This window comes from Phyllobates terribilis, unplaced genomic scaffold, assembly GCF_046119375.1.
Source record: "Phyllobates terribilis strain yellow unplaced genomic scaffold, ASM4611937v1 Scaffold_1__5_contigs__length_1240528914, whole genome shotgun sequence".
NCBI lineage: Eukaryota > Metazoa > Chordata > Amphibia > Anura > Dendrobatidae > Phyllobates > Phyllobates terribilis.
Genome location: NW_027362761.1, coordinates 359,268,079 through 359,340,167, shown reverse-complemented (window position 1 = coordinate 359,340,167; position 72,089 = coordinate 359,268,079). Strand labels below are relative to the sequence as shown.

General features: G+C 43.3%; 2 protein-coding genes across 2 annotated transcripts; both read right to left on the bottom strand.

The window, feature by feature from the left end:
• Nucleotides 1-10,659: 10,659 nt before the first annotated feature.
• Nucleotides 10,660-12,782, bottom strand: LOC141167274 (uncharacterized). Its single transcript, XM_073654708.1, has 2 exons — nucleotides 12,566-12,782; nucleotides 10,660-11,287 (listed from the first exon to the last, which is right to left on the bottom strand). The coding sequence occupies exon 2, from the start codon at nucleotides 11,265-11,267 to the stop codon at nucleotides 11,127-11,129; it is 141 nt and encodes a 46-aa protein (XP_073510809.1). The 5' UTR covers nucleotides 11,268-11,287; nucleotides 12,566-12,782; the 3' UTR covers nucleotides 10,660-11,126.
• Nucleotides 12,783-35,290: 22,508 nt separating this feature from the next.
• VPS33A (VPS33A core subunit of CORVET and HOPS complexes) lies at nucleotides 35,291-68,366 on the bottom strand. Its single transcript, XM_073676252.1, has 13 exons — nucleotides 68,190-68,366; nucleotides 59,858-59,923; nucleotides 59,628-59,755; nucleotides 58,413-58,602; nucleotides 57,586-57,702; nucleotides 56,080-56,254; nucleotides 54,777-54,970; nucleotides 45,520-45,646; nucleotides 43,571-43,638; nucleotides 39,799-39,936; nucleotides 37,560-37,697; nucleotides 36,324-36,492; nucleotides 35,291-36,013 (listed from the first exon to the last, which is right to left on the bottom strand). The coding sequence occupies exons 1-13, from the start codon at nucleotides 68,319-68,321 to the stop codon at nucleotides 35,820-35,822; spliced, it is 1,836 nt and encodes a 611-aa protein (XP_073532353.1). The 5' UTR covers nucleotides 68,322-68,366; the 3' UTR covers nucleotides 35,291-35,819.
• Nucleotides 68,367-72,089: the final 3,723 nt, after the last annotated feature.

The window sequence follows — 72,089 nt, the reverse complement described above, 5'->3', positions numbered from 1 at the left end:
GTTCCTATCCCTTAAAGATTTTAGCTTCCATGTAGAGCATAGGCCGGGGAAACTGCATGGCAATGCTGACGCATTGTCGAGGGTCCACTGCTTGTTAGCGGAAGGTGCTAAGCCCCCGGCTTAGAGCAGAGGGGGGGTATGTATGGTGGCCGCCGGACTGGTCCTTGAGGGGACATATGTATCACCGAGGTTGGTAGCTTCGGTGATGTAAACCGGGGAAAAGCATGCTCCAGCACATGTAGTGCTGAGAGGGTTAATTGGGCATATCAGGGCCGGTTTTTACGAGCAGTCATAAGAGTTGGGAGGGATTGGCTGCTCACATATGCCCACCTTAGGGTGTGTAAATAATATGGAGACCGAGTATCTCATTCAGTGTCTGTGGCTGGAGGTGTGGAGACCTCCAGTATGTCTGTGCTACAGGACACTGACTGTGAACGGGCAAACCCGTAGTATTGTATGGACTAGTTATTTTTCCTGTTTTGTTACTTTGTGCCTGACAAGGCTGTCTTTTGTTTACTTTGCAAGTGCGGTTTATGAGGTCTGAATAAACCTGCCTTGGACATTTTTAAGAAACTGACTCCTGTGCCTACCTCAAAGCAGCTGAGTGAGTACCAAACCCTACAACAGACATGCACACTCGCACACACACATAGTAGGCAGACATGCACATGCACACACACACAGTACGCAGACATGCACACGCACACAGTATGCAGACATACACACGCACACACAGTACGCAGACATGTACGCAGACATGCACATGCACACACAGTACGTAGACATGCACGCACACACGGTACGCAGACATGCATGCACACCGTACGCAGACATGCAAACACTGTACGCAGACATGCACACACACAGTACGCAGACATGTGCGCACATGCAGGCATGCACACACATGCACATGGTACACAGATATGCACACAATGCGCAGACACGCACATACACAAACATATACACAGATACGTAAATATACATATTTGAACACAAATTCTTAAAAACACATATAAAGGGGTATATACTTGACCTCCAAGATCAACCTTTTTATATGAGTATACTACAGCTACTGACCACATAGAAATCTCGATAGCTAATCAGCTCACAGGTCTTTCTCATGACCTTTACCCAACCTACTCCTAGCCTGCTTTATTTCTTACTCAATGCAGTCTGCACTTTACTTTATTCTCCTCTTTGAACATTGATGGAGCTATGTAATTTTGAAGTATTTTTTAGGCTAATAGGACATGGTGCAATAACACTCTGTTTTCTCTTGTACTTGAAATCCGTGGTCATTTGTTTACTCATTTATTTGGGACAGTGTGCAATATTAGACCTATTCCTTATACTTTCTGGCTATGTCCATATGAATCACCACACTAATGCTGCCCAAACCAAATGACAAATTGTAACCATAATATTCTCATCTCTTTGCATGTGCATCACTATATTTGGCGAACTGAGGTTCCTTGCCATCAGTATGAACTGTTGATCCTGAGGCTTGATTTTACTCAGCTTCTTGTTTAAATTTTTATGTGTTTCATGCTTTTAATTTGTGATCAATAAAGATATACTTTTTTAATTCTAGCATACATCTCTTCACTTACCTGAGCCAACATGTAGACCCAGGTTTTTTGATTCTTATATTTTTGAAGTGATATGCAAGTATCAATGTTATTGGGACTTATGTTGATTATATAAAACAGACATAAATATATATATACACAGTCATACACACTGACATACACAGATATTCACATACACACACACACACATGCATTAGAAATATTTTTAATATGGGGATTGGGGAAGCCGTCAAAAAGCATCGCTCACCTGCCCCCGGCCTGTGTCCCGTCCAGCTCCTCAGGCATGTGGCTGTGGAGGGCACCAGCGTGTGTTTGATGTCCGTCACAGACATGGCCCTGTACCATCAGGGGGGCCCACTCGCCGTCGGCGCCCGGGCCGCTCCCCCTGCATCTGTGCAGGACCTCTGGCACTGTTTGATTGCCGTCACTTTACCAGACATGGCCGTGCGAAATGCCCGGGCCCCGACGGCAAGTGGGCCCCCCTGATTGTCCAGGGCCCCGGCACTTGCCCGGGTGCGCCGAGTATTCGGTCAGTGTTTTTACTCAGTAGTGGGAGACAAAACCAGGAGTGGGTGATGAATGCAGAATTGGTGCACTCGTTTTTATTATACCTTTTCTCTGATTGTTCCTCACCTGGTTTTGGCTCCCACTCCTGAGAAAAATACAGACCAAATACTGATTGAATACTGATAGTGTGGCCGTGGCCTTATAGTGAAACACACACACATTTTTTTTATTGCACCTCTAGAGTGGTGCTTTAAATGTAAGTCCCCTGCCCCCTGTCTCATACTCACCTTCTGGTGTTTTCATCTGTTTTTGCCGCCTCTCCCGTAGGTCTCAGGCAAAAAGTGACCTGTTGGCAGTTCCAGTATTTCATGGAGCTGTGCGGAGGTCACTTTTCAATACAAGTCTATGAGAGCCTCGCTCTGGCTCTCATAGACTTGCACTGAGAGCTTGTGATGTAGCTTCTGACTTCCGGCTGTTCAGAAGCTACTGTCACAAGATGGCGCAGGGGGACCAGAGCAGCACCGAAAAATGGTGAAGACGCCAGAGGGTGAGTATATGACTGGGAGCAGGGGGCTTAAATTAAAGTGCCACTCCAGCGCAGAAAAAAAAATGCTGGAGTGATGCTTTAAGCCATAACATGGACGTAAGGTTAATAATATAAGTTTCATTATAAAATCTTCAGTTTTACTCAACTTAGTTGATGCAAAAATGAATGCACCCCACATAAAAAAAACTACCTCATCTAGTGTTTTGTATGACCTCCATGATTTTTAAGGAGAGCATCAAGTCTTCTAGGCAGGGCCAGTTTTAGACAAAGTGGGGCCCTGGGCAAAAGTTTAAAGTGGGACCCCAAATTCTAACATATTGCACCATCACACAGAAATATTTTGGTTGTATTCACATGCGCTAAGTTCAGGCCATTAAACAAGCGTCGGTGACAATATTGAAGTCGTTCGATGCTTGTTTCCCTGCTTCTTTACATCGGCTGAGGAAGAATGATGGGGACAAAACAATCACTAGTAGATCAGTCTGTCCCCATACAGTGTCATGCTATCAGCAGCATATCTGCAGTTTTCACCGGGCGATGTGCTCCCTGAATGCTGATCACTTGAGGTGATATTGGTAATTGATGAATGGCTGCTATTCACATCTTATATCAGCTCTTACAATGTATCATCTGCGAGTTTTGCAATGCAGGGGCTCTGAACAATGGATGTTGGCTAAGATATGTTAAATACCTTTGTAGGGTGTTATCCAGCCAGCCATTGGGTGGATGAGCTGTGGATATTCGAGCATTGTAAATTAATATCATGATCCCTGACCCTTGACCTGTGAATGATAGCTTGAAAGGACAAATGCCCTGGCTGGAAAGATACAGAACTGCTCCGTTGACCATTGCTGAACTCTCAGAGACGATTTGAAGAATCCAGGTTGGGACAATCAGGTCACCTAGCTACATACAGTGGGGAAAAAAGTATTTAGTCGGCCACCAATTGTGCAAGTTCTCCCACTTATAAAGATGAGAGAGGCCTGTAATGGACATCATAGGTAGACCTCAACTATGAGAGACAAAATGAGAAAACAAATCCTGAAAATCACATTGTCTGATTTAGAAAGAATTTTTTTTCAAATTTTGGTGGAAAATAAGTATTTGGTCAATTACAAAAGTTCATCTCAATACTTTGTTATATATATTTTGTTGGCAGTGACAGAGGTCAAACATTTTCTGTAAGTCTTCACAAGGTTGGCACACACTGTTGCTGGTATGTTGGCCCATTCCTCCATGCAGATCTCCTCGAGAGCAGTGATGTTTTGGGGCTGTCGCTGGGCAATACAGACTTTCAACTCCCTCCAAAGGTTTTCTATAGGGTTTAGATCTGGAGACTGGCTAGGCCACTCCAGGACCTTGAAATGCTTCTTACGAAGCCACTCCTTCGTTGCCCTGGCAGTGTGCTTGGGATCATTGTCATGCTGAAAGACCCAGCCATGTTTCATCTTCAATGCCCTTGCTGATGGATGGAGGTTTGCACTCAAAATCTCACGATACATGGCCCCATTCATCCTTTCATGTACAAGTATCAGTCGTCCTGGTCCCTTGGCAGAGAAACACCTCCCTACTAACCAGAATCCCACAATGTCGTTCCGCTATTTCATCTTTCTTCTCTGCTAGATTTCTAAAACTTAACATGGATAAAACAGAATTCATCATCTTTCCTCCATCTCACTCAAACCCCCCCCCCCCCAACTGACCTATCCATCAAAGTAAATAGTTGCTCACTCTCCCCAATCCCACAAGCTCGCTGCCTCCGGGTAACGCTGGACTCTGATCTCTCCTTCAAACCACATATCCAAGCCCTTTGCACTTCCTGCCGACTTCAACTCAAAAATATTTCCCGGATCCGTACATTCCTCAACCAAGGAAAACCCTAGTCCATGCCCTTATCATCTCCCGCCTCGACTACTGCAACCTTCTGCTCTGTGGCCTCCCTTCTAATATTCTCGCACCCCTCCAATCTATCCTAAACTCTGCTGTCCGACTAATCCACCTGTCCCCCCGCTATTCCCGGCCTCTCCTCTCTGTCAATCCCTTCATTCCCCATTGCCCAGAGACTCCAGTTCAAAACCCTAACCTTGGCATACAAAGCCATCCACAACCTGTCTCCTCCATACATTGGTGACCTAGTCACAGGGATTCAATTAATAAAATTCAAGTTATTCTGAATCCTTTTCCACTAACATATATCATTCTGCTCAGTTCTTTATGCTCTTTAACCCCTTAATTACCGGGGACGTATTAGTACGCATATTTGCGTACTGCCCGTTCAGTGAGGGCTGCTGCGCTGAGCCCTCACTGAACGGAGCACATGTCAGCTGATTCTTACAGCTGACATGTGCCCGCAACAGCCGCGGGTGGAATCGCGATCCACCAGCGGCTGTTAACATGTTAAATGCCGCTGTCAATCTCTGACAGCAGCATTTAACGCGCGCTTCCGGGTAGCGCCGTCATAAGCCCCGCCCACCGGCGACCCCGTCACGTGATCGCGGGTCGCCGATGGGTGGGCATGACAACCCAGGGTCTGCAGCAGACGCCTGTGGTTGTCATGATCTTGTCGCTATGAGCGCCACCTAGTGGTCGGCGCTCATAGCACAGGACCATTTCTGCTGCATGCAGGGGACCTGCTCGTCCCCTGTATGTAGCAGAGGCGATCGGATAGTTGCCGCTTCTAGTCTCCTGTGGAGACTATAGAAGCATGCAAAAAGTAAAAAAAAAAAAAAAAAAAAAAAAAAAAAAAAAAAGTTTTTAAAAATATAAAAAAAAAAAAAAAAATCTAAAAGTTTAAATCACCCCCCTTTTGCCCCATTCAAAATAAAATAATAAAAAATAAACCCCACATACACATATTTGGTATCGCCGCGTTCAGAATCACCCGATCTATCAATATAAAAAAAGAATTAATCCAATCGGTAAACGGCGTAACGAGAAAAAAATTCTAAACGCCAGAATTACGTTTTTTGGTCGCCGCAAAATTGCAATAAAATGCAATAACGGGCGATCAAAACATCGGATCTAGCCCAAATGTTATCAATAAAAATGTCAGCCCGGTGCGCAAAAAATAAGCCATCAACCAGCCCCAGATCACGAAAAATGGAGACGCTACGGGTCTTAGAAAATGGCGCTATTTTTTTTTTTTACCAAATTTTGGAATTTTTTTTCACCACTTAAATATAAAAGAACCTATACATGTTTGGTGTCTATGAACTCGTAATGACCTGTAGAATAAGAACGGCAGGTCAGTTTTAGTATTCAGTGAACGTTGTAAAAAAAATAAATAAAAAACAACTGTGGTATTGCACTTTTTTTGCAATTTTACCGCACTTGGAATTTTTTTCCCGTTTTCCCGTACAGGATATGGTAAAACTAGTAATGGCGTTGAAAAGTACAACTCGTCCCGCAAAAAATAAGCCCTCACATGGCCATATTGACCAAAAAATAAAAACGCTATGGCTCTGGGAACAAGGGGAGCAAAAAAGAAAATGCAAAAACGGAAAATGCTCCGGGGCTTAAGGGGTTAACAAGATGCCAAATTATTAGACAGCATTTTCAAGGTGATAGATTCCCTTTAAGTAGAGGGTTGTGCAATAGAACATCTTGGCAGATTTCCTCAAAAAAGTTAATTTTACATTTTGCGATTAATACATTTAGAGGCGCCCAATCTAGAGAACATTTCCTGTACTTTCCCCATAGTTAGTCTTTATCATGATTACAAGATTAGGGGTGAAATATAGTAGTGATGTTATTGCTACTGACCTGCCTTGTGTTCAGATATCAGGAAATTGTGCATGATTTCCTTTTCAGGTTATTCATAAGTGTATTAATGGTATAAAGGTATGCAGATTTTATGTTTTATAGATATTAAAGAAGTCGTCCACTACTTGGACAACTTCTTATCATCCTTCACGCTTGGCCCCTGTGAAGACACGGGGTCTTTTGTGGGCGTAACACTACTCGGACAACACAGAGTGTGGGCAAAACAGTGTGGCAATACTTTATTGAACCACAAAGTGGACAATAAACACATAGAACAGTCCCAGCAAGTACCCAAGATGGTGCAAATTACTCTCACCCTTCCACTGGCCCGCCTGGGATAGAAAAGTTGAGATTTCGGGGCTTCCGGGGCCAACAACCCCCACCAGTGGCACCCAGCTTTTGGCGGGCCCCCAAGTAGTGGAGGTAACAACAAGCTTAGGAAACTAGCTGAGGACAGTGAGGTCCGGGGCCAGGTGATCTGTTTGTCCCAACCTGGATTCTTCAGGAGGGTTCAGCAATGGTCAATGGAGTCGATCTGTATTCCTCCAGCTGGGTCCGAAGTCCCTTAAGCTGACATGCTGTAGAATAACACCAAAAAGAGACGGAGACACCCTTTTTATAGATCACAGTTGTCCTTGCAGCCATCATTCACATGTCAAGGGTCAGGGATGAAGGTGGAAGGGGCTCATGACTCATTCTTTGAGCATTTAATCAACTTGCATAGTTTGTCCTCCATTGCTCGGCAAATCAACAACTCCCTTTAGCTGGTATAATACGTAATAAGCATATTATCAAACAGTATTGCTGACCCTATCTTGCAAGATTTGCAGACAATGAGTTGCAGTACATCTCAACTAAAGTGTCAACATTCAGGATTATTCAAACAATAGTTTGTGTTAATCAACCAAAGAAGATCACAGGTTAAAAAGTCAACATAAAAATAGGTATACTGCTCTTGCCATCAGAAAGTATGTCTGGCATAATTAAGAAGAAAAGCTGTGTTGTCACAGCCTCCATAAAATAAAAAAGCTTATGAACATGAAGAGGAAGTCAGAGATCAGCATCAGCCCAGACTTCCTCTTCATGTTCAATTCGACAGGAGACGGGGACAGTGACGCCAGCACTGATTGCGCACCTGGCTCATGTGTCACAACAGCACGAGACCCCGGGAATACGAGTGTCGACACCGCTGGAACGGCGCCGGCACGGAAGGTGAGTATAGTTTTTTTTCTTTTATTGGGGTTAAACATTTAGATAAAGAAGGGGTTATCCTAGTAGTGGACAACACCTTAAATTAATTATATGTTACATAATATAAAAAATAATGACTTATAACTTATTCTTAAATAATTGAATGGCATATGAATCATTAATTTATTTATTAATAATATTATATGGTGACTGATGGCCGGCTGCTGAGTATCTGCATGTAGTGTGAGGAAGTTGGCGGATGCTCTGCCCTTACATATACACCACACTCAAAACTATATGTCCATTGTATTTATCTGATTGCTCCTATTAGTATCTGCATGTAGTGTGAGGAGGGTGGCGGATGCTCTGCCCTTACATATACACCACACTCAAAACTATATGTCCATTGTATTTATCTGATTGCTCCTATTAGTCATACAGCTCAATATTTTTTTGTGTTGTTGTGCATTAGGCATTGAAAGACCAAGAGACATTGAAACCACACAATAAATAATTTAGTACTTAAATGTATAAAAAATTGCAAATGTGTTTGTGAGCAGGTTAAAGATTGTCCGACGCAACTCGTCCAGGGCTACGTGTTTGCCCCCAGGCTAAAATTCGCCAGCCAGCCCCTGGTATAAATAAATAAAATACATTTGGATATTGCTGAACTATTGTGAGATCACACATCATGAGCTTTCAGTGTCTATATTGGGGATATGCATCTCTATGTGCAATATTAAGTAACCCGTAGTGTTTCCAAACAATGTGGCTCCCTTTATGTCCCACTCATTTTACCTCGCCCGAGGAAGAAACACAATTGCTTCATATTTACAGTTACCGTAATTTTTCCTACTGCTCAGCTTTAGGACTTGGGTTGTTTTTTTTAGCACCAAAATTTGTATGTAATTATTATTCTCCCAGGGGATTTTTTGTACTTTCCTAACAGCTTTGCTAGCTGTCTCCTATGCAGAGTGCTGCTTAACAAGAACGTCAGATGGATAAAAGGCTGTTTTGTTAGTAAATGTACAGGCTGTAGGTGCAAAATGTAGGATAAATCTGCATTGCAGTGGAAACCACAATACCTGGTACCTTCACGCTTGGCAGACCCAAAATGTCCATCACCCATTAGCGATTTGCGCATCATTTTGCACATATTTTGCATTTGGATCACACCTTGTTTAGTAAACAAAAATAATTCCTTTTTTGCATTTACAGTTTGCATTTCCAAATTGGTGAAAAATGTGTAAATAATGCAGGATTACTCATATTTGCCCAATATTTTAGGTATTTTAAAATGTAAAGATAAACTTAAAATTACAATGCAGAACATATCAGCAGAACTGGGTCTGCATTTGTTTCATTGATGACTGATTGATGGCTATAATATTCTTTCTTCGCTTTCTTTGGCACATTAGTTTTTTTTTTCCTAAAAGGCATAATGTTTACTGTTGTAAAGCCAATGAATGTAATGAAAATAATAAATTGGTGAAACAATGAACAAAAAATGAAACACTTTCCCATATCCACCAGTCAAAGAGGCTTTAGTCCTGATTGGTTGCGATGGATGGATGCTCCCCTTGTCATTTGTCACAGTTTTGATAAATCTCTTCCATTTTTCAAATCACTATTCCTTTTTATATTGACAAATTTGAAAACATGATAGAAAACTCAACCTATTTGGTGTTGGCCATCCTGTTTAAAAAAAAGCTATTACAGCAGCAATTCAGCTCTGTAGAATTCATTTTAAGATACAACTACCAATTAATAGATTTTTTTTATTTCTTTATGACTTTAATACCGAATTGATTGTAGTACTACATTAAAGGGGTTTACTCAAAATCCTGTGGATAGGTGATAAGTTTGACACTTACCCTTGAGAAAGTAATTATGCGAAACGTGCGTCGGGGCAGCGTGGTGGGTCCATCTATCCTCCCTTATCATGGGTAAGCAACACATGTAATAATAAGTAGTATATACCACTCTCTGGTTTATTTTCGGATATGGGTACCTTGATGCAACATTTCAATGACTGTTCCATGTTTATGGATTTTGCTGTTATGTACTTCTCGTATTAATACAAAGACCGATTGTGATATGGTTTATGCTGGCACACAAGTATAGTATTGGATATTGATGTTTTTTCACCCTTTCCTCCTTTCTAGAACTTTATGTATACAGTGTATATTTTTAATATTTCTAAATAAATTGCTATTTTAAAATTACTTGATTGGTGGTTTGTGGCTACTCCAACAGTCGTCCTTCTTTTGGATAGGTGATAAGTGTCTGATCGCTGGGGGTTCCGCTTCTTTGACCCCCACTGATCTAGTAGGAATCTTGGGTATGAAAAGTACAGAGCTTCATTCATAGTCTACAGGAATAGTGGAAACAGCTGAGCACGGAGCATATGCTCGGGGCTGCTCTGTTCAAACGGGGCATTGGACAATCAGGTGTCAGACACATAATGCTTATTCTATAGAGACGTAAAAAGTTTGATTATGGCAAAATATTTTTAATGATAATTTTTTTTTATTATAAATAATTAAATATTTGTTAGATATAGTACTAGATGAAAATAGCAGTTTACTGCAAACAGATTATGGAGTTCAATGTTTGCGATACAAAGGTTTCAGTAAGCCTGCACGTGCTTATAGGCAGCTAGGATTGTACTGTTCATCTGTATGATAATGTGAGAAGAAGATGGCATTTTAATGTATAGAATTAAAGCTTTTTTTTAAAGGAATTGCTAGAATAATAAATACTAATATAATATCACTATGTTTTCAAAATATCCCAGTCTTCTATTACTTCTTATTTCTGAGAATCTGACACTGGATAAAGGCTTCACTGTGGTGCGTATGATAGTACATTCTTCAACATATTCACACCAGAACAGTTCAATATTAATAAGCGGTAAAAAAAATTTTTAAGAGTAATAATAGTATGACTGGTGTAAAAATGCAACATGATTTGCTGGTAGTAGAAATGATTTGTTTCTGCCATTTCTATATAATTGTTCTGTAACAGCATTAGTACATAAAAAATATGTAACAGTAGACAGTATTATAATTCATATCTGCATAGATAATCTATTGCCTTTTATTTTTTATTATATAATATTCCAAAAACAAAAGGTAGAATTCTTAGGCAAAACGTTACAATAAAATATTTACTGACGCATATTATGGTGGATTCAGATTATTATTATTAATAATAATAAAGGACATGAAATCCAGCTCAGTCCTGAGATACTTTGACATATATGATTGCAGTGCAGGTTTACGAGATTGACAATCTCATACAAATGATGATCTCTGCTTGCATTTTACTATTCATATTAACAGCATAATGTCAAACGTGACTTTAAATAGATGCGTTTTCAGCACGAGTGCAAACATAAAGCAGGTAAAAGACATTTTACCTATTCATTTAATGATCACATTAGTATTGTGCTGGGCAGGAGATAAATACAACTGTATGAATCCTAGCTCGCACAATATTGTCACGTTGTGTTATATTTCGGCAGGAATTTATTTAAGGACTAGAAGATAAGTTGTCCATCCGGCCACCAGCAGAGCCCCGATCAGCACCGTGTAACTGAACAGCACGAACGCCAGCATCTCCTTCAGCACCCGCAGATAATGGACAGCGAATGAATCCCTGGGAGCCATGAGGACAGCAGAGCAAGTCCCTGAACAAAAAGAACAGTCAGAAAAATCCACATCATACCGCACTAACCCAGATCACTACTTTATTGGGCTGAAGTTCAGCAGACATAGGGCAATATATAATATATATATATATTTTCTTTATGGCTAAAAACATCTTTATTAATATCAAATATATATAAAAAAATATATACATAAAAGTATATTGAAACAAAAACAAAAAAGCAAAAATGGGACAATATAAACAAGGATAAGGGTGGGTATACCTGAAAAATAGTACAGTAATATACTAGTAAGTAAAACACAAATATATGCTGCAAAACAGGTTATATATATATATATATATATATATATATATATATATATATATATATATATATATATATATATAGCATAATACACAAGGGTCAGTACAAAAACTGATTATAACATGTGTCTATGTATATATAGACAGTAAATGGAGGAAAAATAGGAGACACTTTACATGTATACAGAGACATAGAGAAGTATGGCAAAACTATGTCTCTATATACATGTAAAGTGTTTCCTCTTATTTTTTCTCCATTTACTGTCTATACATAGACACTTTTTATCTATTAGTATTTTACTGTACTATTTTCCAGATATACTCACCCTTATCCTTATCTGTGTTGTTCAGTTTTTATTTTTTTTCTATATACTTTTAATGTAGATTTTTTTTATATATTTGATAATAATAAAGATGTTTTTAGCAATAAAGACAATCTTTGCTTCTTTTGAGATTTATATAATTACATAGTTAATACAGTTGAAAAAAAGACATCTGTCCATCAAGTTCAAGGAAGGGGTAAGAAATGAGGGGCTTGTGTGGTTAGCAATTTCTATGACCGGCTTGCTGGCAATGTGCTTTGTTGTGTTGAAGGTTTATTGACATGAGAAAGCAATAAACACATAAAGGAAGGACATGTATTAATTTTTAATGCTATAATTGCTACTAATGCGCTTTCTGTGCAGGGATAAGGGAGTAAATGCTGCAGGAAGTTATACAGGGATAACTGTATTACCGTAGATAGCTGGATATATAGATGATATATGCACACAAACATTACTATTCAAAACCTGCATGTAAAATAAAGGTAAAAAAGAAAATGCAGCAGGATTTCCAATTTTAGCATCTAGGTTAAAGAGCAGCAAAATAGTCAACTTTATTTTCATACTAGAGGTTCACTTTATACTACTAAAAAGTTATAAATGTGTCAGATACAGGAGAACTTTTGTTGCAGAGGTAATATAGCATTTACTAAGCAATGACTCTTACTTACAGGGTGGTGATGACCACAGATTCTTGGGAGATGCCGCCTCTTGCTTGTACCTCCTGTTGTTTTTGTGTCCTATGCTGGCAGGGGTAATGCAGTCTGATCCTCTTCCTCTTCACTAATCCCACAATAATGATCCTGTATTCTGTCTGTACAGTTAATGGACTAGGTGTGGTCACAGACCAATTACTACAGATGACATAGGCAGTTTGATCTAGAAGCTCTTTTGAAAGCCAAATCTATTTATACCCCTCAGTGGAGTTATACTTGAAAGTATACAGTATATTTATGGGAAGGATACAACTATAATGCTATAAACTGCAACTGAGGAAAACTTTAATCCCTTGCACTAATATCCACTTCAGCCACTGATGGATCTGATGGATGCCTTCTGGACATTTTACCTAGTGATTTACTCTTCATTCTGCATGCTGACCGAATAATTATTCCCCCTGCAAAGCTGTGGTTATAAATAACTATGAAATATTCTAAGAATATTAGGCTATGTTCATACACAGCATTTTTGTAGCATTTTTTTTTCAGCAGCCAAAGCCTACTCTCCTGGCAGTAAAAATGCTGCATTCAAAATGCCAGTTTTTCTGAGTTTTCGCAGCATTTTTTGGGGGTGCAGATTACATGTGTGCTTTGTCTACAGTACATGTTTAATAAAGTTAGTTTCATTCATCAAAAGCGCTTAAAAAAAAAACGCTATTACATTTTTTGCAGCCTTTTTTCACTTTCGCATTGCTTTTTATGGGTGAGAAAAAATGCTGCAAAAACGCTGATAGAATTGGCATGCTGCAGATTTAAGAAATGCTGCAGTTCTCAAGTTCAGGTCAGGAAAAAAAGTGTGTACATGAGACTTCTGAAATCTCATAGCTTTTGCTGATACTCTAAAAAGAAGCGTTTAATTTGCATTAAAAAAGCAGCAAAAAAAATGCTGCAGAAACGCTGCATGTGAACATAGCCTTTGTTATAGCAGAATAATTAAATGTGGTTCAAAAGTTTAAATTTCACCCAAGACCCATTGAAATAAGGTGCCCAATGACCCTCCACCACTTAATGGTATAACTAGAAAATAATGGTTGGGTCCTCAGATTTTGAGGGCATTCAGTGGTGTTCTATCTTGCAATTCATGACCGCTTGCTGCAGAAACCAAGAGCTTTATATTACGACGTAATAAATATTGGTCCCCAACATCATCTCAACGAGGTTTTTCAGCAACTGCAATGTGCATTATGAAGTTCAGCAGCTGCTGGAGAAATATATTGTATAATATACACAACCACTGCAGAGTTGCTTTGTCATTGACATAAAGCCTGATCTTCAAAGTAGATGCTCTGCAAATGCTGAGGTACATACACATCCATGTTCTAGAACAAGGATGTCAAACTCATTTTCACCGAGGACCACATCCACATTATGGTTGCTTTCAAAGGGCGGCTTGTAATTGTAACGGCTCATGCAGACGTCCGTGTAATATGGTACGAGCATGGTCTGCAATGCATGTACTAGTCGGGGGCTATAAGCGAGCTGTCCCTGGGTAGTAGGCCTATAAGAGAGCCATACCTGCATAGTAGGGCTAAGAGAGCTGTCCCTTGTAGTAGAGCTGAAGAGCTTTCCCTGGGTAGTAGGGCTATAATAGAGCTGTACCTGCATAGTCGGGCTAAGACAGCTGTCCCTGAGTAGTAGGGCTAAGAGAGCTGTCCCTGGGTAGTAGGGCTAAGAGCCGTCCCTGGGTAGTAGGGCTAAGAGAGCCGTCCCTGGGTAGTAGGGCTAAGAGAGCCATCCCTGGGTAGTAGGGCTAAGAGAGCCGTCCCTGGGTAGTAGGGCTAAGAGAGCCGTCCCTGGGAAGTAGGGCTAAGAGAGCCGTCGCTGGGTAGTAGGACTATGAAAGCCGTCCCTGGATAGTAGGGCTAAGAGAGCCGTCCCTGAGTAGTAGGGCTAAGAGAGCCATCCCTGAGTAGTAGGGCTAAGAGAGCCGTCCCTGAGTAGTAGGGCTAAGAGAGCCGTCCCTGAGTAGTAGGGCTAAGAGAGCCGCCACTGAGTAGTAGGGCTAAGAGAGCCGCCACTGAGTAGTAGGGCTAAGAGAGCCGTCCCTGAGTAGTAGGGCTAAGAGAGCCGTCCCTGAGTAGTAGGGCTATGAGAGCCGTCCCTGAGTAGTAGGGCTAAGAGAGCCGTCCCTGGGTAATGGGGCTAAGAGAGCTGTGTCAGACCTCAGAGTCCAAGATGCTGCTCCCTATGCTAAATACTGGTTGCGTCTGCTGAGGTCACTGCATTCACTGTTTGTGCTGGCTGACTGCGTTCACATCATTAACGGTTAGTGATGGCTGACTGCGTTCACGTCGTTCACTGTTTGTGCTGGCTCACTGCGTTCATGGCATTCACTTTTTGTGCTGGCTGACTGCATTCATGGTGTTCCCCTTTCGTGATGGCTGACTGCGTTCATTGATTGATCGCAGTCAGCTGCACAAAGCATTCACCGTTTGTGCAGACTGACTGCTGTCACTGTGTTCACCATTTGTGCAGGCTGGCTGTTATCAGTGCACACATTGTTCACTCCAAAAGATGGCACACACTCCTTGTGCTGGCGCCACCCCCTCTGCTAAGCACTGGCTGTGTCTACGTAAAAGGCAGCCAGTACTTCGTAGAGGGGGCAGAGCCGGAACAGGAGGCTTCAACAGTTCTCTAACTGGCTCTCCGTACGGTGGAAAGCGGAGAGCCCCTCCTTCTATGTCCTGACCTCACGGGCCACAGAGAGTGACATGGCGGGCCGAATCGGCCCAAAGGACTTGAGTTTGACACCCCTGTCTAGAATAAGCAATATTATTAAACTGTAAGAAAGTTTTTTTAAGAACATATCAGTATTTTAAAGAGGTCTTACAATTTCAGAATCCCCTGTTCCCTGGCTGCAGTCTTTTAAAAACAAACTGTTCGCCCAATCCCCCACTGACTGTGATAGATACTGTGAGGCTGGATTGAACTCCAGGAATCCGATGCCTACCGTCTTACATCAGACTGATGTGTCCCACCCTTTTTCTCCGATGCGTTTCTTCTCTGTACAGATTATGCTCTGCGTTGGTTCGCGCCTGGCTGCACTATGTATGGTTTCCATTGGATTTTAGTAACTTCATAATTGTAATACTGATGGCTTAAAATGTTCCCTTCCCTCCTTTTTCTTCCTAGAACTTGATGTTTTATTGGACGTTATAATTATATTCTGTGATATATTGATGCTGACATTGTCCTGCTTATTCTTTTTTTTTGTATTTTTGTAATTGAAAATTATTTAACCTTTCAATAAAAATGTAATTTTGAAAAGCAAACTGTTCTTTACTCGTCCTCCCCATGTCAGCACGGAGTCTGCGCCGCTCCCAGTTTCTGTTATTGTCGGCAGTGCTAATGTCACGTTGACAGTGCTACAGCCAATCAGTTAGCTCAGTGGCTCTGCCCAAGTTGACGGCATGAACCACTGAGCTCACTAATTGGCTGCAGTGATGTCAACATGACGTCAGCACTGCAGACAATAACAGACATCGGGGCAGCGGCAAATCCTCTGAGTGGGTAAAGTACAGTTTTTCTTAAAGTGTCACCGTCGTTTTCTTTTTTTATTTCATAAATCAATAGTACATGAAAATGAGCAACTTTGTATCAGAGAAATCGGCTTCTTTCTCCTCCTGGACTGATCATTCACTCTCAGTTCATCTTTAAAATCTGTATTGAGTGAAGACAAATTTTTCCATTGCCGAGATAGATGATAGTCGTTGCTTTTAACTCCTTCACTACCTTAGACGTACATGTACGTTAAAGATGGTGTCCCTGTCTTTGATGTGGGCTCGTCGCACGCCGAATCCACATCTTACCCCACAGTTGATGACTGATTTAATCAGCCCTCAAGTGCCTTTATCAGCCATGAGACCTCAGTCCAGAGCCTCTCATGCAGCCAAATCAGTTCTCATACTTTGCACTGACGAGGGCCAATAGCCCGAAACACCGTGTCTGCAAATTGAGATTCTGATTTGGCTTTTGTCCTAAGTCATATTGCACGACTCGTTAAAGGGTCGATTGTGACTTGAAGGTTTGCTGCTTCGAATAGGTGGCGCTATAGAGGTCAAGTCCTCTTCATCTCTGAAGAGGCAATTTGCATATTGAATTTTTTTTTCAACACCTAAATAAAAAAAAATATACATGTTTCATATCTGTGTACTCATACTGACCAGGCGAACCATATCGCCAGGTCAATTTTACCATATGTTGAACATGGTAATTAAAAAATAAATTGTGGAATTGCACTTTTTTTTTTTGCAATTTCAACACATTTGGAATTTTTTTACCGTTTTCCAGTACACTATGTATTAAAATTAATGGTGTCGCTCAAAAGTACAACTCATCCCGCAAAAAACAGGCCCCCATATATGGCCAGAAAAAAAAAAAAAAAAAAGTTAAGGCTGTTGGAAGAAGAGGAGGAAAAAACGAAAACGGAAAATCGTTGGGTAGTGAAGGGGCTAAAATTCTCCACTTAAGATTTTATGCAGTGACTTTAAAAACCATAAAGAATTTATATGCAGGGTAAATTGTATACCAATGCAATAATTCAGTAACTGGCACTGGCACTACGCACGCTACACACACCTTTCAAGCGGAGCTCCGAAATCAGAGCCAGCTTGAGCAATTTCCCTCGTCAGCAGGTGAAACATCACCAAAGATGGAGTCTGTGAAGTGACGACCAAGTAGAAATGCATGGGGTGGCACACTGCATGGGGTAAAAATCCTCTTTTATTCACAAGCAAGTAAAAACATGGATGCAGGGGAGCGGGTCCACAGACGGACGATGGCCGTTTGGCGTTTCAAGCACGCTTCTATGCAGGGCCGGCTGCAGGTTTGTGTGGGTCCCGGGCGAAAGAGTCTCTGTGGGCCCCTTTAACACATACCACGATTCATGATGCACAGATACCGCAGAGAAATATAGGTATAGTACAAGGCTAAAGATTTCACTTCTTACATTACATGAGCGATATCTATTGTAAATTCCACAATAGCTCAGAAACCGGCGAATCGCTCCATATAGAATACTGGCCCCCATAAAATGCTCCATACAGGATACTGGCCCCCATATAATGCTCCGTACAGGATACTGGTCCCCATATAACGCTCCATACAGGATATTGGCCCCCATATAACGCTCCATGCAGGCTGTTCCCCTCACATAATGCCCCATGCAAACTGTCCCCCCCCACATAATGCCCCATTCAGGCTGGTCCCCCCACATAATGCCCCATGCAGGCTGTGCCCTCCACATAATGCCCCATGCAGGTTGTTCCCCCCACATAATGCCCCATGCAGGTTGTTCCCCCCATATAATGCCCCATGCAGGATGTCACCTCCCATTATAATTAGAAAAAAGCCTCGGCACTCAAATATTCAAAGCGGTGAAATTTATTTGCAGTCCATACACATACAAAACGTTTCGGTCATAGCGACCTTCATCAGTTTAACAATAGTAGTGTATAGTAGGATTTGCAAAAAGATACCGCGTTGTGGAGCCTGTCAGGTCTGCATCCAGTCCCTCTTTATAAGGTGGTCCCCATCGTATTGGTCCCAGTTGGACTTATCTTTTTGCAAATCCTACTATACACTACTATTGTTAAACTGATGAAGATCGCTATGACCGAAACGTTTTGTATGTGTATGGACTGCAAATAAATTTCACCGCTTTGAATATTTGAGTGCCGAGGCTTTTTTCTATATATCAGCGGGTTCGGCCCCTACTTGTGCACCAGTATACGGTAGTGCAGCGATTTTTTTCTATATTGATTGACCTCCCATTATAATGTCCCATGCAGGGTCACCCCCACCCCCTTATAATGCCCCATGCAGGATGTCACCCCCACCCCCTTATAATGCCCCATGCAGGACGTCACCTCCCCCCCACATAATGCCCCATGTAGGCTGTTCCCCCATATAATGCCCCATGCAGGATGTCACCCCCCCCCTTATAATGCCCCATGCAAGATGTCACCCCCCCTTATATTGCTCCATGCAGGATGTCACCCCTACCCCCTTATAATGCCCCATGCAGGATGTCACTTCCCTTTAATGCCCCATGCAGGATGTCACCCCCCTTATAATGCCCCATGCCTCCATACATTAAAAAAAAAAAAAAATCAAATACTCACTTCACTTCTCCTCACCTGCTGGTCATCTCTGGACTCGTTGCCGAAGTCTTCCTGCTCTGCGTTGCCTGTGACGGCTCAGCAGAGGGCGCGGTGGAAAGACGTCACAGTGCAGCAGCGGTGGAAGATGCAGGACCTGCTGCGGAGGCACGGGGAGGAGTAAGTATTGTTCCGGCTACCGGGGCCCTGAGCAGGAGTGGGGCGGGCTCTGGCACCGCTGTCTTCTGCTCACGGGTCCCATAGCGTGGAAAGGTGCCCGATGGCGAGTGGGCCCCCCCACCAGCTCAGGGCCCCGGCACTTGCCCGGGTGCTGGCGCCGGGCCTGCTTCTATGGCTCCAGGTACCCTGGACCCGTAGAAGCGTGTTTGTGAATAAAAGAGGATTTTTACCCCATGCAGTGTGCCACCCCATGCATTTCTACTTGGTCGTAAATAGTATACCATTTTTATGCAATACACTTTGAGAATGGGAAACCTTTTCAATACACCATGCTTCTTATGTAGGATTCATATATCAAACTTTCATGGTCCAAGTACAGACCGCAATATCCGGACCGCCACGGGTCTCCTCACCCAAACTGAACAACTTCAGATATTCTTATAGTGTTGTTGAAGACGTCATGTTCTGTACTCAAATGATGAAAGTCAGAGGTGTGAAACCAACATTGCAGTATATTGTGTATCACATGAAGGGTTAAGAAAACCAGATACGAGTGTTCTGTATGAATACTAGTAATGTTATCCATGTGAGTGGATGTACTGTAGATATAGTAGTGTTTATTATGGGCATATACACTCAGCTACCAATAATGTTTGTTACAGGTAGAAGCCATGCCTGGCACATTAATTAACCCCAAATCAAATCTCTGTGTTAAGAAAAAAAAATTACATAGTACCAACTAGACGCAAATGGCATCTTAATACAATCAGCAACTCTGATTATTACATTACAGCCTCTCTGGCAGTCAGGCGTCTTGGAGGAGAAGAGCATCATCTAGCTGTTCAGGAAGCTTGTTAGTGATAATTTCTCCTCCAGAGAGCAGCTTATGGTTTCAGTCAGACTCGTATTCTGCAGCAGAGCAGGCAGTACCATAAATATAGCCATCATGTACACCCCTGTAGCATAAATATAGCCATCATGTACACCCCTGCACCATAAATATAGCCATCATGTACATCCCTGTACCATAAATATAGCCATCATGTACATCCCTGTACCATAAATATAGCCATCATGTACATCCCTGTACCATGCATTAATTAATAAATCTAGGAAAATAGCAAAATAAAAGCAGAACTTGATAGACAAAGATGTCATTTTTGACTGGGCAACACACAATATGGATAGCCATAGCTGACATTCTTCACACTTTTTGATGCAATTAATCTTGTAAGAATGCAACTTAGTTTGGTACAGAATTATGCATCTTTTCTCCTACATAACTTTGGCAGGGCAAATTGTATTTTTAAATGCCACAATTGTGGTGCACATATGATGAATAGCAGAATTAAGGAGTAAGTGACGTAAACGCTTTGATGTATCGGCCCCTTTATTTTTAAAATAAATTAGTTTTTATGTTTCTGCATTCAAAGATTTAGAACATTTTTATTTTCCTGTTCATGGAATAAAATTATTTGGAGGACTTTTTTTTTTTTTTTTGCACAGTTTGTTTCTTGGGTCTTTTGCATTATTCTTTTAACCCCTTAAGGACCGAGCCACTTTGTAGGTTAATGACTGGGCCAATTTTTACAATTCTGACCACTGTCACTTTATGAGGTAATAACTCTGGAACGCTTCAATAGATCCCACTGATTCGGAGATTTTTTTTTTCGTGACACATTGTACTGCATGATAGTGGTAAAATTTGTTCGATATGACTTGCATTTATTTGTAAAAAAAAAACAAAACAGAAATTTGTCGAAAATGTTGCCATTTTCAAACTTAGAATTGTTATGCCCTTAAATCAGAGAGATATGTCACACAAAATAGTTAATAAATAACATTTCCGACATAACTACTTTACATCAGCACAATTTTGTAAACAAATTTTTTTTTTTTTGTTAGGAAGTTATAAAAAAAAATTACAAAACCTTTTTTTTTTTTTAGGGACCACATCACATTTGAAATCACTTTGAGAGGTCTTTATGACAGAAAATACCCAAAAGTGACACCATTCTAAAAACTGCACCCCTCAAGGTGCTCAAAACAATATTCAAGAAGTTTATTAACCCTTCAGATGCTTCACAGGAACTGAAGCAATGAGGAAGAAAAAAAATGAACATTTAACTTTTTTCACTAAAAAAAAAAAAATTGTGTCTAAATTAAATTATTTTCACAAGGTTAACAGATGAAAATGGACCCCAAAATGTATTATGCAATTTCTACTGAGCATGCAGATGCCCCATATGTGGGGGAAAACCACTGTTTGGGCACATGGCAGGGCTCGGAAGGGACGGAGCGCCATTTGACTTTTTGAATTCAACATTTTCTGGAATAATTAGCCATGTCGCATTTGTAGAGCCCCTGATGTGCCTAAACAGTAGAAACCTCCCCCCCAAGTGACCCCATTTTGGAAACTAGACCCCTCAATAAACTTACCTAGATGTGTGGTGAGCACTTTGAACCCCCAGGTACTTCACAGAAGTTTATAACATAGAGCCATGAAAGTAAAAAAAACTATTTTTTTCCACAAAAATTTTCTTTTAGCCCCAATTTTTTTTATTTTCACAAGGGTAACGGGAGAAAATTTACCTCTCATTTTGTTGTGCAATTTCTTCTGAGTACGCCAATATCCTACATGTAATTGGGAACTACTTTTGAGGCACAGTGCAAAGGTCAGAAGGGAAGGAGCACTATATTATAGTGCATATTTTACTGTTGTTTTATGAGGGTGCCATGACCCACTAGGAGATTCCCTGAGGTGCCATAACAGCAGAACCCCCCATAAGTGACCCCATTTTACAAACTACACCTCTCAATGTACTCATCTTGGGGTGCAGTGATCATATTGACACCACAGAATTTTATACCATTGGGCAGTGAAGAAATAATAATTACATTTTTACCCCAAAAATTTTGTTTTAGCCACAGATTTTACATTTTTAAATGGGGATAATGGGTAAAACTGGCACCAAAATCTGTCCCACAATTTCTGCTGAATGTGGCAATACCTCAAATGTGGCTGTACAGTACTGCTTAGCTACACGGCGACACTTGGGAGGGACGGAGCGTTATTTGCCTCCTGGTGTGCAGATTTTCCTAGAATAGTCTGAGGACTAATATACAGAGCCCCTACGTGCTGAAAGAGCAGAATCTCCCCTCAAGTGACCCCATTTTGGAAACTATACCCCTGCCAAACATGTGGACGCTAAATGTGGTTTAAGCACACACTGGGGATCAGAAAGGCGGTGGGGCATTAGAATTTTGGAGCACAGAATTTGCTGAATTTATTTTGGGGGCGAGGAGCCATTTCACTTTTCCATAGCCTTTGTGCTACCAGTAATGTGGAAGCCCCCTATATTTCCACTGACAGATGATGGACCTGAGAGTTTTTTTTTTTTTGAGGATTGAGTTGAAGATTTTATTGGGAACATTTTACATAACATTTGGGATCAATTGCTTTGAGGTTTCCATTTAAATCTCCGAGTGATTTGATTCAGGTGATACCCCCCAGGGGATCCATTCACTATAATGAGGCAGCAGAGTTACTCTGGACTCCATCTGGCCTCTGTTCAACGTTGCCCTTTTCAGAGGTGCACAAAACTGCGTCCGCACAAAAAGACGAACACCGTTGGATCACAGATCAGAGAGTGCCCACAGTGCCTCCATCTGCCTCATTATAGGGAATCTTCCTCCAAGACAGTCAGGTGACAGCTTGCTTTTAGCGGGACGAGTTGACGTTTTTATTTGTACCATTTTCGGGCACGTGACATTTTTTGCTTGCTTTCTATTCCAATTTTTGGGGAGGGAGAATGAACAAAAATCGGCAATTCAGGAATTGTTTTTTTTTTTTTTTCATGCCGTTCCACGTGTGGTAAAATTGATAAGGCAACTTTATTCTTCAGGTCGGTGCGACTACAGTGGTACTACATTTATAGCTTTTTTATGTTTTGGCGCTTTTACACGATAAAAACTTTTATAGAAAAAAGATTTTTTTTTGCATCACTTTATTCTGAGAGCTATAACTTTTTTACTTTTCTGCTGATCAAGCCGCTATACAGCTCTTTTTTTGTGGAACAAGATGACGTTTTCAGTGGTACCAATTTTATTTATATTATTAATTTTTTTTATCGCATTTTATTCCACTTTTTTCCAGCGAAATGATGATAAAGCATCGTTTGCCTCTTTTTTTTTTTTTTACGGCGTTCACTGAAGGGGTTAACTAGTGTGACACTTTTATAGGTCGGGTCGTTCCAGACGTGGCGATACCGAATATGTGTACTTTTTTTATTTTATTTCATTTTTTTTTTACATAAAAATGTCTTTATTAGTGTAATATTTTTATTATTTTGTAATAATTAAAAAAAAAAAATTAAATTTTTTTTTACTTTTTTACTTAGCCCTTTTATGGGACTTTTTTACCTTTGATCACAGGTATAATGCATTGCAATGCACTAGATTGCAGTGCATTATATCTACGGTGAAAGCTTCTGAGACCATGCTGGCGTCACTCCATACAAGTGTATGGAGCGAGGTGGCGCTGAATGCCCGGGGGTATGTATAACTCATACATAACCTCCAGTCCCGGGTTTCATACCGGCGAATACCTGCAGCTCACAGTGCCTGTGCTGGGGGGATTCATAAGTCTGCAATCACACAGTGTGAATGACTGCAGACTTACAGTATCACTTTTGATCGGACAATCCCTTTAAAGCAAGGCCACTTTCAAGCAGTGCAAAAATTGATTGCCATTTTGTGTACATTTTTATGCAAAAATTCGAAATGCGTTGTTAAACAATTTAAAAAAAAAGTGTATTTTTAAGTCACACTCCTTGTTTTTTTTATTAACAAACGGATGAAAAATACTTACCAAATCTGCAGTCTGGGAAAGCGGCCAATGGCCTCATTCAGACGTTTGTGTTGCATGTATGTGTTCTATTTCTCATGGACAGTGTGTCCATGCCAAACTCGTGGAGACATGTCAGTTTTTTCTGGTTTTACGGATGAATAGTGCAAATACAAATCTATGGGTCCGTGAAAAACATGTACAGCACATGGATGGCATCAGTGAGTTGTCTGTATTTAACATTGCAAAGAATAGGAGAAGCTTGGTCTTTTATTTATCCATCCATGAAAAACACTGATGACACGGGGGTAAAGACGGACACCCAGACCATATACTGATGACGCTGATCCAAAACACTGATGACACCAGTACTATTTTTTCATGTATGTGAAAAAATTCACAGTCATTACTCCTCAGTCCATATTCTACGGAGTCTAAACACCACAATTTTAATTTTGATTGCAGAGGGAATAGGCAGGTCTGAAGATGCCTGATGCTAACACCTTGCATGTGTAAGTGATTATTGCAAAGCTTATTATTGCAAGGCATCCTCTAATGTTAATTAACAGCTTTAATGATAAGACAATAAGAATTTTATTTCTAGGGTTTGTTTTTTTACTTATATTATTATTGAAAATTATCATCAGCAGATCTCCTACAAAAAATATAGAAGAAGTAATTCAGGTTCTATTACAGGCAAGATACTTCTGTGATAATTTACGTATGTCCTTTCCAGATTAGGGCTGTTCATATCACTAATTACCAATAGATACATCTCTAATCACATACATAAAAGGTCTCATTCACATGCAAATAAGGCATTTTCTTATTACTATCAAAAATGGACAAGGGTACATTTCACACAAGACAAATATGTGTGATTATTGCTGTGGTTCCGTTATGCAAATGAAGATTTTGGGTACTCACCGTAAAATCTTTCTCAGAACCTTCATTGGGGGACACAGGAAACCATGGGTGTATGCTGCTGCCATTAAGAACCTTTGTCCTATGCATAGTGTCCTATGCAATAGACACTATGCAAAAAAAAGTTAGCTCCTCTCAGGCAGTGTACACCCACCAACTGCCACAAAGTTAATCAGTTAGTGAGAAAGCAGTAGGAGAAGCAATTAAAAGGCAAAAATACAGCTGAAAACAACATAGAAGAACCAACATAACATTACACAAGGGAGGAGGAAACAGACATGGGAGATCGCCAGCGACCGCTAGGGGATCGCGAGATCTGGATACAAACTAAGGGAACCTTGTGGTTCAGTCTGGACACCATTAAATCAATAGTGAATTCCCCATCTTAGGCAAATCTTGACGAATAGCGGGTTCAGGGACCATTTGCCTGCTATGAGGCCTGCCCGGCTAAGAAAGTTGGCAGCCCAGTTGGCAACTCCCAGGATGTGTACCACGGAGATTGCTGGTATGTACCGTTCGGCCCATGACAGTAACTGAGACTTCTGACATTGCTGCTCGACGTTGAGTTCCTCGTTGGTGGTTGATGTATGCCAGCGTCATGGCAATGTCAGATTGGACAGCCAGAGAGAAGATTCTACCAGTGAAGAAGAGCAAGGAAGATTGCTCTGAGTTCCAGAATGTTGATGGGAAAGGACAATTTTATAACCCCTGGATCTGTTATTACAACCTTCCAACACATTGGTAGAAATGATCTTCTGCGTTGGACGAGGGGGAGCGTCTTCACCATTTCAATGACTTCCTGATCCAGTACGGAAGTGTGACAAACTGGCCCAGAGAGCGGAGTGGATTGTCCCAGCTTGATAGGAAAAAGAGCTGTAGAGTGTGTGGATTGGGCGAAAAGGACTGCTTTCATTGAGGCTACCATCTTGCCCAGTATGCTCATGCAGAACTGAAGAGAGCAAATACCGCATAGTAGGGCTGAGTACTTTTCTTCAGGCAAAAAAAAAAACACTTTCCCGAGCGGCGTTGAACAGTATTCCCAGGAAAACTATGCGCTGCACCGGGAACAGAGATGACTTCGAACTGTTGATGATCCAGCCGAGACGAGACAGGGTGTCCAGAGTGATCTGTAGACTCTTGCAAGATGCTGAGTGGGCTGAAGCCTTGACAAGAATGTTGTCCAAATAAGGGATGATGAAAATGCCTCTTTTTCGAAGAATGGCAACGAGAGTCGTTATCATCTTTGTGAAAACCCTAGGTGCTGTGGCGAAGCCAAAAAGCAGCACTGTGAACTGAAAGCGGGATTCCTGGATTACGAAGCAGAGGAACCTCTTGTGAGGTGGGAAAATGGGCATGTGCAGATCTTTAATGCCCACTGAGCATAGGAACTCCTCGAGCACCAAGGAGGCCAATACCAACCGAAGGGACTCCATCCTGAAGTGACGCAGACGGACGCGTCTGTTCAATAATTTGAGGACCAGGATGGGGGGGGGGGGGGGACCATCCTGGTTTAGGACCACAAACAGGTTTGAATAAAAACCTGAGAAGTGTTCCTGTGGGGGAACAGGGATGATGACAACTAACGCACATTATAGCCTTGAAAAAGCCAGGAAATGAGGGGAGTGGGGGCTCTTTGGAGGGCAGGACTCAAAAAAATGAAAAAGTAGGAATTAGTCCTACCAGTAATGGTATTTCCAGGAGTCCATCATGATAGCATCACCAGGAGGTCATCCTTCTTATCCTTGATAGGGACAGGAAACACAGAATAGCCCCTCCCCACCGCCACCCTCCAGTGATTTTCCAAGTACCACACCAGGATGGATGCAACAAATGTGTTTTCTGAATTTCTTTCTATACACATTTACTTCACGTAGCAGAGAGGAAATCGGATGGAATGTAATGTAATGGTGCTGTCATGACGGACTCCTGGAAATACCATTACCGGTAGGTCTAATTACTACTTTCCAGGACGTCCCTCCTGACCGCACCACCAGTAGAAATATCAAAACTCCTTTAGGGCGGGATTACTGCTTGGAGGACTTTCCTCACAAAGGCCGTCTGTTTGACACAATGTCCAATATGTAATGTTTACAAGAAGTACTTAGACTTGACCAGGTCGCTGCTTAGATCTGATCCACAGAGGCCCCCGCTCTCTCTGCCCATGAAGCAGACATTGATCTTGTTGAGTAAGCTCTGATGTTCTCCGGAGGAGATTGTCCAGTTTCAATGTAAGCTGAGCTGATTGTTGACTTTATCCACCTAGCGAGAGTAGATTTTGATGCTTTCCTTCGTTTCTTCCACCGAATTGGATAAAAAGGTTTGAATCAATTCTCCAGTCTTCCTTGCGCTTCAGGTATTGTAGAATTGTTCTTTTAACATCCAGTGAGTGGAAAAAAAGTGCTTTCTGATCGTTATAATTTTGACAGACGGAAAGCAAGACAATCTCCTGACTCCTGTGGAAAACAGTAGCTACCTTAGGTAGGAAAGCTGGGTTTAGTCTTCGGACGAGACAGTCTTCCTGGACCTTCAGGTATGGATCTTGAATAGAAAGGGCCTGGATCTCACCAATGCGTCTTGCTGTAGTTATTGCAGCGAGGAAGACAGCTTTAAGGGTTATGAATTTTAATTCTGCCTGATCTAAAGGCTCATATGGTTTCTTGCACAGAGCGTTTAATACTAGATTGAAGTCCCATGGGGGCACCGAGCTCCTTACTGTAGGTCTAAGTCGTTTAATAGCCTTCATGAATCTGACTATCCAAGGGTGATTTGCTAGTGGACAGTCAAAGACTGACCCAAAGGCTGATACTTGTACCTTTAAAGTATTGGCTTTCATCCCTTTGTCAAACCCTCTTTGAAGAAAATCTAGTATTTCTGGGATATCTGGCCCTGACGTGATGGAAACTGGAGTCTTGGTCTGGGAAACTTCTTCCAGATTTTCAGATAGATGGCCAAAGTCACCGGCTTCCTGCTTCCTTGCATTGTGGAAATGACTGCTTCTGAGAGCCCTTTTAATCTTAGAATCTCCTTCTCAGGATTCAGGCCGATAGACGTAGCATCTTCAGATTCTGATGGTATATAGTGGACCCTGAAATAGAAGGTCCTCTCTTGTGGGCAGGAGTATCAGGTCTTCTAGTGACATTCACCTTAACAGGGAAAACCAACTCCTTTTGGGCCAGTAGGGAACTATCAAAATCACCATAGCCTGGTTTTCTTTAAATATTTTCAACACTTTTGGAATTAATGCGAGGGGTGGAAAAACGTACACTAGATCCATGTCCCATGTCTGGGGAAGAGAATCTAATCCAGCTGGATTGTCTCTTGGGTTCAGTGAAAAGAACCTCTTTTTGTGTTTTGTTTTGAGGCAAATAGATCTACTGTCAGCATACCCCAGCATTGTGTCAACTGAAGAAAAACTTCTTTGTTTAGAAACCACTCTGTGGACTGAACTGTTCGTCTGCTCAGGAAATCTGCCACCTGATTCCTTGTTCCTTTTAGGTGTATTGCTGTAACTGATCTGACTGTGTCTTCTGGCCAACATAATATTCTTTCTGATATCGACTGAAGATGATAATGTTTTGGTCCTCCTTGATTAAGGAGGAGGGAGACTGTGGTTGAATTGTCCGAAAATATTTTGATGTGCTGATCCTTTAGCTGTGCCTGACATCTGTGTAATGCTTCCCACACTGCCCTGAGCTCTTTGTAATTTGAAGATCTTTTTCTTACGGCTGCAGGCCATATTCCCTGAAGATAATGGCCTTCTATGTGAGCTCCCCAGCCCGTGTGGCTTGCATCTGTAGTGAGGTCTATGGAAGGCGAGATGATCCAGGGTCTGCCTTTTGTGAGATTTTTTGGAATCGTCCACCTAGAGACTTTTTTGCTTCTGCTGATAATCTCATCCTGCTGTCCAGTGTCGCGGTTCTGCCATCCCAGGATGATAGAATCTCTCGTTGTAGAGCCCTTGAATGGAATTGACTCCATTGGACGCAGGAGATACAGGAGGTCATCAGACCCTGAACCCTCATTGCTCTCCTTATCGAGATCCATTTCTTTTCTTGGATGGACTGGATTTCTATCCTGATTGTCTCTTGCTTGTGTAGAGGCAGGAAAGAGCACTGTAGCTCGGAATTCAGAAGAACTCCCAGGAAAATCTTCTGGTTTGGGTTTTGATTTTTTTAGATTTATCAGCCTTCCAAGACCTTACAGAACTGAAGTGGTTGTGGATAGATGGGAGTTCATCTGGTCCGTAGAATCCGCTATTAGTAGCAGGTAGACTAAATATGTGATGATTAAGATGTCTTTCTCCCTTAGAAAAGCCATTATCTCTACCATCAGCTTCGTAAAGATTCGGGGTACGGAGGGGAGACCGAACGGAAGACATTGAAATTGAAGATGCTGTATTTTCCCTTGATCCTTTATTGCAAATCTGAGGAATTTTTGGCATGACTGATATATGGGGACATGATAATAGGCACTTTTTAGATCTAATGTGCTCATTACTGAATTTTTCTTTATTAAAGGTATGATGGATTTTAGGGATACCATCTTGAACTGCTTGTAAAGAACCCATTGATTTAGTGGTTTTAAGTGGATTATCATTCGGAACTCTCCTCCTGGTTTCTTTATGGAGAATAGACTTGAGTAGTGGCCCTGATATTGTTGCGCACGTGGTACCTGTACCACTACATCTTAACTTATGAGTTCTTTTATGTCTTTTAGGAGCCTCTGATGGTCTTTTGGAGATTGGCCTGATGTTAGGCAAAAGCTATAGGGAGGTGTACTGGTGAACTCGATCCTGTGCCCCTGAGAGACTGTCTGCAGTATCCATTGATTTTGGGTTATTTCTTGCCAGCCTCCAGAGAAATACTGAAGTCTTCGGCCGACTCCTTTGGCGTCATTGTCTGTTGGTGCTAGATCTCTGGTTTTGAAAGGAGCCTCTTCCTCTTCTGCTTTTGGGATAGCTCCACCTTCCCGATTTTCCCTTTCCTCTATAGTCTTGTCTGGGGCGAGAGCGTGTCTTCCAAAAGGAAGGCATCCTTCTTGCCTTTTCCTCAGGGAATCCTTTCTTTTTAATCGGAAGCTTTTTCTAGAAACTCATGCAGAACTGGCCCAAATATCTGTCGGCCTGAGAAGGGAATTGAACATAATTTATTTTTTGAATGTGTATCCCCTGACCATGTTCTTAGCCAGAGAGCCCTTCTTGCTGCATTGGACAGTGCACGATTTCTTGCGGCAAACTGAACCGACTGCCGAGGCATCAGCCATGAAATAGGTTGCCATCTTCAGCAAGGGAAGCGATTTCAGAATTTCTTCTCTAGGAGTCTTGCTCCTTAAGTGATCTGCCAACTCTTTTACCCAAAGAGACAATGATCTGGCGACTGCGGTAGCAGCAATATTTGTTTTAATAATGGCCGTCGAGGATTCCCAGGCCTTTTTAAGGAGGTCCTCCGATCCTTTATCCATTGGATCCTTTAGACTGGAAGAATCCTCAAAGGGTATAGCAGTCTTCTTAGCAACCCTGGTCACAGGTATGTCAATCCTCGGAGTCTCTTCCCATACCTTGATCTCTTCTGGGTCAAAAAGGAAGGCGAGATTTGAAATCCCTTTGGATAACCAACTTTTTCCCCACATCTTATTTCTCCAGGATCATTGCCTGGATGTTTATTTACTGGAAAGACCCTGTTTCTGCGGACTCTACCACTAAACATCTCATCCTGGACGGATAATGGCTCAGAGGGATCCTCTATTTTCATAGTGTCTCTGACCGCCTGAAGGAGTGTGTCAGTATCCTCTGATGCAAACAGATATTTATTTTTTCCCCTCAGGTAGAAATGCTGTGGGTCTTCCATCCTCGTCTGTTTCATGGTCAGAGTAATAGGATAATTCCCCTTCTTCTCAACTAGAGTCTATATTCCACCTAGGTCGCTTAGGCCGGGGAGACTGCAGCGGTATAAGGGCAGATACCGTACTCTGTACTTCTTCCCTAATTATAGTCTTCATACTTGTTAGGATGCTGGCTGGCACCGCATCCTGGGGTTATCCCCAGCACAATGTGCGCTCCAGGCTGCAACGCACGCCGGGACGCAGGGGCTGCTGGTATCCCCAGAAGCACCGGCCAGATTACATGCCCCCAGAAGTCAGTCATTGGGTAGCACGTGCGTCCAGAAGTGTGCGCCGGCCACGTGGGTCCTCGGATCCATACGCGCCCCTGCCAGAAAGCTTCAGGAGCGCATCCCACATGGTCCAGCGCCCGGGTTACCAGCGCAGATTCTGGCATGGCAGCAGGAGCCTAGAGACCTCTAGAGATGGATAGGCTTGCTTCCGGGAGCATCCAGCTCGACAGTACTACGGCGGGACCTTAGGAGGTATCCGCTTGGCTCTTTGACGGGAGAGGTAAGGTTTTTAAACCCCCCTGAGAAATCCTAACTGTGTAGAGTTCCTCTTCTGGCATCTTGTCCCTGATAGGGACAGAAAAACACTGGAGGGTGGTTGTGGGGAGGGGCTATTTAACCTCTTTTGTGTTTCCTGTCCCTATCAAGGATAAGAAGGATGACCTCCTGGTGGTGCTGTCAGAAGGGACATCTTGGAAATTGGGAGGGTGGAAAATTATATTTTTTAGATGTATAACACAATGTCCTGGACCCAAGCGTCATCGATTACTGAGAGCCACTCGTCCCGAAAACGAAGACTGTCATCCTCCCCGAGAGGCTTCCCAGGTGGGGGCGCCAAGTCATGCCAAAGAGAATCTGTTGGACTGGAGGACTGGTGCTGGTGGGTTCGTGGATGCCAGGAATGGGCTGGCCTGAAGGAGGGTCTCCTCTTTTCCTGGTGCCCTCACAAGCCGTATCTGAAACAAAAAAGGGAAATCTGTAATAAAAAACAAACAAACCTAAAAGGTAGAAACGAGACCGAGTCCAGACCAGTGTCTGCCTCCTACCGACACTAAGCTTAAACTGATTTACTTTCTACCAGTTGGTGGGTGTATACTGCTGAGGAGAAGCAAACTTTTTTTTTTTTTTGCATAGTGTCAGCCTCCTAGTGGCAGCAGCATACACCCATAGTTTTCATGTCCCCCCAATGAAGCAATAAAGACATACCATTAATATACCGGAGATTTCACCTTGTGCAGTGTAATTCAATCAGGAATATCTGCAGTATAAATTGACAGCAGTCAAATGTAAAATCCACAACGCTGGTCAATTTACACTATGGGTTTTCTCCACACCATGTGGATTAGATGACATAAAATCTCATCCAAACAAGATCCACTGTAAGCACATCATATGTAGACATTCCCGGAAGTCTCCAGAACACTTTTATTTTCCTATACACACAAAAATGGTTGTTTTGAATAGTTTGTATATGACTTTAATTTATCATTTTGTACATGCATCATTCTACTGATATTTCTATGAAGAAAAAAGAAAAAAAAAAGTGCAATACCAAGAGCATGCTGCATTTGAACAAAACTACACAAACTAAAACACTGTATGTAGGCACTCTCATAGTTAACCATGAAATTATACATAACTATATTATATAAAATTTCAACCAACTTCAGTGTTTTAAACAAAAGTGCCACAGGCTGCCAAATTCGGTCCGATTTGTTACCTAAAACATTTTTTTTATTATGCCTTCAAATCAATTTTTTCATTAATGGTTCTTAAATCCAGAAGGACATTACAAACAGACAACAGGCAAAGATGTCGGCAAATTTTAAATATTAGAATACAGATGAAAATAAAAATATGTAAATTGATAAAACATAATACTGTAGACAAACTAAGGGCATGTGGAATTAGTACATGGCATTAGTTCAAAAAGAAACTATCGCTAGCCTGTAAGACCACAACCCTCTTGAACATGAGGGAGATAACTTTTTAATAAGTTTAAAAGGGTAAGACTATGATTCATTAAGCAGTTTGCATCTAATGTAAAAAAAAATAAACTTTGACATGTCACAAAAAGTTGGCAAAGCTGTCTGCGACTGACGAAAAGAAAATAACAAAACTTGCAAAATATTGGAGCATAAGTACACTGACATGTGAAAAAGACTTGTGTACGTTTCATATTCACTGAAAATACTGATTGAGCATGTTAATGAAATATGGAAGTCTGAATGTTTCCCAAGCAGGACTGATGACTTGTTTCAGGGAAGCCAACCAGCCAGCTCACGGTCATCTTTACATGCAATTGAATCAGACCCAGTACAAATGACGTTGTCAACCAATCCATAGTCATATGCAGATATTTTTCATGATAAATTGTTAACCTTGGTCACATTCTGCAATAGATGGATCTACTATGGTGGGTCATGGAAAAAGGAGGTTTGGTTTGTGTGATTTGTACAGGATAAGGATAAGAGCAGTCACCTATAGTTTAGGCATTTGTACACACAAGCTCATGCATAGAAACAAAACCATTTTGATGGACAATGTTCAAGCCTTCCTGCTCCAGCAAGAAGAAGTAGTAAACATGGTTTGGTATAGAAGTGATATAAACAGGATCTGTGCTTGATGCCAAGATAATGTGTCTGTACACCCATCATTGTTGAGGTCATCCAGGAGAGAATTATAAGGCGGCTGAGAAAATGCTGGCCCTCGGACACATCAGCAGAACATGTCGACGTGTCCTTAAAATTGCTTCTCCTGAAGCCATACCAAGTGACATAGTGCAATTGGCTTTGAGAAAATGTCACAAGCCTTTTTTTTTATGCTGGGAAGAGACCTGTGTATTATGAAAACTATTGCCATCTGCAATGAAGACCTCACATTAATGTCCATAACATGGTTGGTAATTTGAAAGCTCTCTTTTTAAAATATTTAATCCCCCAAAAGGTTCTGTGGCCCACATATTCGGGCAGCCACCTCCACACAGAGATATAGATATCTAAAAAATATTGCTGCTATTCTATACTTCAGTGAGCTCCCCATCTCTTTTGGTCATGCCCTCTGAAATTGCAACGGACCAGTCCAAGAGAATTCAAATAAGCTGAAAGACCTAGTGATATTTTGCAAAGATCCAAAGTAACTTAAGAATACCCCCACGGGCTGTTTGGTGTATAGTCAATGCCAAAATTTGCATGAAACCCACTTATAAACCGCTTCAAATTAAATTTTAATGGGAACTCCATGCAGTATAGAATACTGGCCAGAATTTTCCTCTGTAGACTTGGGGGGGGTGGAGGGAGGCACAGGGAGACAAAAAGTCACATCATTTTCCGATACAACTTCCAAAAGGAAAACACAACAGGTAGACAAGGGCAGAATATGGGGCTAATTCACAGCAGTTTGTGTGACTTTAAACTGCAGAACAACTAAAAGTCAGCTCCAGGTTGCTTCTGCGAATTTTCTAATATAATCAGACTAGAGTCAAGAGGCCCCTGAATGTTAGAGGTTCAGCTTATTGTGACTGATTTTGATGGGTTTGGTTGACTTTAATATATATTAGGGCCTTAAGGGAGCTAAATTAAGTAGACTGTGGCTTGTGTTAACTTCCCATGACTACTGGTGGCTTTTTGGAGGTACCAGTTTTCCAGGCCTTGTGCAGTCTTCACAAATCAGCGTTGTTTTTCTCCTGTTAGTCGGTGTTTCATCAGTATTTGAAAGATTTACAATTGTGTGTTTGGGACTCACTCCCAGGCTTTGAATTGCAGTTATTTTTGTGTAGGTTCTACTCCTGACTTTGGCTTACAAATATTGATGACACACTCAGCAAAAAATGAAGTGTGAAGAAGACCAAACACAATGGGCCAGATTCATCAGACCTTTTACACCAGAATAATGATGTAAAAAGATTTGGAAAAATCCCCATCAATAATTTTATCCCAGAATTTGCTCGCCATAGGACATCAAATACCATACCAAAGCTCGGCCAGAGGCTCCCTAATGGCTGGGAAATAGAATCCATACAATGCTCTGTGCGCCAGTTTGAAGCGAGTTACTCACTGGAAACTCATTTTTCAAACCTTTCAAATTTTCTCCAATGCCTTTTGTTCCCATAGAGTTTGCACCTATTTCTGAAAGTAATTTCAGATGGACAAAAATACATCTTGTAGAGAGTTGTATAAATGAGGAAATACAGTAGCGTGCCTGAACTCCTTTAAAGGGAATCTGTCGGTAGGATCAACCCTCCTAAGCCGTCTATATAGACATGCAGGTCATAGGAAGCGGAATAAAAAGGACACCTTGATATATGGGATCCAATATCTTCTTCCAGAGAAAGCGACATTTTACCTATATGTAAAGGAGCTGTTAAAATATAATCAGACACAGAGCACCCAGAGAATCTGCATTCAGAGCTTATTTTAAATGAAAGGAGGTATCAACAGTGAGACATGTAATGACTAACAGTCTGCTCTCTTGCTCTGCATGTCTCACACTGGTAACGCCTCCTTTCACTATGGAGAAAGGAGCAGACAAGCTACCAGTTCTCTAACCTATGTGATCAAAGAATTGAGGCTGGGGGTACATAGAATTAGATTTCACAGCTAGCTGATTAGAGGCTGGCACACAATTGTCTGTAGTGTGGAAGAACATAACATATACTGCCCACCTACTCTAGAACCGACCTTAGGAGGGGTGAGTAATCACAATACAACTAGGTCTGCAAAGTGCAAAAAAAACTACTGAATGAAATACATATTTTTTTTTTTTTTAATATAAATCAGACATTTTTTAAATTACAGTGGTCTTAAAAATGTTTAAACTGTAACAGTGTTATTGTTTTTTTTAAATTCATGTTTACATTACGTTAAAGTAAGCCGGTGTAGGAAACTGGAAGAAACGACAGGACGGGTTTTAGTCTTTATCAAGTGTTGCTGTACATCCAGTAAGAGGAAAAAAAAAAAAAAAAAGTGTAAAATAAACCCCATTTTTGGATCAACTACTGGAGACTGTCTTAACCAAAAGCTCTTTCCTGCAAACTGAGAACAAGCAGAAGATTACAATATCTTTGTTTCTGAATTCCACTGTGAGCTGTAGACACATTCTTGATAATTTACAGCAAAGAATTATTCAAGTTGTAGCGTTGTATGTAGTCCACTTCTACTATGGTTACTACCGCTTACAGTAACCTTTGCATGGTAATTTGGAGCCATGTCCAAAATTTTTGCAACTTCTTTTAAAGTGGAATGCCTTATTGCAATTCCCAGGAATTCAATTTAAAATGGTGGTGGCTCAAGCTTTTCCATTAGAGATTTAATCCATGTAGTGCCATTGATCAGTTTGGTGGTGGCAATTATGTATTCTGTCCCCCCATCCTCTAGCTGAGAAAGGAAACGCAAGGCGGCAATTTCAGCAAAGGTAACTCCACCAAGGAAAAAGATCAGCATCACTTTGTTCTCCCCTTGTTGACCTGAATAATTATAAAATGAGAAAAAAAGTTATAGTGAATACATACAAACCACAAACATTAAGCCCTTAGGGCTTTCTTATTGTTCCATTTTGTTTACAGGTCTTCTATAAAAAATAAAAATATAAAAAAAAATAATCAGTGATGGACAGGTCTGGTCACATGCCCTCCATCGGCAGCCATTATATGGTCGGTTTATAAGAAAAGCTTCCCAGAGGGCATGTACATAAGACGTCTTTTTCAGACAAAAAAAAGCTGCGGAAAGAGCATGGCCGGACTTTTGTGGATGAACGTATAAAAAATTAGTACTTACGTTTCTTCATGAGACCAGCTGGTAGGGACTGACGCTCTTCAAACTGAGGACCAGGAAGGATTTTAAGAACCTCCTCAATGCTTCTCCAACCTGGACGTACCAGAACCTGGGCCAGGCGCACACTAAGAGGAGCATAGCCACTGTACACATAGGAGATGTCATTCGGATTCTAGGTGTAAAAAGTGGACAAAAGCAAAGAGGGGAAAAAATTAGAGATGTTGATCTTCTATAACATTTTATGCAAATAATGCAATGATTGGTACCTTGACTGAATCTGACACAATCAGAGGAGAGATGAGTGAGACAGATGCTAATAAAGCACTTGAAGGGACAAAAATAGTAAAATATAAATAGGATTTTCTGGGCTGAAAAGAAAAGTCTGCAGTCACATAATGTTGTCATAGTTAGCAATGTGCACACTGTCATGATTCCCCTGTATTCACATTGTAAGTGGGCGATTACGTGACACCACGCATGTGATTTGCATACTTGCGATTACGTGCTGACTATATTATTATCAGCCACTTCCCTCAATGTCCTTTGATCGCCCGCTTTTGCTGTGGATACAAGGGCATTGTGACAGTATGCATAGTGCACACTGTCACAATTAGTCACACTGCAGACTATTCAGCCTGAAAAACACCTTTAAGATAAAGTTAGCACCGGCAGTCTTCTAAATGCAGACATGCACGCGAGGGTCCACACCAAGGAAGACAGCAAAGCAGAATCTAATATATATATAATTGTCTTATTCCGTCCGTCCGTCCAGGAAATCCCGCGTCGCTGATTGGTCCGGCCAATCAGCGACGCGGGATTTCAGAAAAAAGATGGCGGCCGTTAGCGGCTCATCTGCCGCCAAATTTAAACACGCTCTCCGGCCCTCACTAACACGGTTTGCTGATTGGTCGCGGCCGCTGGCGCAAAATTTATTGGCGCCAAATTTAAACACCGCTGTGCTGATTGCGCCCGGTGTACCGCATACATATTCTAGAATACCCGATGCGTTTGAATTGGGCCACCATCTAGTCACATCTATAAAAGGAAAAACACAAAGAAGCCTGCCTGTAGTTAGATTTACAAAGCTGCAGCGAAAAGTGAGGCATAAGCAGCCTCCAGTAAGTCCTAGAGTCGGGAATCCATGATGGCCAGGTTCTGAATACATCAAATATTAACCTATACATTCTGTATGGAGCATTTTCCAATTTGGTCTACATATATTAGTTTTATGGCAGGTACCTGTTCGTTAACGTCGTCCATCCAGAGACGCAGGGTCTTCCTGATGGTTGGGTAATTATTTCTACTGCCCACTTGTGCTTTTAAAAGCCCAGCCTTTTCCAGATTGTGCAGCGTCAGTATGTGCTCATAACCATAGGTCTGAAAGGCAAAACAGTACATTATATACTACGCTGGAAACAAAGTGTAAGGAAAAAGAAGAGAAAAAGACCCCGGTAAATATTATATTAGGGGACAAAAAACATGAACTCTGTTTAGTCAGTGATGACGTCCCTGTTTAAACTAACAGTTTACTTTACGAGTCCTCATTGGAGAAGAACTGAATTAACCCCTTCGCGATCTTGGGATTTTCCGTTTTTTGCTCCCAGAGCCATAGCGTTTTTATTTTTTGGTCAATATGGCCGTGTGAGGGCTTATTTTTTGCGGGACGAGTTGTACTTTTAAATGCCATTACTGGTTTTACCATATCGTGCACGGGAAAAAAATTCCAAGAGCGGTGAAATTGCAAAAAAAATGCAATTCCACAGTTGTTTTTTTGGTTTTTTTTTATTTCCACGTTCACTGGATGCTAAAACTGACCTGCCATTATTATTCTCCAGGTCATTACAAGTTCGTAGACACCAAACATGTATAGGTTCTTTTTTATTTAAGTGGTAAAAAAAAAATCCAAAGTTTGCTAAAAAAAAAAAAATAAAAAAAATGGCGCAATTTTCCGAGACTCGTAGCGTCTCCATTTTTCGGGATCTGGGGCCGGGTGAGGTCTTATTTTTTGTGCGCTGAAGTTTTTATTAATACCATTTTGAGGTAGATACGATGTTTTGATCGCCCGTTATTGCAATGTTGCGGAGACAAAAAAAACGCAGTTCTGGCATTTGGAATTTTTTTCTCGTTACGCCGTTTACCGATCGGATTAATTTTTTTTTTTTATATTGATAGATCGGGCGATTCTGAACGCGGCGATAACAATATGTGCATGTGGGGTTTATTTTTTATTATTTTATTTTGAATGGGGCAAAAGGGGGGTAATTTAAACTTTATTTTTTTAATTTTTTTTTAGTATTTTTAAAAACTTTTTTTTTTTTTTTTTTTTTTTTTTTTTACTTTTTGCATGCTTCAATAGTCTCCATAGGAGACTAGAAGCAGCAATTACCTGATCGCCTCTGCTACATAGAGGCGATGAGCAGATCACCTCTATGTAGCAGAAATGCTCCTGTACTATGAGCGCCGACCACTAGGTGGCGCTCATAGTGATCTTTACATGACAACCACTGGGGTCTACTGCAGACTCAGGGTTGTCCTGACCACCCATCGGTGACCCGCGATCACGTGACGAGGTCACCGATGGGCGGGGCTAACCGCCGGAGCCCTCACTGAACCGGGGGTGATGGCCTGGGGCGTACTAATACGCCCTGGGCAAGTAAGGGGTTAAACTTCTCTTTTCTGGAGCCAATCTCTGCTTTGAAATTAATGATTAAAAAAACTGCAACCAAAGCCTATGTTATCAAAATTTATTGATAAAGTTAACTGGCTAGTAAATTTGGAAAAAGGCATATAGCTAAAAAGATGCTATCTCTAAATTTGACAAGATATGGGGTCCATGAATTGATGGCTCTGGTTTGACATCTAAGGAACTGAGGAGATTTCGCCCCGGCTTGCTTTGAGTTACGTTTATATGATGCCTCAAATTAAACTTCTTTGAAAATTAATAAAAATGTTATTCGTACTTCCACAAGTTCTATGTAATTGGATTGACTATTGTTAATATGTTCAAATATTTGTTCATCTAATTCTGCTGGTTTTGCAGAGCCAGGATGTATAAATAACTCATGTTTAAGGCTTCTTAAGGTTGGGGGTGGAGAACTGTTTCTCTCCAATGTTTGTCTGGTGGTGGTTTTTTTTTTTCCCCCTTTGTGAAAATCTTTATAAAAATGAATAAAAACATGTGAAAAGTGTGAACTACAGCTATTGTCAGAGGAGGATCCATGTACAGTGTGATGCTAAAAAGAAAATCTACAAGAATGATGAGCCATTTTTTCTGTCAATGGTTTCCTGCCAGGATAGTTCTTAGCCATGCCGGGCATATAGGCCGACAAACGAGGCTCTTCTCACAATGCAATTGTTTCCAGCAGGATGTGGTGCATCTAATTTACAATAGGTTAATATTCTTCACATTTAATGTAATTCTTCATGCATTTATAGTATAAAGGATAGAATATTCTACGAGTTAACATGAAATGTTTACCTGCAAGATCTCTTTCTTGTAGAAGTCCAGTACTTTTTGCTTTAGACCTGTGTTGCATATGGACTGAAGGCATACCAGTCTGAGGATCTTTATTAACGGATCCTTTTTTGCTATACAATCTTCTATGTATGGATTAATCTGATAGAAATATAGAGAGCAATGAAAAACTGACATACACGTTACACAATCCCAGGATATCCAGGAATGCACTGGTTACTAATGTAAGACACAAAATAGTTCACATCAGATAACCAAGTTGATAAAGGAATGACTAGCATATGCCACCCAATACACACACACAGACACCAAAAGTTTGGACACACCTTCTCATTTAAAGATTTTTCTGTATTTTCATGACTATGAAAATTGTACACTCACATTGAAGGCATCAAAACTATCAATTAACACATGTGGAATTATATACTTAACAAAAAAGAGTGAAACAACTGAAAATATGTCTTATATTCTAGGTTCTTCAAAGTAGCCACCTTTTGCTTTGATGACTGCTTTGCACACTCTTGGCTTTCTCTTGATGAGCTTCAAGAGGTAGTCACCAGAAAATGGTTTTCACTTCACAGGTGTGCCTTGTCAGGTTTAATAAGTGGGATTTCTTGCCTTATAAATGGGGTTGGGACCATCAGTTGTGTTGTGCAGAAGTCAGGTGGATGCACAGCTGATAGTCCTACTGAATAGACTGTCAGAATTTGTATTATGGTAAGATAAAAGCAGCTAAGTAAAGAAAAACCAGTGGCCATCATTACTTTAAGAAATGAAGGTCAGTCAGTGCGAAAAATTGGGAAAACTTTGAAAGTGTCCCCAAGTGCAGTTGCAAAAACCATCAAGCGCTACAAAGAAACTGGCTCACATGAGGACCGCTCCAGGAAAGGAAGACCTCTGCTTCTGAGGATAAGTTTATCCGAGTCACCAGCCTCAGAAATCGCAGGTTAACAGCAGCTCAGATTAGAGACCAGGTCAATGCCACACAGAGTTCTAGCAGCAGACACATCTCTTCAACAACTGTTAAGAGGAGACTTTGTGCAGCAGGCCTTCATGGTAAAATAGCTGCTAGGAAACCACTGCCAAGGACAGGCAACAAGCAGAAGACACTTGTTTGGGCTAAAGAACACAAGGAATGGACATTAGACCAGTGGAAATCTGTGCTTTGGTCTGATGAGTCCAAATTTGAGATCTTTGGTTCCAACCACCGTGTCTTTGTGCGACGCAGAAAAGGTGAACGGATGGACTCTACATGCCTGGTTCCCACCGTGAAGCATGGAGGAGGAGGTGTGATGGTGTGGGGGTGCTTTGCTGGTGACACTGTTGGGGATTTATTCAAAATTGAAGGCATACTGAACCAGCATGGCTACCACAGCATCTTGTAGCGGCATGCTATTCCATCCGGTTTGCGTTTAGTTGGACCATCATTTATTTTTCAACAGGACAATGACCCCAAACACACCTCCAGGCTGTGTACGGGCTATTTGACTAAGTAGGAGAGTGATGGGGTGCTACGCCAGATGACCTGGCCTCCACAGTCACCAGACCTGAACCCAATCGAGATGGTTTGGGGTGAGGTGGACCGCAGAGTGAAGGCAAAAGGGCCAACAAGTGCTAAGCATCTCTGGGAACTCCTTCAAGATTGTTGGAAGACCATTTCCGGTGACTACCTCTTGAAGCTCATCAAGAGAATGCCAAGAGTGTGCAAAGCTGTCATCAAAGCAAAAAGGTGGCTACTTTGAAGAACCTAGAATATAAGACATATTTTCAGTTGTTTCACACTTTTTTGTTAAGTATATAATTCCACATGAGGTAATTCATAGTTTTGATGCCTTCAGTGTGAATGTACAATTTTCATAGTTATGAAAATACATAAAAATCTTTAAATAAGAAGGTGTGTCCAAAGTTTTGGTCTGTACTGTATATATATATTGCTCAAAAAAATAAAGGGAACACTTAAACAGAATATAACTCCAAGTAAATCAAACTTCTGTGAAATCAAACTGTCCACTTAGAAAGCAACACTGATTGACAATCAATTTCACATGCTGTTGTGCAAATGAAATAGACAATAGATGGAAATTATTGGCAATTATCAAGACACCCTCAATAAAGGAGTATTTTTGCAGGTGGGGACCACAGACCACATCTCAGTACCAATGCTTTCTGGCTGATGTTTTGGTCACTTTTGAATGTTAGTTGAGTTTTCACACTTGTGGTAGCATGAGACGGACTCTACAACCCACAGAAGTTGCTCAGGTAGTGCATCTCATCCAGGATGGCACATCAATGCGAGCTGTGGCAAGAAGGTTTGCTGTGCGTCAGCGTAGTGTCCAGAGGCGCTACCAGGAGACAGGCTAGTACACCAGGAGACGTGGAGGGGGCCGTAGGAGGGCAACAACCTAGCAGAAGGACCGCTACCTCCGCCTTTGTGCAAGGAGGAACAGGAGGAGCACTGCAAAATGACATCCAGCAGGCAACAAATGTGCATGTGCCTGCACAAACGGATAGAAACCGACTCCATGAGGGTGGTATAAGGGCCCAACGTCCACAGATGCTCATAGCCCAACACCATGCAGGACGCTTGGCATTTGCCACAGAACACCAGTATTGGCAAAGTCGCCACTGGCGCCCTGTGCTCTTCACAGATTAAAGCAGGTTCACACTGAGCACATGTGACAGACGTGACAGAGTCTGGATACACCGTGGAGAGCGATCTGCTGCCTGCAACATCCTTCAGCATGGCCGATTTGGCAGTGGGTCAGTAATTGTGTGGGGTGGCATTTCTTTGGAGGGCCGCACAGCCCTCCATGTGCTCCCCAGAGGTAGCCAGACTGCCATTAGGTACCGAGATGAGATCCTCAGACCCCTTGTGAGACCATATGCTGGTGCAGTTGGCCCTGGGTTCCTCCTAATGCAGGACAATGCCAGACCTCATGTGGCTGGAGTGTGTCAGCAGTTCATGCAAGATGAAGGCATTGAAGCTATGGACTGGCCCGCCCGTTCACCAGACCTGAATCCGATTGAGCACATCTGGGACATCATGTCTCGCTCCATCCATCAACGTCACGTTGCAGCACAGACTCTCCAGGAGTTGGCGGATGCTTTAGTCCAGGTCTGGGAGGAGATCCCACAGGAGACCATCCGCAACCTCATCAGGAGCATGCCCAAGCATTGTAGGGAGGTCATACAGGCACGTGGAGGCCACACACAATACTGAGCCTCATTTTGACTTGTTTTAAGGACATTACATCAAAGTTGGATCAGCCTGTAGTGTGTTTTTTTCACTTTAATTTTGGGGGGGGTGACTCCAAACCCAGGCCTCTATTTGTTAATAAATTTGATTTCCATTGATGATTTCTGTGTGATTTTGTTGTCAGCACATTCAACTTTGTACAGAACAAAGTATTCAATGAGAATATTTCATTCAGATCTAGGATGTGTTATTTTAGTGTTCCCTTTATTTTTTTGAGCAGTGTATAGTATAAATATATATATATATATATATATATATATATATATATATATATATATATATATATATATATATATATATATAATCTGTGTAACGAATGCTGACTATGATGGTGATGCACAGAAGTTGCAGTTATAAAAGGTGAAATAAATAGTACTACTTCAATGCAATATATAGAAAACAATACAGGACAGCAAAATGTGCCAAATGATTGCACACTGCAGTCCACAATGTACTAGGAAAAAAAAGAAAAGAAAAAAGGGGGGTACAAATTATAGTAACTACACATGGAGTACCAACCTTATCAGTGTCAAACCCAGACATAAATTCTTGCTCCACTGTCAAATTGTCAAAAAAGGCTTCCGAAGCTGAAGAGAAGCATATATATAGAAAATGCATTGGACAACATGCAGAAGTTCAAGTTACTGATGATGCTGCACAGTCATTTGGAAGCATATTAGAATAGCAGAAAGGATGGCAATGGATATAGTCAGGTAGATTGGATTTTACTGTTAAAGATAAACTGTTAGAATATACAGCATACATTTGCTGAGATTTGCTCAATCAGTAATGGGTACATCAGATACATGTGTCACTGTATGGAGCTTTTCAGCATAGGCAGTTCCTATCCTATCCACCCCTGCTACTTTGTTAAAAGGGCCTGTCAGCACAGAATTACTTTTGAAACCAAGTACAAGCGCTTGATGCTTCATGGCTGGGTCAATCATTTATATACATCTTCCCACCTTCTTGGTTTCCAACTATCTTCACTAGTGATGAGCGAGTATGTTCTGTTAACCCTTTCGCCGAGTACGCTCGGGCCGAGCTCCGAGTATTTACAGCTGCTCGGTGATATGGTTGAATCGCTCCCATGTGCATGATTTGCAACTGTTTGACAGCTTTATTACATGTGAGGAATGTCTATTTCTTACACATTCCTCACATGTAATAAAGCTGTCAAACAGTTGCAAATCATGCACACGGGAGCGATTCAAACGCATCACCGAGCAGCTATAAATACTCGGAGCTCGGCCCGAGGATACTCGGCGAAAGGGTTAATAGAACATACTCACTCAACACTAATCTTCACCCTTCTCTGGCCTAATAAAGGCAAAGCTGTCAAATAAGAGGGGGGGGTGGAGATTGAGGGGAAACAAGCGGGAGGAAGATGAATTTAAATGATTGGCCCCGCCATGAAACACAGAGCGGCGAGAATTAGTTTGAACACTCGTCCTGTGCTGACAGTCCCTTTAACCCCTCTCTCTGACAAGTGTGGCTGGTTGTGACAGACTCCCCTCCCCCACAGCTTCACAATCTTATGAAAGCTGCTCAGACTGTACTGACATATTAGAAAATCAGTGCAGAGATAAGAGTAGATTGACCAGATGTTTAAAGTCTATGGGCCGTCGTGAAGTAGTTAAAGGCGTTGTCTGGTCCAAACCGATAAGCTTGCAGTTACTCTGTGTGACTGCAGACTTATGAATTCCCCCAGATCACGCACTGTGCGCTGCAGGGATTCGCCGGTTTCAGACCCGGTAACAGAGGGTATGTATGAGTTATACATACTCCCGGCCAGTGGGCGTGGCCTCTATCTCAATACACTTGTATTGAGCCGAGGCTGCGCCCCATGTAGTGATGCGGCCGGCCAGTAGGTGTGTCCAACTAGAGGGCGCGGCCTCACACCATGCAAGTGTATGGAGAGCGAGGCCATGCTCACTGGCTGGGAGTGAGTATGTATAACTCATACATACCCTCCGATCCCAGGTTTGAAACTGGAGAAACCCCGCAGTGTGGGCGCTAGGGATGATTCATAAGTCCGCAGTCAGAGTGACTGCAGACTAATCAGTTTTGACCAGACAACCCCTTTAAGAGTACGTGCAGACAGTCTTGAAGAATTTTTAAGGTTTCTGCTTGAAAAACTCTTTGTACATATAGCCTAATAGTTCAGTCAGCCTGCCCATACTAGACTGCAGAAATAAAATAATTGTTGTTGCAGAAACGAGTTTTTCCTTCACTTAACAAGAAGCAGTGACCCAGAGCAGAAGCCAGGACGGAAAGATAAAATGGCAAAAGGTTTTTTTTTTTTTTTTTTTTTAGCTTTACCTCACTTGGAATTTTACCCCCGCTTTTCAAGTAGATTACATAGTAAAAGGGGAATGGGGTCATTCAAAACTACAACTTGTGCAGCAGAAAAATACCCTACAGCAACATTGCCGCAAAAAAATAAAATAAAAATTAATGCCACTTACTCGTTATATCCTTTATGAGTTCTGCAATAGATGTGTGATTTGCTAAAGACGCTCGTTCAGCTTGCATATGTGGCAGTTGCGAGACAAATTGCTTGATTTCACCTACAGTTTTGGCATTGTGTCTCCCCTTTATTTGGAAAAGTAAACAAAGAATTTGTTCAGGATATTAAAATGTTGCTGAACTTTTCTAATTTAACCAAATTTATATACAAAATTTAAAACTTTAACTGAAAAGATTCAATAAGATCAGAAAAAAAGATCTCGATTCAAAATGCTATGACGTTAACTAAACAAACATTACAATATGAAAAGTGCGTACATTATTTAAAGGTTTGGAAAATCTGAACTAAACACAACTGGAAATCAGATGCATAATGCTTGGTGTGACGTGGCGGGCAAGTCCTGGCATGTGGTGGATAATTATGCCTGGCTGTAAAACCTCCAATTTCAGCAGGGCATCCAATCTTATTATCACCTTTTACAGAGGTCTTTTTTTTTTTTTTTTTCCCCCAGGCCAAGTATTTAAATCAGATAAAGATAAAATTAACCTTGCCAACATGTCACAAAAATAAACCTAAGCCAAATTGTCTTACATAAAAATCCTTAACATTTAAACCCAAATTCAACAGATCACCCGAACTGAATTTATATTGACCAATTACTGTCCTTTAAGTTAGTTCTCTTCTCCTGATATCCCCGTAACGTCAGCATGTCATTTCAGGATAGACGAGCAATATCAGATTGATGATAGTGGGACACCTTGGCATCACCACTGATTGATCAGACTACTACGCTTGACCCTTTTATAGTTCACCAGGACCAGCACTGTATATATATTTCAGAACCCCTGGATCTAGTATTGCGTAAAACACTTCAGCGGTAGGCACAATCGTTACCCAACATATGGCGGTTTGCCCAATGACCATTTCTGGAAAGCTGTCAGGATATCCAGCCATAAGTGCTGGGGGTAGAATCCCCACCAATTTGATATCAATAGCTTGTCCAAAGGTTAGGCTATATATATAAAAAAAAAAAAAAAAAAATAGAATTAGACTTACTGGTAATTTGGTTTCTAATAACCCTCCACGACAGCACTAAAGGAGGATGTCACCCCACCCTAATAGGGACGGGAAAAACTAATAGGTCAAATAGCCCCTCCCTCATCCTCCCTCCAGTGTTTTTATAAAAAGGACCACACAAGTACGGATGCTTCAAATTATATTTATTCTCATTCAAATTAAATGATTTTTTGGCTAACCAAGCCAGGGAGGGAATTACCCGTGCTGTCGTGAAAGGTTATTAGAAACCGAATTACCGGCAAGTCTAATTCTATTTTCTCCAATAACCCCCCACGACAGCACCAAAGGAGGAGTACCAAAGACTAATGTTAGGGAGGGACAACAGCCTGAAGCACTTTCCGCCCAAAGGCCAAGTCTTTAATGGACATTAAATTAAGTTTGTAATGATAGTGAAGGTATGGACTGAGGACCACGTAGCTGCTCTCCATATCTGCTCGACGGAAGCGTTAGCTTTCTCTGCCCAGGAGACGGATATGGCTCTAGTAGAATGCGCTTTCAGCTTCTCTGGCGGTGAGAGATTTTGGATCTGGTAGGATTTTACAATTGCTTTCTTGATCCAACTAGCAATAATACTCTTCGAGACTTTCTTTCCTTTGTTTTGACCGGATGTCTGAATAAAGAGGTTCTGATCCTTCTTCCAGGCCTCTATTTTTTGGAGGTAGTGAAGAATGACCGACCTTACGGCCAAAGAATGGAATTCTTCTCTTCTATTTCTCGGGTTCTGACAGATGGAGGGCAGGATTATTTCCTGTGATTATGAAAGTCTGAGCCCACTTTTGGTAAGAAAGATGGGTCCAGTTGCAGAATAATTCCGTCGTCCAGAATCCTCAAATACGGGTCATTTACTGAGAAAGCCTGGATTTCTCCCACTCTCCTGGCCGTGGTAATAGCTACTAAAAAAGTTGTCTTTCAAGCCAACTTATCCAGCTCTAGTGAGGCCAAAGGGTCAAATGGTGGTAGTGTCAGACCTTTAAGGATGATATTGAGATCCCAGGAGGGAACGTGGCTGATTAATCTGGGACGCAGACGGGTAGCTGCTGTCATGAACCTTTTTACCCATCGATGATCGGCCAGGCTTTGGTCAAAATAGGCACTTAGTGCCGCGATTTGTACTTTGATGGTGCTAGGTTTAAGGCCTTTTTCCAGCCCCTCTTGTAGGAAGTCTGTAACATACCTGGCGGCGTCCTTGCATGGTGGTCCATCTCCCACTGTGCAAGAGCGCGCACTTGGTCTCCAGTCCAGAATGTCTCTCTGGCTTCCCTCCATGCTGTCTGTTTGTGTCTGTTTCTGCTGCTTAAGGGCGGCGCCCGATCACTTCCTGCTTTTTGTACCTGCTGTGGGTCACACCCCTTATGCGTCCTCAGCCTATTGCTGTCTGTCACCTGGTATATAGCTCTGCTGCTCCCATCTATCCCTGCCTGAGCATAGTGGTTCATTCAGTGTGTGCTGCACTCTGAAGGTGCCAGGTCCCGTTCTTTGTCTCCTGCCTTGCGGTATCAGTTCCCGTGTCTGAACTGAGTCCTGTCTGTGTACTCTTGCCTGCTGCCTCTCCTGGAGGCTGTATTTCCAGGCCTGTCTGAACACGCTCCTAGCCTGTTCCTCCCGCCTTCTAGGGGCCGATTTCCTAGACCCGCTCCTGTATCTTGTCTGTCCTGTCTGAACACGCTCCTTGCCTGTTCGTCCCGCCTCTCTGGGGGCCGTATTCCCAGACCCGCTCCTGTATCCCGCTGCAGTGTCGGTCTCCTCCGTACACTCAGTTCCAGTCTGAACTCTCTCCTATCCTTTACCTGTTTTACCTCTATTCCCTTCCTTTTTCTGCAGAGTCTGAACTCGTACCTAACTCCTGCTTGTTGTCTCACTGTACTTCCGTTTGTGAGTTTGTGGTCCACTCGCTACTTCTCTGCAAGCACCCTGTGGGTATCTGGTTCTGCCTTTCCCTTCTATTCTGTTCCGTGTGAACAGAGCCCTGTTCCCACCGCGTCTGCGGTTTTCGCTTTGCTCGGCTCTGTCCGCCGCGTCTGCGGTTTTCGCTTTGCTCGGCTCTGTCCGCCTCGTCTGCGGTTTTCGCTTTGCTCGGCTCTGTCCGCCGCGTCTGCGGTTTTCGCTTTGCTCGGCTCTGTCCGCCGCGTCTGCGGTTTTCGCTTTGCTCGGCTCTGTCCGCCGCGTCTGCGGTTTTTGCTTTGCTCGGCTCTGTCCGCCGCGTCTGCGGTTTTTGCTTTGCTCGGCTCTGTCCGCCGCGTCTGCGGTTTTTGCTTTGCTCGGCTCTGTCCGCCGCGTCTGCGGTTTTTGCTTTGCTCGGCTCTGTCCGCCGCGTCTGCGGTTTTTGCTTTGCTCGGCTCTGTCCGCCGCGTCTGCGGTTTTCGCTTTGCTCGGCCCTGTCCACCGCGTCTGCGGTTTCGAATTTGTCTCCCAGTCTGTACTGGACCCTACCCAGCCTGCGCTCTAGTCTGCCTGTTCCAGTATTCCCCGGTGTGGGTCAACAGCCGTGTCCGGAGTCTGACCTGGAGTAGACCCTGGTTCCTCTGCTCGGTTCCTCCCTGGTGCACTGGCGTCGTATGCCGTCGTGCGACCTTGGTCGGATCGGGCAGATACTTAGTTACGCCCCTCCAGGCACTCTCCGGTTCATGGCACAGTGGAATCACTACATAAACATGCACACGCCAGTCAGTCCGGGCGTGTGCATAACAAAGTCCAAGATCTGGGCCATGCCAGGATGCCGAAGATCTGGCGTATTTGGTTTATACCATGTTAGGAAGGTCTTCCATATTTTGCCGGATATGGAGTTTGTTATTTGTTTCCTACTTCTCTATAGGGTATGAATTACTCGGTCTGAGAGTCCTTTGGCTTTCAAGATTGTGAATTCAGAAGACAGGCCACTAGATGGAGGTTCTCTGGATCTGGATGGAGTAGGTTTTTGATTGCTGGCAGAATGGAGGGGCCCTTCTATGCTTAGACTGTTTAGTTCACAAAACCAGCTCCTTTTTGGCCAAAGTGGAGCTATCAAGATTTTCTTGACCTCCTCGGTCCTTACTTTCTGTAAGGTCTTGGGTAACAATGGAATTGGGGGAAAGGCATAAGCTAGATGGAAAAGCCACGGGTGAGCGAATGCATCTACCCCCAAGCATACGTCGTCTGGATCTAGGGAGAAGTATTTTTCTGCATTGGTATTTTGGAGTCTTACAAAAAAGTCCACCTCCGGACGACCCCATCGTCTGATCAGCATGTGGAAAACGTCTGAGTTCAGTTCCCATTCCCCCCGGATGGATTATTCCTTCTGCTCAGAAAATCAGCCAGGATGTTGTCTGAGCCTTTTATGTGCAGACCTGATAAGGAGCGAAGATGTCTTTCTCATTCCAATGATTTTTATTGGCATTAATTGGGAAAGGGAAGAGATAAATATGGGGAAAGGGTTGGGAATGAAGGGAAAGGAAAGAAGGGAAGGAGAACTCAATGATTTACATACGGTAAACAATCAAGAAGAAAACAAAACAATATATTACATACAATAAGTAACCAATAAGTAACAATAGAGTGTACTAAAGAACAATAAGTTAACAGTCCCAGTAACGGTTTCATATAAAAGGGACAAATAAGACATACTACGTGTTGATCTAAGAAAAAACTTCAGGACCAACGTAACCATTTTTTGGAATATTTGTTGAGATAGTTATTTATGGAAGAGCAATTCTCTCTAAAATGTCAGAAAGATGGTGGTTCTGTTTTTTTCCAATGAAAAGCTATAGCATTTTTAACGACGAGGAAGATGTGGATTAAAATAGGTCTGTCCGAAGGATTAATGTTTTCCATTCCGATAGATAATAAAGCCATCTGTGGAGTAATAGTAATTTTACTATTGGAAATCTTATTTATGAGGTCGGATGTTTGGGACCATAAAAATTGAATTTTCAAACAACTCCAGAATATATGAAGTAGATTTCCGTTTAAACCACAGTGGCAGGTTGTTTGGATTTATATGGGAGAGTCTGGTGGGTGTATAGTACCACCTGGAAATTATTTTAGAATATGATTCGTGGAGAGACATTGATATGTTAGATGCATAAAAGAGTATGATAAATCATTTTCCCAGTTCTCTGAAGGAAGAGATAAGTTCAAGACTGATTCCCATTTTGTCATATAGGCGTTTTTTATTAATTCAGTGTCATTATTAAAGCAACTGTAGATGTTTTTGAGACTCCAGAATATTTTATGATTGATGTTGCTTAGCAGGTTTGAAGTAGCTTCAGAACATAGAGGCTTGTTGCTAAGAAAGTTATGGATAAAGTCTTTTAAAATCACGTAGTGTAGAAAATCAGTTGAGGGAAGATTGAATTTATTTTAAGATCTTTAAATGGGAAGAATTTTTTTCCCCATCTAAAATGTCTAAGTTTTTTGATTCCACATTCTGTCCAAGAAGGGTGGGGGGTAGAAGATTTGTATAGAGAGGCAATTAAGGGTAATGGGAGGGTTTTCAAAATTATTGAATTTATTTGAGCCTCTTTTAGGTCTAGCTATTTTTTTCCAGGCGTAGATGACGATGATGTCTTTCTGCCCAGAAGAATATTCTTGCTGAAATACCTTTTAGATTCTCGTACCTTGTGTTCCCTTGATGGGAAAGGTGAGCTACGGTAGTCATGTTGTCCGAATAGACCTTTACTTGTCCGCCCGCAATGATTGGAGCCGGTATTTTGAGTGCCTCCTCCGCTGCCTTTAATTCACGGAAATTGGAGGATGGTCAGCTGGTCTCTTCTGTCCAGACACCTTGGAAGGGGGTCTGGGCAACGACTGCTCCCCATCGAGAATTTCTTACGTCTACAGTAACTTATCAGAGGGAACTGAGTCCATGGAACCCCTGTTCTTCGGTTTCTTGGGCAGAGCCACCATTACAGGGATGTCTTCACATAATGAGGGATCATGATCTTCCTGTTTAGGGAGTCTGGGGATCCATCCAACTGTGCGAGAATACAGGTTTGCAACACCCTGGTGTGAGCTTGAGTCCAAGCTACAGATTGGATGCAGGCTATCATGGAGCAGAGTGCTGACATGGCAAATCTTAGGGATACCTTGTTTCGGGTCTTCAGATTCGTTATCTTGGACCTTCTGCTTGTCCTTTGGTAAGAAGGAGGTTTGTCTGGCGGAGTCTAATAGAACACCCAGGAACGTTTTTTCTGTGGCAGGGACCAGGTCTGACTTTTGATGATTTATCAACCACCTTAGTGTGGTCAGGATTTGGATCGTCCCTTGTAGATGTTCCTGGAGTGATAATACCGAGGGACCTAAAAGTAGGAAGTCGTCGAGGTAGGGAATGATGCAGATTTTCTCCTTCCTGATGGAAGCCACTAGCTGACATAATTTTGGTAAAAATTCGTGGTGCTGAGGATATTCCAAATGGCAATACATTGAATTGGAAATGTAGCGTCTGATCCCCTTGAACCACAGCAAATCTTAGAAATTTCCGATATGTTGGATGTATAGGGACGTGGTAGTATGCATCCTGTAAGTCGATGGTTGCCATCACATATTCTTGTCCTATCAAGGGAACTGCTGATTTGATGGACTCCATCTTGAATTTCCGGTAGATGATGTATTGGTTTAAGGACTTCAGATTTATTATTCTGTAAGTGCCGTTTGTTTTTATATCATAAACAGACGTGAATAGTGGCCTGTGTGTCTTTCCATTCTTGGGACCGGTGAAATAACTCCCAAGGATAGCAGGTTTCTTAGGCGGGACATTAGGGCGGTTTCTAATCTCAGAGAGGCTAGATGAGTTATTCTTATTTTCCTTGGCGGATATGAGGAGAATTCGATCTTCACCTCTTCTTGAGTTGCTTTCAAGACCCATTGACTGGAGCAAATCTTTCGCTATTGGGGAAGGTATTTTGTAATTCGTCCCCCTACTGCTCTGGCGTCACTGCTTCTGTTGTCGCTGTCCTTTCGCGAAAAAAATATTTCTATCTTTCCCCCCTTTTGGGTAACTCCATTGACTGGACTTACCTTTCCCCTTGTACTGAGGATTCGGCTCCCGAGGGGGGCGAAAGGGAGTTTTCTTGTAGTGCCTGGGTTCTGGCAAGGATTTCTTTTTATCAGCCGCCTTCTCCAGGAGGTCGTCAAGGGCCTGGCCAAACATATATTCTCCCCGGAAGGGAAAAGAACAGAGTTTTATTTTGGAGGCCTCATCACCGTTCCGAGATTTCAGCCACAGTGCTCGCCTTGTGGAGTTTGATAGGACTGCTGCCCTGGCGGCTATTCGCAAAGATTCCGCTAAAGCATCTGCAAGAAAGTCAGTGGCTTTCTGCAGCAAAGGTAGGGAAGCTTGTATCTCTTCTCTGGGTGTGCCCATGGCCAGATGCTCTTCAAGTTGGTTGAACTATTTTGATATGGATCGTGCAATACACGTGGAGACTACATTTGTCTTCAGAAGGGCTGCTGATGTTTTCCAGGATGTTTTGAGAAGGCTGTCCATTTTGCAGTCCAGAGGATCCTTCAGCTGAGAAGAATCCTCGAATGGCAATGTTGTCTTTTTTGCAACTCTTGCTACTTGAATATCGACCTTCGGTATTTCGGTCCAACATTTTGAGGCTTCTTCATCTACCGGAAACCGATCTTTTAACTCTGTTGGTATATTCAGCCGTCTTTACGGATTTTCCCATTCATCAAGGATTAAGTCTTGAATGTTTTTATGTATTGGAAACACCATCTTTTTCTTCGAAAGGAGACCACCAAACATCTCTTCCTGGACCGTTCTAGCGGGCCTCTTTTTCCACTTCCATTGTTCTTCTTACCGCTGTGAGGAGTTCTTCCATAAATTCCACTGAGAAATAATATTGCTCATTTTCCAGACCATCCTCTGCCGGGCTAAGTTCACCTTAATCTATGAGGTCTTCTGGAAGGGATATCTCATCCTGAGAGTCAGAGTCTCTTCTTTTTTCCAGGGAAATCTTCCTCTTCTTAGCCTTTGGAGGTGAACCAGAAGTAAATCGGGAGAAAGAGGCCAATGAGGATTGAACCTCTTGATGGACTATCTCCTTGATTTCGTCTGAGAGACGGCTGCTCTTCCCTAATAATTTTTTCCGTACATTTTTGGCATAGATATTTTTTGTTTGAAGAAGATAGCTTCTTTGCACAATTCCAGCTAGGCTTATTTCATGGTGCAGGATCCTTGTCCCCCTACAGAGGGAGAAGGGTAATTAATTGTATCAAATTTACCTGCACATAGGAAAAGGACCCCCAGTGCCAGGAACTTACTGGGACTGGAATCACGCTGGGCTCTACAGACATGGAAAAGATAAGATTCTCAACCATCCAATGTATAGCATACAAGAAGGATTGTGTCCTATCTTAAGATGTTTTCTGTCCAGGGCTCTTATGTAGGCGACTGGACTCAGCGCTCTCCCTCCTCCCCCCCCCCGGGGGAAGGGGAGGGGGGACAGGACTCCTCCCCCTTGGTCCAAGCGTGAAGCAGGAACACCTGCAGTTTTCTCTCTTTTTTTTTTTGAATGGCCTCTTAATGTGTGTGTGCCGTATATTGGCAGAAACCTCATGGACCCTGTTCCAGCGTCCCACGTCATTTTCCAGCCGTTCATAGACTCTTGCGTTCCAGGGTGGAACGCAGACTGGAAGTGACTTAATTCCGCCGTCTGCGTCACTTCCGGGATCCAGCGCGAGTCTCCTCAGCTATGGAGACAGTCTAAGCCGCTCCAGAGGCCGGATTGAGAGAGAGAGAGAGAGGAGGGGGGAGGGGGTGGGAGGAGCTGGGCTGGAGAGCTCGAGGAGGCCTCCAGCACGGCACCCACCAGACCTTACCTGCAGGTGCGGACTCTGTGGGGAGGGGGGGGGGGGTCCAGATTCCCGGAGGGGAGACGGGAGCAGCTTACAGGGAGGAGGAGAAAGATCGCTCGATCCCAGCTGCACGGCTTAAAAAGGTATGGTTAGGTGTCTGCCGCCGGCACAGAGCACCCTAGATGACCTTCATCCCAATAGGGACACAAACACTGGAGGGGGGGGGCTATTTGACCTCTTTGTGTTTCCTGTCCCTATTAGGGAGGGGTAACATCCTCCTTTGGTGCTGTCGTGGGGGGTTATTGGAGAAAAAAAAAAAAAAAGTCTTCAAAAACTCCTTTATTATATTTGCAGAATATGTACATAGACGGATGCCAGGTTATCAAACAAATGTTACTTTACCTCGAAAGCTGCAGATATAATTTTGGCCTTCTTACTCAGTACTGAGCCCACAGCGTTGAAGTTTTTGTCCCTGATTTCAGCATACAACTCCTCAGCGGAGTTCAACAGCAGCTTCTTCGCTTCTGTAGGGAGCTCTTTGCCACCATCACCCTGATTCTTGGGAGCAAATTTTTCTGGGGGAAGTTTCACATTGCCTGTTGTAATTGCATAAAATGGAAATATCTATAATAGAATAACACACTTTACCAAAATTGCTCAATCCTAAATCGGTTGCTTGTGATAAAATTACAATGGCTAGTGGTTAAAGGGCACCTGCCACTAGGTCAAAAGTGGTTAGTTTTTTTTACCTCATTTTATTCCTGCTGCTTCCTTACAGATTACATTTTTTGTTTTTAAACCTCCATACCTTTTTTTATGATATGGGCCTTTTCAGAGATAATTTTTATGGCCTTACAAAGGGGACATTTCTCAAAAGAGTAATAATGCAGAGCAGCCAAAAGACATGCCTCCTCGGTAAAGACCATACAAATGAGCACTAAATAAATATTAAATTAAATAAGAGGAAAAGCTGGTAACTTTTGACTTTGTGACGGATCCACTTTTTTTAATCAGATAATTTTAAATTGAAAACACCAAATATAAATTTTTCCATTTTTAATTAATGATGTATGACATAATTCCATGTTATAAAACAAAGACAAAACATAACCCAAATCAAAACATTCCAGGGAGAACCATTTTCATTTACATGGCAGTTCTAGAATAATGGAGCACACAATTAGTCTGCGGGGTTGGGGCGGGACAAAAACAAAAGCCTAACGATTAGACATAGAAATATATGATGATGATCCCTAATCAGAAGATTTGTGGGTAACCATGTAGTATCAAGCCAGGGACTCTAAAACTTTTCAAATAGAGTTGCGTTTATGATAAATACACTGCTCAAAAAAAATAAAGGGAACACTCAAATAACACATCCTAGATCTGAATGAATTAAATATTCTCATTGAATACTTTGTACAGAACAAAGTTGAATGTGCTGACAACAAAATCACAGAAAAATCATCAATGGAAATCAAATTTATTAACCAATGGAGGCCTGGATTTGGAGTACAGAACAAAGTATTCAATGAGAATATTTCATTCATTCAGATCTAGAATGTGTTATTTGAGTGTTCCCTTTATTTTTTTGAGCAGTGTATATAGTAGAGATTAAACAGACAGATCATCATATCAATCTGTTAGGTTATGAATAAGAAATTATAAGCCCACCTTATACATTGTAACCTTTACACACACTTACTATTCTGGATCCCATAGACTTCATCGATAAGTCCTTCATAAGTGAGTTGAGTTGCCAGTGGGGTGAGCAAATCCACATTACGATCCAGTAACAGAAGGGTGTCAAACACTGGAGTTATCTGGTTGTTGCTTCCGCCCAACTCCCGCTTCATCCTGATCATCATATTGGCAACATGCTAGAAGCAAACCCAAAATTAGCCATATGGTATCACGTCACAGAAGCCCAAATTCTGCTCACCTAGCAGTCTATTACTACAGGATAAATACCAAAGCGATTCTCATTGCTGGTAAAACTAGAATGGAGCAGCTGGCTGTATTTGAGAAGAGTTGCTCAAAAAAGGAAAATATTGGAATTATATCTGACAGGTACTATACAATTGTCAATTTTGTATCTGAAATTACTTGTATGACAAAAACAAACAGGTGTTGGCAGTACCCAGAGAAGGAAATAGGAGCTGAAGTCACAGAGAATGTAGTAAGTGGCCAGGGGTAAAGCTGGGCCGAAATATAAACTAGCAGGAACACAGCTATTCCTAAACTTACCATTTTTCTAATAACCCACCCAATAATCTCACCTACCAGCAGCCCCATGGATCCGCTCCGGAGATCCGCCTGCTCTGTTCAGAAGTCATAGGACCGCTGAAGCCAGTGATTGGCTGCAGCAGTCAGGGGACTAGCAGGGCACACTATAGGAGATTTCTCTGATGATTTCTCTGATGATTTGCTCTTCTATTCTGATTACTGCAGCCAATCACAGGCTCAAGCGGTCCTTTGACCTCGAAATGTAGCAGACACTACTTTTGGAGCAGACCTACTGAGCATATGAAAGATCCACGGGGCTGCCGGTAGGAAAGCATGCCTTAGTTTTGTTTTGTTTTTTATTGTAAAAGTACCCAAGCAATAAAACAAATACAATTATGTCAGACAACCTTTTTAAGCTGTCACCATAAACAAAATAATATCAGTGTATTATGACAATAGCCTTGTTATGTGCAAACCAACCACATCCAGACAATGTTGGTGTTATTTGCGGTTGTATGACCATTGAAGGTCTCTGACCACCTTCTGGAGCACAATATCAAAAGTTTAACATTAGTTATGAGCAGGTGTAGAGGAGATTTGTGCTATAATTTGTCAGATTCTGGTGTAATCACCAAACCCCACAAAAAGAGGCCAAAATCAAAGTAAGTCTACATTTTTGATATGCGCCAAAATTTTCCTCCAGATAACTGCCATAAATTGTATAAAAACTCCCTCATAAGCGCAGATTTTAAATGTACCCATCTTGGTGTTGCATAGTGGCTGCATAGAGGATCACTACTTTTCAAAAACTAAATACTTTATGCACTATAATTAGTAAAAACAAACAAAACAAAAAAAAAAAAAACATACAGAGTCCGATAAATTAGAAATCTTATATGACGGGAATTCGTCTGTGAAGACTCAAATTCTAGTGTGATGGGCATCAACCTTAAGGCAGGCAACCTTTCTTCCAGTCCACACTTACCCTGGCACACTCTCCTTTCCCACAAATCTGAGGAATGGTCCCATACAAGGCCTGCAAAGTGGTGAGACCCTTCGCTGCATGATAAAGTGTCGTCTGATCATTCTCCAAGTAGCATTCCTGTTAGAAATAAAAAGAACCATTTGGGTGATGTGGATTTAATTTTTTTTTTTTAAAGTTTGAGACCAACAAGAACAGGCGGCACAACTGGCCCTTATGTCATGAAGGTTTACTTCAGACTTTAACATGCGATTGCTAATGTAATCAGCAAGAGGCAATCATTCTTCATATTGAGTTTCATCGAGGGCTAGAAGTTTGGGAGTCTAGTGAATCATACAGCACCTATGGTTTTTCTCAAAGCATCCATACCCATTAACTGCAGACCTTCTTCAATGCTTACTATAATGCTTAGTGTCGAGTAAGTGGTCCAAGAGATACCTCAACATATTGGACAACTTTCTTTGTGGACTGTTTATTAGTGATGAGCGAGTATGTTCTGTTAAACCTTTCGGCGAACATGCTCGGACGAACACAGAGTATCTTCAGCATGCTTGGGTGTTATGTTTCAGTCTCTCTGTGTGCCTGATTTGCGACTCTTTGACAGCATTAATACATGTGAGGAATGCCTAAGAAACAGACATTCCCCACATGTAGTAAAGCATGTACACAGAGACTGAAACATAACCCCCGAGCACGCTTAAGATACTCGGTGTTTGCCCGAGTATGTTCGCCAAAAGGGTTAGCAGAACATACTCGCTCATCACTACTGTTTATGTATTAGTGGTAGACATGATCATTCATCTCCCCGAGCAAAGCTCTTATCACTTTACCTTGAAAGCATTTTCAGATTCCATAGACAACAGATCTCCATCAAAGGGGATCAGGTTCAGACGGTATTCCTCACGAAGATAAAATGAGCCAAGAACTCCAAGATCCTTAAGTCTCTGCTCACACAGCAGACTACGGCGAGGAACAAATAAAATGTGGAAATCCCGTTGATTAGAACGCCCTTTATCTTCTCTATGAGGAATAAAAAAATTTAAAAAAAAACGTAACATATCACATGGCTCATTACTTGGATGTTATAATGACATTCTTCAAAAGATAGCAGCAGCAGTATGAATGTACAGAAGCCAAAGTGGTAATAACTTAGGACAGAACAATATTCAGTTCTGCAACGTTCTCAAATTTTCACTTTTCCAAATTAAAATATCCAATATGACGCACATATTTGAGTTCTGCAGGGCTCTTGCCCATTATAATTATGTCTGTCTGTCTGTGTCTATTATGCATTATTTATATAGTACCATCATATTTGGCAGTGCTTTAGAGACATCACCATCACTGTCCCCATTGGGGCTCACAATCTACATTCCCTATCAGTATGTCTTTGAAGTCTGGGAGGAAACCCACGCAAACACAGGGAGAACATACAAACTCCTTACAGATGTTTTCCTTGGTGGGATTTGAACCCAGGACCCCATAGCTGCAAAGCCATAGTGCTAACCACTGAGCCACCGTGGTGGCCCAAAATCTGAAAGAAACACAGGATTAAGATATAATAGCCTGTTTCCCATCCTTTTTTATATGTAAGGTAGATACAATAGAATATTGGTAGTAATGTCTGAAGATAAAAACATTATGGAGAGAGATAAGATTTTTACTATGTTCCTATTTAAGTGTCTCCTAAGAAACACACTCCTGTGATAAAACAGGCAGGGAAATGTGTTACCTTAAAAAGAAGTCAGCTGGAAGCCCCTGCTGTTTTGTATGCTCACTTATTGTACGAGTGACTTATGATCTCTCCCTTGGCAAGGAGCTGTGGTATATTCAGACCATGTTCCTACACATGGTGAGACACCGACATTACACAGTACATAGCAGGGTCACATTTATAAAATTATCTCAGCACAGGATTTTTTTTTTTTTATAAACACATCCAATTGTGGAAATTATTATGCCAAGATAATTTAATTAAAATGTACTTTGTTCGTGGGACAACCTCTTTAAGTAGCAATACATAGAACATCAAGTATAAGAATTACCTCCGAATATTCTCCGCAATTATGTCCATTAATTCCAGCCTGGGTCTGACAAAGAATATGATGTTTTTAACATCAGATGATGGTAGTGGGCCGGACTTAAGCGTGAACATTTTTTCCACATCATGATCCTAAAAACAAACATAACAGCCTGGATTCACCAAACCTTAACAAGGAATAAGTCTTATCTTGCTGCAGCTACAAATATATTACAAATAAAAAAATATATATACCTTCAAGAGTGAATACTGGGCAATTAATCCAAAAGGGCCCGTCAGGTACTCATCCCATACAATTGCCTACATGCAAATTAAACAGAAACAATTAGTCAAGTAATTCACAATACAAATCTATTTGGTTTTTAATGACCAACATTATAGGTTTTTTTCTTTACATGTGCAATTTGGCTGACATTTTACTCTGTAGCCTCATTGGGGAACACAGGACCATGGGTGTTATGCTGCTGTCCACTAGGAGGCGACACTATGCATAATCTGAAAAAGATTAACCGTGGCTCCTCCTCTGCAGTATACACCCCTGGACGGCGTCAGCCTTCTCCAGTTCTTGCTTAGTGTCGCATAGGAGGCACACCTAAAACTTTTACTCCGTTTTTTTCCCACGAGATTACAGATGAAGAAAAGTGGGTCTCCTGCGAGACTTCCGGCATGGCTCCTTCCTCTGCCCCCTATTACGGGGTGCATAGTAGAAGTTGAGATGGCTATTCACCATGTCGCTCCTTCCCCAGCCCCTCGGGTGCTGGTTCGAATTAGAGACCCCCCTCCTTCCCCAATTCCTTTTGGTTTCTGGGTTGAGGTCGAGGCGAGGATATAGCCCCCTGATGGTGACAGCAGCACCTCCCTAATCCCCCCTGGGGGCATTAGGTTGAAACGCCTCAGGTAGGGCCTGTACAGGCAGCACTCTGCAGTTCCCAGTAGCCAGCACACTGCAGCCGAATCCAGGGACCCCAGCCCTGCTGCGGGCTCCTGTCGGGGCCGGGGGGAGTGCAGGCAGGCATGGCACAACACAGGCACAGGTCCCTGCGCCCTGTCTCTGTGGCAGCACCAGCTCTATGGTGTCTCAGGGGGACTCTTCACAGGGCCCCCCTTCCGCTTATACCCCCACCGCTATCCTGCCTTTAAATCCGGGGGGGATTCGGTTCAGATCCGGCCCCCTCCCGGACTTCCACGCCGGCCTGGAGCCCCTTTGGGCATCAGGCATCTAATTTAGACCGCGGCTCCGGCCTAGCCAAAGCCGCCACCCCCTCTCCGCCGCCCAGATGACAAATATGACACTCTACAGCGTCATAGAAGGGTGGATCCAGACTGAAAGGGCGCGATTTCACAGAAAACTGCCGCCCTTTTCAGCTCTCCGCCCTCCCTTCTTCCTTAAACTTTACTCCGGCGGCCATTATCTGCTGCAGGAAAAAAAATTAACCCTGCAGCTACCGGTCGGCAGATACAGATCAGGCCTGCCAGTCTCCGGGGAGGCACAGGACTGTGGATGTTCGGCGCTGGACCTAGAAGCACACTGGTGGGGTAAGATCACAGCTGGAATTTTTTCCCTCGGCTGTGAATCCTATAAGCTCCTCTGCATAGCTAGGGCCCTCTGCCAGGCTCAAGGTCCAAGAGAACCAGGCAGGACTGCTATATGCACTATGTACAGCCTGCAGTAATACTCTCCCCAGTGGCAGCACGTACCCGCACTGCCAGGACTGCATCCAGACTGCTGTGCCAGAGACCCAAGAAGCCCCTGCCAATGCTTCGGTGTCTAATGCCACGCCGGATTGGGTCACTCAGATGTCGCAATCTATGACGCAGTCTATAGATATCCACATTGCTTTAGGCTCTGCAGAGTCATGCCTCGGCTATGGACGCTACCCAGCAAAGGGAGAGCTCCAATCAGGGACATGACGACACGGGCACATCAACGTCTAGGTCAGGACGCAAGCAGACCCACAGGTCACGTTCATCTGCGTCATCCCATACCACACGGTCATCCCCTTCTAGGGAGAGACACCGTAGTTCCAGGTCATCTAGACCGTCCCCTACCAGGGACAGACAATGCAGATCTCCACAGCCATCCCTGATCAGAGAAGGCATCTGCCCCGGTTCACCCAGCAGAGTTTAAGGTGATCTTTAAAAAGCAGTTCTCACAGCCTGAGAAGAAGTTTACCAATTGCAAATATCTGGAGGCGCGGTACCCCTTCCCACAGGAGGTCACCGAACAATGGACAGATCCACCTGAAGTGGATCCCCCAGTCTCTAGACTAGCAGCACAGTCACTCATTTCACTGCCAGATAGCTCAACCCTTAAGGACGCAGCAGCAGACCGGCAGGTGGAACGCATGGCTCGTTCAATTTTCGAGGCCGCAGGGGCCTCCCTGGCTCCAGCGTTCGCTTCAGTTTGGGCTGCCAAGGCCATCCTGACTTGGGCCAAAAATTTACAAGCTGGCTTCCAAGTATCTGCTCCTGAGCTGTCGGACCAAGTGGTTCAAATAGCAGTTGTAGCAGATTACATGCTTCATGCAGCTCTGCATTCAGCAATGGGTGCAGCGGGGATAGCATCAAACTCCATCATGATTCGGCGTATCCTCTGACTGCGGGAATGGAAAGCAGACGCAGCCTCAAAGAAGTCCCTCACGCACCTCCCGTACCTCAGTGGTCGACCTTTTGGTGAACAGTTGGACACGATGATATCCAACGCCACCGGGGGTAAGAGTACCTCTCTCCCCCAACTGAAGCCCAAACGCACTTAGAAGAAGCTTAACCAAACTCGATTCCGATCCTTTCGGAACTCTTCGGGCTGGTCCATCTCGCAACCAGCACAAAATAGCAACCGCACCCCACGCAGGGACAACTCGCGGTCGACGCAAAAGTCGGACAAGACCTGGCAGTCAAAAGCAGGCCAGTCAAAGTTTAAAGGAGGAAAATCTCAGACTTCCTCCTCATCATGACTCACGGACTCCGGAAGACACCCCACCTGTAGGCGGCCGTCTTTTGCTCTTTCATCAAATCTGGCTGCCTATTACAGAAGACAGGTGGGTCAGGGAACTAGTGTCTTCGGGATACAAGATAGAGTTCACTTCCAACTCACCAAACAGACTCTGTCTGTTCCAACAAAACCGCCAGCCAAGGCTCATGCCTTCCACCAAGCATCTCCTCGCTTCTTCAAGTAGGAGTCATAGTACCGGTCCCCGCGGCCGAGCGCTTCCGAGGGTTCTACTCAAATTTATTCGTAGTCCCCAAGAAAGGAGGTGGCGTACGGCCCATACTGGACCTAAAACAGCTCAACAAATATGTATGGTTACGTCACTTCCGCATGGAGTCCCTTCGGTCCATCATTGCGTCCATGGAGAAGGGAGAATTTCTCACCTCCATAGACATGACATACAAGACGCATACCTGCATATACCAATTGCACCCACCCATCAGAGATTTCTCAGGTTCACAATCGACCAGGACCACTACCAGTTCGTGGCTCTTCCGTTCGGACTCGCCAAGGCTCCCAGAGTGTTTACCAAAGTCATGGCAGCCACCATGGACGTCTTGCACGCCAGAGGCATAGTAGTCATTCCATACCTGGACGATCTCCTTATCAAGGCTCCCACCTTCAAGGACTGCGAGCTCAGCGTCTCAATCACAATCGACACTGAGTCGCCTGGGCTGGTTAGTCAACCTACAAAAGTCATCACCAACCCCGAGTCAGTCTCTGACCTTCCTGGGAATGCTATTCAACACCTTCAGGGGTCTAGTGCTCCTTCCCAAGGACAAGGCACTGCCTCTCCGTCTAGGAGTTCACACCCTCCTAAGCAAACCTCCTCGATCTCTTCGGTTTGCCATGAGAGTCCTTGGCAGGATGGTGGCGGCAATAGAAGCGGTCCCATTTGCCCAGCTTCACCTCAGGCCTCTCCAACTAGCCATCCTCAAGTCATGGGACAGGAACCCTTTTTCTCTCGACAGCGAGTTCCAGCTGACGTAGTCAACCAGGAGGTCCCTGCACTGGTGGCTCAAGCCAACCTCACTAACAAAGGGGAAATCCTCTCAGGGTCAATGGAAGGTTCTGACCACCGACGCGAGCCTGACGGGTTGGGGTGAGGTACACCTACACCACAGAGCACAGGGCAACTGGTCCCCAGCGGAAGCGACCATGCCCATCAACATCTTTGAAATTCGTGCCATCCTCCTGGCGTTGAGAGCCTTCCATCACTTACTGGCAGCCTCTCACATCAGAGTACAGTCGGACAATGCCATGGCATATGTGAATCACCCAGGGGGGACCCGCAGTGCCCAGGCGATGCGAGAAGTGACACACATTCTCCACTGGGCGGAAGACAGGTTCGGTTCTCTCTGCGGTCCACATTCTGGGTGTGGACAACTGGGAAGCAGACTTCCTCAGCCGGCAAGGAATGGACTCGGGAGAGTGGTCTCTCCATCCCGAAGCTTTTCGCCAGATCTGCCATCGCTGGGGGACTCTGGACGTGGACCTAATGGCATCCCACTTCAATGCCAAGGTCTCCAACTTCATGGCCAGGACACACGACCCACGGGCGCTAGGAGCGGACTCACTGGTTCAGGACTGGACCCAGTTCCAGCTCCTGTACATTTTTCCACCTCTCCCCCTGATATCCAGAGTGGTGAGGAAGATCAAGCAAGAGGGAGTTCCAACCATCCTAATCGCACTGGACTGGCCCAGATGTACATGGTACGCCGACATCGTACAGCTCACAACAGACGTCCCCTGGCATCCGCCCGGATCTTCTGTCACAAGGCCCGTTCTACCACCAGAACTCAGGTGCCCTCAATTTGACGGCGTGGCCATTGAGACCTGGGTTTTAACACAGTCAGGCTTCTCGCCGGATGTCATCGGAACCATGATCAGGGCACGGAAGCCAAACTCTGCTAAGATTTATGACCGTACCTAGAAAGCCTTCTTTACCTGGTGCGAATCTTGTGGCTAGACCCCATTCCCTTATTCCCTCCCCAGGGTACTTGGGTTTCTCCAATCGGGTCTGGAGGCCAGACTGTCCCTGGCCTCCCTTAAGAGCCAGGTGACAGCTCTCTCAGTGCTTTTTCAAAGGTGCATTGCTAACAAGTCGCAAGTAAGGACATTTCTTCAGGGGGTTTCCCGATTGGTTCCCCCCTACAGATGACCACTAGAAACGTGGGACCTCAACCTGGTGCTGACAGCATTGCAGGAAACACCTTTTGAACCCCTTAGGGAAGTCCCACTCCGCCTTCGATCCCAGAAAGTGGTTTTCCTAGTGGCAATCACCTCGCTACGCAGGGTGTCTGAACTGACAGCACTCTCCTGTAGACGACCCTTCCTGGCTTTTTACCAGGACAAGGTACGGTCCCATCCTTCCTTCCGAAGGTTGTGTCCAACTTCCACCTCAATGAGGAAATTTCACTGCCATCCCTCTGTCCGGTCCCGGTTCATAGAGTGGAGAAGGCTCTGCATAAGCTTGACCTTGTCAGGGCATTACGTATCTATGCGTCTAGGACTGCGACCTTCCGGAAGTCTGATTCTCTTTTCCTTCTTCTGGAAGGCGGCCGCAAGGGTCTACCAGCTTCCAAAGCTACCCTTGCCAGGTGGATCAAATCCACCATACAAGAGGCCTACCGCCTCAAAAATTCTCCTCTTCCAGCAGGTATTACGTCACACTCTACACGTGCGGTAGGGGCCTCCTGGGCCATTCGGCACAACAAGTGTGTAAGGCAGCCACCTGGACTCGCCTACACACGTTTACCAAACACTACAGGGTTCATACCCAGTCCTCAGCAGACGCGAGCCTGGGTAGACGTATCCTGCAGGCGGCGGTGCCCCAATTGTAGAGGCCTGTCTACACAATATTAGTCCATTGCTTCCCACCCAGGGACTGCTTTGGGACGTCCCAAGGTCCTGTGTCCCCCAATGAGGCGACAGAGTAAAGGAGATTTTTGTGTACTCACCGTAAAATCTCTTTCTCTTAGCCTCTAATTGGGGGACACAGCTCCCACCCTGTTGCCCGTTCCGGGCCGTTGTTACGTTGAGTTCTCATATTGTTTTTTTCTTGAGCTCGTACATAGTTGCCTTCTTATAGGCATGGTTATGTTATCCATGTTACGTTCCTCCTATTGCTTTTACACAAAACTGGAGAAGGCTGACGCCATCCAGGGGTATATACTGCAGAGGAGAGCCACGGTTAATCTTTTTCAGATTATGCATAGTGTCGCCTCCTAGTGGACAGCAGCATAACACCCATGGTCCTGTGTCCCCCAATTAGAGGCTAAGAGAAAGAGATTTTACGGTGAGTACACAAAAATCTCCTTTTCTCACATACCCAAAAAAAAAAATAATTAAAAGTCTCCAACCCAATAAAAGGTGAAAAAAAAATGGGAAAGCATTAGTGAGCATGGGAGAGTTAGATGAAAATATTGTCCTCAATTTTATTAATTGGACACTAGGTCCACAAAGTACACGGGCATATAAACAGCCCCATAAGGTAGAATGGGTAGGCGTTCTACTTGTGAAAAACATAGATAGAACACATACGTGAGAACTGATGTCAAATCTCAAAAACCTGTCAGATAACGCTAGTGACGCTGAACTAGATACCCCAACAACCTCCATGTGCTGCTCACAAGTCATTGCTCAAAATCAGTGCTTTTGAGAATAGCAACCCTTCATTTTGAAACCAATTAAGGGTCCCCGATACCAGTATCAATTTAGATAAAATCTCAATAGACAGAAAAAAAAAAAAAAGAAGTATTCCAAAATTATAATGTCCATTTTTTTTTTTTTTTTTGGCAATGTACATCTAGCATACTGTGAAAATGCAGCAATCACATACTCCGGGGCAGCTGAATGCATCCTTGCATGAGGGTGGTAAATTTTGAGGAGAAAAATAAACAAACATTTATGTCCGTGGCTAAAAGTTTGACCTAAGCTTATTTACTTTCCTTGCTCTTATGGCGTCATAACATCTGCGGCACTTTACACACACAGCATCATAATCGCTGTCCCCATTGGGGCTCATTCTAAATTCCCTGTCAGTATGTCTTGGGAGTGAGGGAGGAAACCGGAGTAAAGGGGTTGTCTGACCTTCATACATTTATGGCCTAAACTTGGATCGATCATTTATAGCAGATTAGTGGGGGTCAACACCCCCCCCCCCCCATAGTAGATCAGCTGTGTCCATCTGGACTTATACAACATATAGAGCAGAAGCAGCCCGGCTCCGTACTCTGTAATGGCCGCTCTCAGGTACAGCCGCTCCTATTCTCTGCAATAGCCGAACAGCAGGACCCAAGACCTGAGAAGAGCCGGCCCACTGTGTGATTAGTAGGAGGTTTCACATTTGGTCCCATATGTGGAAATGTTAGTGTAACGTGTGTGCTCATTACATGGAAATGTAAGAGGAAGCGTTGTGTATTACAGGATCGTCCCACAAACAACAGTTATCTCCATCTGAGACGGACACGTATGAAGTCAATGTCCTAAAGATCCTGGCTGCAGCCCCCTGTTCCGCTAATGATGGGGTCCTGCAGTCTTACATGTACCTATGAGCATGTTGTGGGATACCTTATTATGCTTTGCTTATATTGCACCATCATAATCCACAGCGCTTTACAGACATAATCGCTGTCCCCATTGGGGCTCACAATCTAGATTCCCCATCAGTATGTCTTTGGAGTGTGGGAGGAAACCCACACAAACACAGGGAGAACATACAAACTCCTTGCAGATGTTGTCCTTGGTGGGATTTGAACCCAGAACCCCAGAGCTGCAAGGCTGCAGCGCTAACCATTGAGCCGCCACGCTGCAAGGATACAGAGCTAACCACCGAGCCAGCGTGCTAACCGCTACTAGCCGCTGAGCCAGCGTGCTAACCGCTACTAGCCGCTGAGCCAGCGTGCTAACCGCTACTAGCCGCTGAGCCAGCGTGCTAACCGCTACTAGCCACTGAGCCAGCGTGCTAACCGCTACTAGCCACTGAGCCAGCGTGCTAACCGCTACTAGCCACTGAGCCAGCGTGCTAACCGCTACTAGCCACTGAGCCAGCGTGCTAACCGCTACTAGCCACTGAGCCAGCGTGCTAACCGCTACTAGCCACTGAGCCAGCGTGCTAACCGCTACTAGCCACTGAGCCAGCGTGCTAACCGCTACTAGCCACTGAGCCAGCGTGCTAACCGCTACTAGCCACTGAGCCAGCGTGCTAACCGCTACTAGCCACTGAGCCAGCGTGCTAACCGCTACTAGCCACTGAGCCAGCGTGCTAACCGCTACTAGCCACTGAGCCAGCGTGCTAACCGCTACTAGCCACTGAGCCAGCGTGCTAACCGCTACTAGCCACTGAGCCAGCGTGCTAACCGCTACTAGCCACTGGTTCCATTATATGAATGCACTGGATCTACATTTTCCAGAAACTGGATCTATGAACAATTCTAACACCAGAATATTCTGTAAAACAAGGAACCAACGTCAGGAGCAATAAATACGAGAAGGGAATGAGAGGTTCTAGGTGAAAGGTGCAGAAGAAATAGAGGGGGCTCTAGGGACGGCCGTCGGGGGTCGCCTGCACCGCACCTTACTCCCAGCACACTTATCCAGGAACTCCCGCAGCTCGATGCGCATCGCCTCCCGCAGGACGTTCAGGTTCACCCGCCCGCAGGAGAGATGAGACGCCATCTTTAGACTCCTGGTGACAGCCGAATTCATGTGACCGCCCGTGTGTCACGTGATGGGAGAGAACGGAAACAACTCCGAGCAGGCAGCACTTGCAGATCGCCGAGCGCCTTTCTTTCTATACTCGTTCTATTGGTAACCAGTGGGTTAGACGCGTCATGTGACCGGTGGCATGCGCGTGGTGAGCGGGGAAGCGGCTTAACGCAAATTTATGAGTTTTTTAAAGCGCAGGTTTTTTTTTTTTTTACTGTGAAATGAACTTTCGATATGAAAAAAAGTCGATGTGAATTTTGTAATTCTTAGATGGATATTAATATTTTCAGGGGGAAAGCTGGTTCATGGCTCAAATAACAATATTGTTTCCCTTTAGCATAGAGTGAAGGCGTACTGCTTTCTGGGAGGCTCAGATTGCCCGGACCACTGACATAGTTGCCAATATTTGAAGATTTTTAGAGAATCCATGTTTTACCTGGGTTTGTATAAGAGGCGACCACAGAAACACGTGGAAAAATCTCTGCAGAATGTGCCATTGTTCAGATTCAAACCCAGAACTGAAAGTCAAGAGTGCTGCTAACCACTGAGCCACCATGCTGCCCATAGCACCAGATAATGTGGGGGAAGGGACTGGTACAAAATATTGTTGAAGGGGAATCATTGGCATAATGGTATCAAATGTGACTCTGTATTAGAGACCACATCTGCCCTTCAGCTTCAAAAAAAATATCCACAAAATTATTAATAGCCACATTTTTTAAACTCAGCAACCGAGCAACAAAACTGCAATTCATGAGCAATAATCCAAATAATGGCCACTAATCTGTGAGCGGACTGTGCACCCTCTGCACTGGCATCATGAGGCGGTTCAAGACTAAACAATGCATGCCCTACTTAGATGAAAGGTCATCAGTATCAGATCCGTGAAGGCCGACAACAAGCAAGCAACACAATCCAAGGGAAGAGGTCATCAATATCATTAAACCAGGCCTTTATATTGCCTATAGCAGCCAAGTTGAGGTTTAAACGGGTTGTCTGGTACTTTACAATGATGGACTACTCTTAGGATAAGTCATCAATAGTGTTGAGCGATACCTTTCGATATCGGGAAATATCGGATCGGATTGGATGGGGCCGATACCCAAAAAGTATCGGATATCGCCGATTCCGATACCGGAAACCAATGCAAGTCAATGGGACACAAATATCGGAATGAAAATAAACCCTTTCTTTCCTTGTAGGTTAATTCTACATGAAGTAAAACAACTAAGAATAATGTAGAATGTATTACATGAAAAGCCGGCAATTCATCAGCGGCATACACCGGTACCCGACAATTTACAACAGAAAGAATAGAGCATCACACATAGATTAGATCAGGGGTCCACAAACTACGGCCCGCGGGCCACATGCGGCCCGCGGAGGACTTTTATCCGGCCCGCCGGGCTATGAGCGGAGGAGAGGAGAGTGGTGCCATTGCCCGCCCTTCTCCCCCACTTGCTCAGGGCCCCGGCAGGCGGATACTTACCTCTCCCCGTGCCTCTGCAGATCCGCTGTCTTCCTGCTCTGCGCTTCCTGTGATGTCTCAGGTCAGAGGGTGCGGTGACGTCTTTACACCGCGCCCTCCCGAGTGCCGCCACAGGCAGCGCAGAGTGGGACGACGCCGCCGCGACGCTGGAGTCCAGACCAGAGCAGCGGCAGCAAGTGAGAAGTGAGGTGAGTATTGGATTTTTTTTTTTTTTTAATGTATGGAGGCATAGTCATTATATGGGGGGTGACATCCTGCAAGTGGTATAATAGGGGGGGGGGCGACATCCTGCATGGGGCATGATATGGGGGGTGACATCCTGCATGGGGCATTATATGGGGGTGACATGCTGCATGGGGCATTATATGGGGGGAGAGGTGACATGCTGCATGTGGCATTATATGAGGGGGTGACATGCTGCATGGGGCATTATATGGGGGGTGACATGCTGCATGGGGCATTATATGGGGGGGTGACATGCTGCATGGGGCATTATATGGGGGGTGACATGCTGCATGGGGCATTATAAAGACAGGGGAGTGATATCCTGCATGGGGCATTATATGGAGGGGTGACATGCTGCATGGGGCATTATATGGGGGGGTGACATGCTGCATGGGGCATTATATGGGGGGGTGACATGCTGCATGGGGCATTATAAAGACTGGGGAGTGATATCCTGCATGGGGCATTGTATGGGGGGTGACATCCTGCATGGGGCATTATATGCGGGGTGACATCCTGCATGGGGCATTATATGGGGGGTGACATCCTGCATGGGGCATTATATGGGGGGGAAAGGGACATCCTGCATGGGGCATTATATGGGGGGAAATGGACATCCTGCATGGGGCATAATATGGGGGGGTGACATGCTGCATGGGGCATAATATGGGGGGGTGACATGCATGGGGCATAATATGGGGGGGTGACATGCTGCATGGGGCATTATATGGGGGGGGGTGACATGCTGCATGGGGCATTATATGGGGGGTAGCATCCAGCATGGGGCATTATAAGGGGTGGAACAGCCTGAATATGGCATTATAAGGGGGAAACAGCCTGCCTATTGGGAACATTTACCTGCCCATTGAGGACCTATGCTGCCTATTGGGCATATTTACCTGCCTATTGGGGACATTTACCTGCCTATTGGGGACCTATGCTGGCTATTGGGGACATTTACCTGCCTATTGGGGACCTATGCTGCCTATTGGGGACATTTACCTGCCTATTGGGGACATTTACCAGCCTATTGGGGATATTTACCTGCCTATTGAGGACCAATGCTGCCTATTGGGGACATTTACCTGCCTATTGAGGACCTATGCTGCCTATTGGGTACAGTTGCCTACCTATTGAAATACCGGTTGATTTAACTTTACTTGTTCTTCATTTTAAATATTGTATTTGTTCCTGTATTGTTTTTTTTTACTACAAAATAAGATATGTGCAGTGTGCATAGGAATTTGTTCATAGTTTTTTAAAAAAAAAAACTATATTCCGGCCCTCCAATGGTCTGAGGGACCGTGAACTGGCCCCCTGTTTAAAAAGTTTGAGGACCCTGGATTAGATAGATAGAAACATGTCAGTCACATATATAAAAAGTACAGTGACAGTTTTGCTTACTGTACTTGTCATTTAGTGTTAAAGCATTTATTTAAAAAAATAATAGTGTTTTCATGCACCGTCTCTTTAAAAAAACCGGCCGGCAATTCAGCATCTGTACCCGACAATTTATAACAGAAAGAATAGAGCATCACACATAGATTAGATACATAGAAACATGTCAGTCACATATATAATAAGTACAGTGATAGTGTTGGTTACTGTACTTGTCATTTAGTGTTAAAGGATTTATTAAAAAAAATAATAGTGTTTTCATGCACCTGTCTCTTTAAAAAAGCCGGTCGGCAATTCAGCATCTGTACCCGACAATTTAGGAAAGAAAGAATAGAGCATCACACATAGATTAGATACATAGAAACATGTCAGTCACATATATAAGAAGTACAGTGATAGTGTTGATTACTGTACTTGTCATTTAGTGTTAAAATAAAGGATTTATTAAAAAAAAAATTGGCGTGGGGTTCCCCGTAATTTTAGTCTCTAGCGGAGGTTAAGCAGATGGCTGGGGCAGATGTTGGAAGCCTGGGAAGGGGGTAATACCCACGGAGCTTCCCAGGCTACTAATATCAGCCCCCAGCTGAATACCTAGCCTTTACTAGCTATTAAAATGGGGGACCTCAAAAAAAATGACGTGGGGTCCCCCCTATTTT

Excerpts from the sequence above, each read along its gene's own strand:
- LOC141167274 (XM_073654708.1), bottom strand. The coding sequence starts at position 11,267 with ATGGCTCCCAGGGATTCATTCGCTGTCCATTATCTGCGGGTGCTGAAG.
- VPS33A (XM_073676252.1), bottom strand. The coding sequence starts at position 68,321 with ATGAATTCGGCTGTCACCAGGAGTCTAAAGATGGCGTCTCATCTCTCC. Across the intron at positions 59,756-59,857 it reads CCCAGTATTCACTCTTGAAG|GATCATGATGTGGAAAAAAT; the intron begins GTATATATATTT and ends GTTTGTTTTTAG. Across the intron at positions 56,255-57,585 it reads GGAAAGGAGAGTGTGCCAGG|CATGTTGCCAATATGATGAT; the intron begins GTAAGTGTGGAC and ends GTTTGCTTCTAG.